This window comes from Diuraphis noxia, unplaced genomic scaffold (assembly GCF_037042655.1).
Source record: "Diuraphis noxia isolate RWA-SAM2 unplaced genomic scaffold, SU_Dnox_SAM2 contig0002, whole genome shotgun sequence".
NCBI lineage: Eukaryota > Metazoa > Arthropoda > Insecta > Hemiptera > Aphididae > Diuraphis > Diuraphis noxia.
Genome location: NW_028301712.1, coordinates 18,887,607 through 18,948,507, shown reverse-complemented (window position 1 = coordinate 18,948,507; position 60,901 = coordinate 18,887,607). Strand labels below are relative to the sequence as shown.

The window sequence follows — 60,901 nt, the reverse complement described above, 5'->3', positions numbered from 1 at the left end:
GCTCTTTTTGGATTTTTAACCTTAATATTATCATCACACAGCCGCAATATTATATCTCGTTCCATTATATATACTGTAATTGCCGAAAAGTTTTTAATAATTAAATCAATATCATCCCTCTTTTCAACGCGAGTTTCAACTTTTGTCGTTATCTCTTCGATCTTATCATTAATCAATTTAATCACATAAATTCCCTCGAATGAGGAGCTCGGAGAATTGTCATGCACATAGAATAAACTCACAGATACTCGTGACGCCATTGCGAAATTTGGATCTCTTTTAAAACCGGTGCTAACACAACTAAGAACTAAACTACTTTTAATTATTAGTACTAATGTTTAATACATGCACTATGCACATAAGTTATAAAATATAACTTATAAGCTATCTAATGGTTAAAACAAATAAATAGGTACTTACCTAGAGGGCTGTAGCTAGGCACTGGCAAGAGGGCATTTGCCAGGGGCGCAATTATACGAAAGGCGCAATTTCATCGAGTGTCAATCTCAACTGAAATATGATAATTTACAAAAAAAAAAAAAAATCCACCGTTTATTTTTAACGTTATCGCAATACGTTTCTCGTCGCGAATTCGCATAATATTGGAAACTACGCTAGGGTATTTATTTATTTATTTATCACTATACACTTCAAGATTTCTATCCTAATCTTGAAGTGGCATTAAGAATATTTTTAACTATTCCAGTCACCACAGCCACGTGTGAAAGAAGCTTCAGTAAGCTGAAGATAATAAAAAACTATTTAAGATCTACGATGAACCAAAATCGCCTAACAAGTATGGCAATTTTGTCTATTGAAAAAAGTTTGGTTGACCAAATATCATTTGATGATGTTATAGATGACTTTGCAGCAATAAAGGCAAGAAAAGTTAAATTTTAAAAAGTTATTGTTAAATAAATATGATAATCAATGTTTAATCATAAGGTAAACATTTTTATATTTGATAAAATAATAGGATTTTTGTTTTAGTCTGTTATAATCGACAGAACGTTTTTTTTTTTTTTTTTTTTTTTTTTTAATTATGATCATGGAACTTGAAAAAAAATTGAATGTGGGGGGGGCGCAAATTTGGTTTTCTGCCAGGGGCGCTACTGGTTCTTGCTACGGCCCTGCTTACCTATATGTTACCTACTTTTAAAATACTCAACTGTACCTACATATTTTGTAAGTTTTGATTAACAAAAATATATATTTATTTATTTAATATTAATACTTGTCAACTGTCTTGAGTTTCGAATGTACATATTATATATTTTAATATATCATACTTAATACAATATCTAGAGTTATTTTGTAGCTTATAATTGATTTTCATTTATCGAATTCGAAACAAAGCAATTTATTACTTTTGATATGTTAGTGAAAAATAAAATGGAATTTATTATAAATGAATAAGAAAATATATAAACCAGCTGTTAATTTTTGTTAGTGATTTATTTTTTTATTATCTATATTAAATAATTATGATTGATGTTCATCAATTCATTATTTTTTGATCATATCGCAATTAATTTAACTGATAAAGTATATTCAATGTCAAAGATCGATAAATTAATACTGAAATTAAATAATTGCATCATTATTTATTTATATCAATTAAATTGACACACTAAGTACCCCGATTTTTGTGGTGGAGCTAAATCCTCCCCTAAATGATCATCAATCAGGTATGTTTATAGATGAATACCTATAGGTAGGTTGGTACTATAATTCAATTTATTAAACATAACTGTATGTATTAATATTAGGTACAGTATGTTAATTAAGTGTAAGTTTTAAAAATCATGCAATAGATTTTTAAAAATATTCTTTAATGGATAAAAATAAAAACTTTCCAGACTGTAGATAGTTCATACTATAACCAGCGAAGCCAAAAATTCTCAAAAAAATACGTTCATAATTTTTCTTTTTATACATTTTAAATTCATACATTTCAAACTTTAAATTATATGTTTGAACGAAGAATAACGACGTGAGTTGTTTTGTTGTCAGATATTATTTATCGTCAATAATTTGAAAAGAAATCAAAAATTTCTCACATGTCTTTCTTTTAATAGCTCAAAAGGAGTCAACATATTTTGAATTATTTATGATGTTAGAAAAATTATCTTTAAAGCATTTGTTAAAAATTTAAAGAATATACGGTAATTAGTTTATAAGTTTCAACAAAACAAAATTGTTTTGCGTTAAAATTCCCGTTTACCTCAATTTTTTAATTTTTTTCTTTACCAACACTTGAAAACAATTAAATGTTTTTACTTTTAACGAATAATGAATTACTTACATAATAATCTTAGATTTTTAATATTATATCCGTATAATATATTACCTACTTATTGTCGTGTGTTCAGGTAATAGTTTTTTTTAATTCGTATTTCTTGTAGGTGTATTATAAACGAAATTTAAATTATTTAAATCGTCGCTCCCTTCCCCCATCTGAATTCCACTTCTACCCATGGATGCAGTTTGTACACACATTAGAATAAAATATTTATCTAAATGTACCCACCTTTATTTAGTATATAGTTATATCTGCTCATATTTACTTTGAAGTTGACTAGAAGTGGTATTCGTCGAAGGGCGACATCTACATCGACTAACCGGTTATTTATACATGATGATTATCCTTTCTCGTATATTATTATTATTATTCTTTGTTAGTGGCGTTAGTGCACGTTACTGACCTACATAATGGTATTCTCATATTATAGACTGTTTCAAATTTCGGTCAGTATTGTTAGTCGATTACAAATATTCATTCGAAAAACATCGCTAAATTCAAATTTTTTAAATTCTTTAGTATAAATTATAATTTGATTTGATTTTTTAATAATTTAGTATTATGTATACCTTCTATAGAGTTGTATAGATATTAATTTACCATTTACTATAATTTATTTATTGCATTAGACCAACCCTAATACAAGAAACGAGTATCATTCAAAGTTTAATTTTCTGACGACTAAATATAACATATGCATGTGTTTGAAATGTCATTAAATTATGTTTGTGTAATTTGGTTATTCGTATAGCGGAGTTGTACTAGCGAGGTAGGTAAAACTGGATACATTATCGCAATATATTATTTTTTCACCTCACCAACATTATATTAATGATATTATTTTATGTATAATTATTACAATTAATACCTAAATTAAAATTAAAATTACAAAATATTGATTTATACTTTATAGTTTATATTCTGTAGTTAATCTAATTAGAATATCTAGACGAAAAATTATATGAACTTTATTATTTAGTACTCATTAGTAGGTGACATATTTTAGTATTTATTTGCCACTCGAGCATATACGATATAGGTACCAGCATAATATTTAAAATGTATTTTACCCTAATACATCAAAATATTAGTTAATTTACAAAACCTTACATTTACAAACTATGCTTTCACTTAAATATAACACATAGGATTGCGATGACAGAATTTGTATCACAAATTCACAACACAAATTCATTGTTTAATTAAACGATCTTATTATAATAGCTAAATTGCATAGGTACATAATAAATGTATGTAGGTACCAATATCTCTGAATTAGTTTATTAAACCTACAATTTATATTACACTCGTTAACTATTTTTTTACTTAATACTTATATAACTACACACTCATTTTTATTTACGTACACATATTTGTATTTACAATTTACATGTATTTATCTTCTGTTGGTATTTATCTATAATTACACCCAATACCTTATTAATGCAATCATACATTAAATACTTTATAAAATCTCTTTAAATAAGTAATTTCACAAGCTAAAACATTTATCTAAATTTACTGTCATAACATACATCATTATATACCTACTGTTTTTAATACCTATATAACTATATAAGTATCTGAGTCACGTCAGTTGCCACTTAAATACATTTTTTTTAACAATTGCCAATTAAATACATAGTTGATTTAAAGTTTAAACATCCACTAGGTATATAATATTGATATATAAATGTGTTTTAGCTGTTGTCAGTTGTCACTATGTAACAATAAAAATACTTCAATTTTCAAACTATTATACAATTTCACTTATGACACTAATAGAATCTTTTAGATTTTTTGGTTACAGTATGAACTAAGTTCGAGATAACTTGTTTAAAATTTCCAATGCTTAGCTATAAACAAAAAACGTATAATGTTTTAATTGCAAAATAATCTATAAATTTTCGTGAATTTTGTCAACGTTTGAACTTCAAATGCTTATAAAATTTAATACATTAAGTTATTTATTTATTTATTAAGTAAATCATATGATTTAAAGTAAATAATAATCATAAAATAAGTTTATTATTATTCAGTGGCTGACTTAATGATTAGGTATAGTAGGTACATTCGACACCCTACAGCGTACAACAGTCAGATGAGCAATTATAACTAAACATATATATTTATCCGCTTCTTTTTATTGTACCTACACTACAACTGTTGTAATAATAATTGATACATTTTTATCAAATTTAAAACCAATTAAAAATTAAAAATTGGGAACCCATGTTTCTTCCTTTTTTCTTATCACCGTTTGTTGTTTGAATAAATAAAGTTGATTTGAATTTTTAATGTTTACTATTACTGTATTTATATAATATTGAAGATAACCAGTCGTCGATTTTCGCATTTGACCTTAGGCGTTATTTACCACAATCTGTGCCCAACTCTGCTGTTAAACGGTTTAGTTTCATACTTTCAGTGATTTCTGAAGGTTGTGTTGATGTCGTCGTCTGTACTGCTGGCGCTGGTCACAAATGTTTATACAACTTGATAGTAATTTGTGTTATATAGCGTATATCCCTATATACCTACATTATATTGTGTTTTTGGTGGTTACAAGTGCCTACAATTCAACATTGGTTAATGAATAATGATATTATATAGGTATGCTTTGATTTTTGTTCTCCATTTGGTTTGAAATCGATTTTTATTCTTTACAACGCTATAACTATTAGTGGGCATAGTAAATTTTAATAATACCTACCAGTGGCGGCGCCAGCTAGGGTGGGCCCGGACCCACTTTAAGAAGTCTTGGACCCTCGTGGCCTACCCTAAAATTTAAATTAAAAATAAATCATAATCGGCTAAGTATTAAAAATGATCTCATGAACGACATGAACCATGATTTATATGAATATATGAAAATATTGAACATGGAATGGCACCAAAATTGTTTTTATACATATCAAGTTCACATATAGCATCCCTAAACAATGTTGGCCTCAGCCTTGCCCTCAGCCTTACCTATAATACTAAAATTCTGGCTCCGTCACTGGTACCTACATATTATTAATTAATAATAATATGTAATATACAATTATAGGTAAACCATACATTGTTTAATTGATAATAATTAATCGAAAACCCTAATTAATATTTAAATCAAGTTAAAAAAATTACCGGATGGCATAGATAGTACTACAACTATTAGTCACTACCTACTATTCACAATAATTAGAAAACTATAAATCTGGTCAAACTGCAAAAAATAAATGTCCTGTAGGTAAGACGAATATAAAAACCGTAATATTTAATGTGTTCCTTAAAAATCGGCATAGGTAATCACTATAGTTGTTTAAAACAAGAACTGTTTACGCTTAGCTAATAAAGACTAGGTAGGTAGGTAAGAGTTACTTGAGAATTACTTAAGAGTAACGACGAAGATATCTGCTAGTCATAAATTGCATAGATTAACACATATTAATATATTATAGACACGTTATAATCTTTGATGATTTGTAGAATTTTTTTAATTATTCAAAGTATTTTGTTTATACAGTTAAGTTATTATTTTTTTAATTATTATCGCAAAAATTAAATAGCTACCTACTTAATTATTAGGTATGGTTGAAGTGCATAATTTTGATTTATAGATAGCAATAATTACAGCACGTATATAATATTATTGAGTTATTAATAATAACTATTTATAATATTATTGCTAACAAACAAGTAATTAAATTCATAAAATGAATCACTCTAGATAATTAATTGCAATAAAAGATATAAATTTTAAACCAATTTAAAAAAATCAATAATGACATATTTTATTTAAGTATTGTTATTATAAGAAATAAAATATTATTTAAATTAAAAACAATTATATATACATTATGTTATAGTAATTAATATTTATACTCAATATTCAACTTTTTGCGCAACTAATATTTTTTATATTATTAATTTGTATTTAATTTGATCATTATTGATTATAGTAAACTATTGATGTAAGTTAACGCTAAGTTATTATTATATTTTATGATTCGGCAATTATTTATAGTAATATTTTTACGATAAATGTTGAAATATAGTGTATATTATATAAACTATTAGGTACTAATTAATATTATATTTACAGAAAGTACTCAAAATATCAAGCCAGTAGTCCAAAATTAAATCAAAATGAATAAAAGCCTATACAACATTAGCCTTTTAGGCGTATCATCCATGTTTCTTTTTGCTGCATATCAAACAATAGGAAATATCGAAGTAAATATTTTATAAGTATCTTTTCTGGTTGGAAATGTATTTTGAGGAATAGTTTTTTTACAGTTAATATAACGTTCAATTTTCCATGGCTGCCATCGCTTTATAGCCTTTAACATAAAAGCCAGCGAGATGTGAAAAAATATGTCCATAGGCTGCAAAATCAATATCATAAATATTTTCATAATAATAATTATCAATAACAATCTAAATATACTATGATCAATTCAAAAAACACATTGTTACCTACTTAATTTAATATTGTTCTATATTCATATTTTATACTCAATATTTTTTTTTTAGAAAACTCTACTGAAAAGCGTGCAAAATGAATATCCTTCATTTACTGGCGATGGCTATACTAGTCTGTCAATTAGCTATTTTGTATTTGCATTGTTTAATTGGATTTCACCATCAATCGTCAATTATACAGGGTGCAAGATGGCTATGTTTATAGGCGCAATTTGTTACACGTTTGTACCTACTTATTTACATATTATTATTTAAAATATACACTGATGTATTTTAAACACTTACGTACTTGTACTGAATGCCATCATTGGATTTAGTATGTTTATAGTATCATTTCTCTGGCTGTCTTCATTTTTACTGTATCTTATGTCTGCGGTACAAGGTTTCGGTGCTGCAGTTATTTACACAGGGCAAGGAACGTACATAACACTAAACTCTGATTCGTCTACAATATCTAGAAATACGGGAATATTTTGGGCACTGTCGAGTATAAGGTTTTAGCTTTAGTAAATTTTACGTATTTTTAAAATCAAATACTTAGATACGCTCACATTTCATTATTCATATATTATTTATAATTGTTGTGTATGTTTTAAGTATGATTTTAGGAAATACATTCGTGTCTTATGCGCTTCGTGATAAATATGATTTCGATGAATCAACCAGACAATATATCTATACCGTACTCATATCTGTTAGTGTATTTGGTACGCTGTTATTCTTATTTTTACTATCTCCTGTGAGGCCAGACGGAACTGTGAACGAACGAGTAGAAACAATAAGTTCTATTCAAGAAATCAAAAACATCGTGTCGCTTTTTTTAAGCAAAGAAATGTGCTTATTAAATGTAACATTTTTTTTTACTGGTTGGTATAAAAATTATTTTCAGATGTAATAATATCGTGTTTTTATTTGTTCTGGAATAATTGCGCAGGTTTACATTTGTCATTCTATGCTGGTGTCTATAGTTCAAGTATTGGATTTACTAAAAGAATGGGTCCCAATAGTAAACAGCTTGTTGGATTATCTGGAATATTGATCGGCGTTGGTGAAGTTTTAGGTTACAACACACTAACAACATTTAATTATTACTTTGAACAATTAAAATACCTACATTCAAACTTTCGTAGGAGGTTTGATATTCAGTATTTTCGGCCAAAAGACTTCTGACAACAACGCTAATTTGAAAGGATTAAATCGTCCAGCAGTAATTTTATTGGGTTTTATCGTAAATATCGTTGCATACGGTTTGATATTTATAAATTTACCGAATGACTCACCATTTGGTGATACAACTGCCAAATCATTTATTGAACCCAAGTAATATAGAAATATATTTTTTTTAAACATACATTATTATCATGAAATATGCACCCATACATAGTAAATACTTACATATAGTTATATACAATTTTAGTCAGAACTTAGCAATTTTCTGCAGTTTTCTTTTGGGTTTTGGTGACAGTTGCTTCAATACTCAACTTTATATTTTAATTGGACTCTGGTATTCTGAAAATAGTGCTCCACCCACGGCCTTGTTTAATTTCATGCAGGTATTGTTTTGTATTTAATAATTATTTGTAATATTTATAATTAAACAATATAATATGTAATATTGTATTGTATTTTAGTCAATAGCAGCTGCTGTAAGTTTTTACTATAGCAATTATTTTGGAATATATGTCCAACTAATATTATTGATGGTCTCATTAACTATGGCTACTTTGTCGTTCTTCAAATTGGAAGAATCTACTGATAAACGGTGAGATTAGTTTTGTATCGTTCAATATAAACGTATTAGGTATTTATATAAGCTATAACTTACTTACATAATATGACACTTTACATGCACTTGTTTTCCAATATTTAATATTATTTTCATAACAAATTTGACTTTTGTTGGATCAGTATATTGGACTCTTGATCGATAAATAATAGAATATAATCTGTGTAAGGTACTGAGTTAACTGTATTATCGAATGTAAGTACTGCATATTTTAATATTTGGATAATTTTTTTATAGATATTATTTATTTTTTAATGATCACAGATAACAGTTACGTATTTTGATTACTTAATTGAGTCAATTAACTCGTTGATCTATTGACCTAGAGCCCATATAATGAAAGTCAAAGAAAAATATTTTGGTACGTCTTGCAAAATGCAAGTGATAGACTGGTAGACGGGGAAACAACATTTATAATATAGGTCATTGAACGTTAGATTATTAGAGGATCTTTTAATAGCTTAACTCGTAATAATTTATGAATATCAAACATTGCAAATATTATATGGTACACCAGATGCGTATCTAGATAGACAATTTTAGACGAGTAAGTCAATATATAATTCACAAACATTGTTTATAACAGGGAACATGATCTCCAAAATATTATTAAAAATACAAAAATCGCTAAAATTGTTGAAGATTTTTTAAAGTTGAACCAAAATTGTATACTCAGTTTTTTCCACATACATATGTTTACCCTAAATTCTCAAACCTATAATAATAAAGATTTTATTATAGTTTAGTATTAAATTAGATAGGTAAATAATATGATATCAAGGTCAATAATTTCACAAAAATATTTTCAGTTAATTATACTTACTGATTTAAACTATTTAAAGTCTAAAATATATGTTACTATTTTATATAAATTAAAAATATTCGTCTTCAAAAATGTATCTATTTGCTCTACTAATTTAAAATTTATTTTTTGTTTATAGACGTTATGAAGAATTATAAGAGTTAAATGTTCGTTTAGTGAAATTATTTGACCAATTGTACATTAAGTTATTCGTGTGCTATTCCTTTATTTATTCGTAAAGTAATATATGATTAATAGAATATATATATAAGCCTAGCATGTAATAAAAATAAAAATCTCAAATTTGTCATACCAAAGATAAATATATATGCATATAGCTAAATAATAATTCATAGAATTACTATAATTTATTATGCTCAGCGAAAAACATGTTGAAAAATATTATAACTATACTATGAAACAATATATAAACATTAAACATGTATGAATAATGTTACCTTTATGAAAGTTAATTTGTAATTTAGACTTTTAATTTATAATTTTACTAACAATAGTATCAATAGTATTTATGTAATATATGTACTGAAAATACCTAGTCATATGTCCATTGTCTATTGAAATCATAAGTTTTTAATTCTTTTTAAAAGTAGATATTATATTGACTATAGCCATAATTAGATTTATGAATTATTAAGAAGAAAGATAATTTTGTATAAATTATATGATAAATTAAAATTTTTTTTTATTTATAAGACGATAATTTTTAATTTTTAAAATCCATAAATGAAATCAAAGAGCTTGAAAAATTTCAATTATTGTTTTTTTTATTTCGTTACAATAAACATTATTGTTTTATAAAAACTGAAACGATTTTTTAAATGCTTAACGATTTCATTCAGTTGTTGGAAATAATATGTACAAATTATAACTGATAATCGTAAATAATATAATAATTTTATAATAATAATATTGTTATTATATACGTGGAGACATTTTCCATAATTTTGCTTTCCACGCAGAATTAATTTCGGTGGAAGTCAAAACAATAACGGTTCATATTCGTATTGTGTATACGATATGATATACACCTTTATATTATACGTATAATATAAATACATTTGATTTGGATTATTCCCTTTTTTTTTGTCAAACGAAAGTATACAACTCAAAGATTAATGAAAGTATTTCAAATTTACTCATAGATATACATGATATTCACGTTGTGCATACTTACTATATTCTTCTGTGTAGTCAATTTATATCTGTTATCAATGAATCAATTTTAATAGAACTAAAGTGCGAATTTAAACTATATAGTGCATTCTCAACACGTATAACCATAATTAATTAAGTGCCTATGTATACCTAAGGCATATGGTTATTTTTTCAGCTGTATAAACATCTAAGAAACGGCCTAATGTTAGTAAATTAATTTTATCATCTCTCCAAGCAAATCTGCTCGAGTATATATTTAAATTAAACGTGCCATATATTATGTCTTTCAATATTGAACAATACCTTCCCTAGCTAGTACCTATTTAGCTATTACGTAAACACTAAAATATCGTGCGCCATAAGCTAGGAACAATGAAATCACACAACGACAACGAACATCAATTTTCAAGTATTGAATTAGGTTCGATCCCCACGCCCACAACTTACGAGTTTTGTATTGTTATATTATAAACTATCAGTTATACACAGAAATAAAATAAAACTTAATAATTAAAATAATTAAAAAAATAATTCTCAATATCTGGCAAAACGAATTGAAAACATCCAACACCAAATTAAATGAAATTAAAAATCATATTCTCCCTTGGCCAAACAACACACTCACCAGAAAAGAAGAAGTAGTTATCAATAGGCTCAGAATAGGCCATACTAGATTAACGATTAACTCACGCCTTCCTAATGAAGAAAGAAGACCCACCCATATGCCCGACATGGCGACATGTAACGATCCCATGACAGTTAAACACATCCTCACCGACTGCAGAAAGTACGAATTATATACAACGTCAAAAATTCAATCTAACTTACCGTCTTGCGGAAAACCTCAACATCGATACAACCAACGTTCTAAAATTCCTAAGGGATACAGAACTTCATAAAAAAATGTAATATATATTATAAATATAATGTACCTACCATATTAAATGTAACTTATATATTGTTTATATAAATACTATGTAATTTTTTTGTAGACAATGGCCCATAGCTGCCGAGGCATTTGTTATAATAAAAAAATAATAAAACTTAATTCTTTTTCATGCATAGAATTAGAATTTGAAAAATATAAAATAAGTAAAAATTAGATTTTTTGGAGTCTCGATAACTCAAATCTCAAGAGTCAAGGGGAATAAAAATTAATTTGGCTGATGTATTTTTCAAGTTACTCACCTCAAGTATTACGTCAATACTTAAAATAAGTTCCTACTTTAGTTCGACACTACTGATAATTATTATTATACTAGTTCATTATTAGTACCTATTTTAATTTTAATTTAAAGTATTGCAGTCTATTTTTAAGGAGTTACATAGGCAACACAAAGAGTAAGCGTTACTTAGGTGTTGCGGAGGCGTGTGCCTTAATAACCATAAGTGCGCGTTCTTCACTTATTAATTATTATCATACACCTCAATACCTTAAGGTTTATACTTAGCTACTCATAGACTGGCTCTGGCTAAATTCGTAACATTATGCGTCGCGGTCAGTTATGTAGAGGCTGCAATTTAGTGACCAAGTGACTGGTCCACGCACGCAATTATATATACTTCAAATATTGTATATGTTTTTTAATGTATAGACGTATAGTCACAGACTAAGTAACCCAATCAACAAAAAGCGTTTCCGATATTGGCGATATTTGAGCACAACATTAACGTGAATTACTCTTCTATTAGTATACGCTATAAGGTCTATGCTTATTAATCATTATAACACGCAACTTTCACACACACATGACACATGCATCTCAACTCTCAAGACACTTACGCAATTTGGGCGTTGATTTTAACATTTTCTTTTCATAATATTATGTGGTAGCTCGAGTACATAGAACAATCGGTCACAATATAAAAATAATAATTACTTTTAGTATGGTCCACGAGAGCATCCTATAATTCATTTCAAATCGTCCAGGAAAGACAGATAATCTCAATATGCATTGTTCACAGCAGCTGAGGGTTCAAGTTCTGATTAAGTACCTAATGATTAACTTCATTAGATTTTAGCGATATCGAACAAAAAAATTCTATCAATTTTTAAAAATTGGTTTTATAAATTATACAGTATATTTTTAAAATTATTTCATGATGATAAAATGATTTTATTTGTTTTAAACATCTTTGGGGACTGTGTAATTGTTTTGTGGGCCGAATCCTCCTAGCAATCTCAAATTGTAACCATGCATTAAGTTTTAAATACAGACAATATTTAAAACAATAAGTCAAATAAAACTCCATTATCTCTTACAATAAAATTCATAGATCATCGTTATTACTTATTATGATAGCCTGTTGCCTGTGACGTTTGTCTAGGTACCACGTTATCGTAAAAATTGTTTTGTTTTACATTTTTATAAAAATAATAATAATAATAATAATTAATTACAACAATAACCCAAACCCCGAAAATCATTTCAGATTTTAATAACCGTACTATTTTGCATATCTTATAATATTTAACAATATAAACCGGTAAAAGCCTTAAATATGGTCATTTGCTGGCATAAGTAGGTGTAATGTATCATCCATAAAAATATTAGATTATAATATAGAATAACCAACTTATACAATGTAATATAACCTCTATGGCTTATGTATATATATTTATAAATGTTAATACTTATGTTTATTTATAATGTTAATAATGTTAATAATAATATTGTAAAATTGTAATGCAATGTAGACCAATGGCCAGAGCCGCCGCGGTCTTTTGAGATTAATAAAAAAAAAATATAGAATATTATATTATAATATCGTGGGATGAAGATTCTGACGCAATGAATTTCCTACAGACGATTTTTACGTAGGAATCTATTTTATTGTCGCGGTGATTTATCGCTCAATCAAAATATTTATTCAATATTTTAAAGGGATTTTTTGCATAGTCATGCATACTCACCGAATGCCGTAAATACCACAACATCCGATCAAGTCTCAATTTGCCTGAATCGCTTGCCGAAATACTCCACAATCATCCCATAACCATAGCCGACGCCCGACACCGTACAATTCGTCACAGCAGCAAACCTCCATTCCAAAATTTAAAATTATGTTCCCCTATATATCTAACTCGATTTAACATGTAACGTAATCTAAACTTATGTAAACCCAATGGCCTATGCTGCCGAGGGCTCATAAAAAAAAAAATTGTATATTGTTTATTAATATATTATGAATATAATAATATATAAATATATATATGAAATATTATATTTTTCAACATTTCATTCGTATTCGTAGGGACTATAGGGTTATGAACAGTGGCGGCGCTAGGCGTGGGCGAAGTGGGCCATTGCCCACGGCCTCGCACCTCAAAGGGCCTCGCGTTTCAAAGGGACTTATAATTAACCATAGAAAAATATGGGAGAAGTATCTATACAAAAATTTTTGTATCCATGAAATTATTTTATTAAAAAAAAAATCATAAGCATAAATGTTATATTTCGTCATATTTAGTCATTACTAAAAGTACCAGATCACACTATGCGTTTTGTCGGTTGCCGATCGGCAAACGACCGCGACTATTCTATAATTAACATATAAACCGAGTTATCGGGGCCAGACTGACCGATTCGGCGAACCGATTTTATCTAAACTCGATAACGTAATTTCATTTTGACAGTTGTTGTTAGTTCAATTTGTTGTGTTTTATCCTCGTTTCTGTATCGATCGATTACCGAAAATTATATTCAATTTAACCAGACTTTATTAAGGATGCAAAACAACTCATCAAATACATAATAGAAAATAATTTACAAGAAATATATCCAAATGTTTATATAACAGTCAGAATTATGCTCACTATTCCTGTCAGTACAGCTTCAGCAGAGAGAAGTTTTTCGAAGCTTAAAATAATTAAAAATTACCTACGGAATACGATGACACAAGAAAGACTCTCAGCATTAGCAGTTTTGTCCATTGAAACGAAAATTGCAAATAATTTAAATTACGAAGATATACTTAAAACATTTAGTGAAACAAAAAGCCGAAAAGTCCATTTCTTGTAAATAAAAAAAAATGAAACTTCTATAACAGTATTATTAATTTAAAAAAATATGTATTTAATTATATAATTATGTATAAATAAAATATTAAAATTATATTGACTACTTTGCAAATAAAAGGTTAATAATTAGAGTTTATTGTTTCAAAAAATTGTAAATCTTAATATTTATTAAATAACTATTGTTACTTAAATGTTTATTAAAAAATTTTAAAAAAAGGGCCTCTTTAAGTCTACTTCGCCCACATATTAATTTTAGCTCGCGCCGCCACTGGTTATGAATTTATGATCATGAAATATTTCATAATCATAAATTCATAACCCTATAGTCCCTACGAATACGATTGAGCTCAAATGGATGGATTATCTATCATTTCAATATCGTTACAAGAGCGACGTATACTCGCAACTAGGCGCAAGAGAAGTGTCGAATAATAACGTCGGTGCCATCGTAGTCTGTATATACAAATTGTGGTACCGTAATAAATTTCACGATTTCAGATATCCGTTAGGCTAGTCGCTGACGGACAGTTTTCAGTTCCACGATAGTTGGCGCAACAGATTAATCGCATGGGTGACTTCCACAGTGACATTCTACCATGTTTTATGGAACAAGAACCGCGTCTGTATGGTCAACGCTGCGGTTCATCATAAATATTTTGAACGTTACCGGTGCTCGTAAATTATTACATACAGAAACGTCATATACATGCAAAAATGCATTCAAATGTCATCGATTAATATGCAACTGAAATTATAATAATACTAAAAAAATTCAAAGTTGTGTAAATAATTAATATTTTATAGTAATTTAAGTGAAATTTTACGTTTTAAATATTACTAAAACAATATTCTACAATATTCATCAAGGTAATTTAGTTGTTACACAAATTATAAGCCAAAAGTGAACATCAACAAAACGTATAATTTTTTGAGTGTCACATGCATAATAATATATTGAGCTACAACTGCTGCAGTTAGGTAGGTGTAAAATTAAAGTTTATTTGATTATTGCTGTATATAAGCATAAAATCAAGCTCAAGACAGATTTATGTACTCGGTAATAAAATACAAATTATCGTCTGAAAAAAAAAAACGTTTCTGCGATAAAAATAAAATAAACGTCAAAAAAAAAAAAAACGTTTCGGTAATAAAATAATCGTCAAAGACAGAAAAAAAACCGTTTCGGTGCTTAATAATAATAATAATAATATAATAATACTCGTTACTCCGAACTTGAATATTTTCGAGTCGATGTCTCTCGCAGACGTCTTTCGTACAAATGTACAATATTGTACCTATATACATATAATAATGTATAATATAAGTACAAAAACGTCACTCCCACTTGTCGCGCACACGTCCATCGTATAAATAATCGTCAGCCCACAGTCCCACGGTGTATAAAATATATATATATTTTTTTTTTATTTCCCGCGCACCTCATGTTGTGACACGTCGAACCGTATGTGCGTATACGTACATCAGCTAAGTGCGCGGTGTGTGCTATTAATGCTATTATTATTGTAGTACGTACCCTAAATATTTATCGAGGGGGAGGCCGAGAAAGCCAATCCGACAATCCGTGTGCACTCCGGTCTATATAATGTCGTCCCCATAACGAAACAAAAACAAAACGAAATAATAAAAAATCTTTTTTATACGAGGCTGACATCATAAAAACTTACATCGTTTGGTGCTGCGCGGTACACATCACGCTTTCGGTCGAAACGAAATACGCGACGCCGCCGCGTTAATTGGCTCAAATGTTGATAAAGTCGATATTAATACATTTTGTATTATATTATTATTATACTATTACGTCGGGAGCATATTATACGCGTGATGGGGACCCATTACCCGTATACTTATGAATTATGACGTATGTGCACGCAGGCCTGCAGTTCAGTGGACGGCCAGCGTGAGTGGGTTCGAGCACATATTGCTTTTACATATTATATTGTTACGACTTGTGACGTTGGTGATGTATGAGCGCACAAATCACGGTTTGTCAATAATAGTAATAATGTTATTATTATTATTAACGTAGTTGTACATTACGGAGTACGGTTATGATCAACGCGTTAAGTGACCCATCAAACGACACTTCAATTTCCAAGGGCCCTGTCGTCATTATACGGCCGAGGGAATGTGAACTCTCCGGCCAAAACACACACTCTGCGGCGTATATCATAATATCAAACTAAAATAATATAATGATAAATAACATATTATATATATTAATTCTGGTGTACACAATACACATTCAAAACGTTCTATGCTATAAATTACTATATAAATAGTACCGTAGACAATTTTTATGTTTATACGCGCACGCCGCGCTGACGCTAATAATCTATATATATATATAGATTATAATATAATATTTAGATATAAATAATTATTTAGGTACAGAGATGTGTTATTGGGGGGAAGAGGCCGTCGATCCGAGTGAGCGGCACTTTTTCCATAGGCCTATGATAATATGTTGATATTCTTCGAATTTATAATATTTATAATTTATTGGTACAGCATAATAAATATCGATGTAATATGTATATATATAATATATTATATATATATATATATATATATATATATATATATATATTATATATATAGTTAAAATTAATACTGTAAACAGCAGTATACCATCAAACCCTAAATGCCATCCGTACTTATTTTCTTATCGTTAAAAAATACATTTTACTCCTTCGTTTTTTTAAACTTTCGAATACCTTTATAATCCTTACTATTTTATGTATATACTGTATAGGTGAGTATGTTGATTTTATTTCTCGTGTAAACACTCACAACACAACGCATCATTATGTATATCGTATTTATGTAATAATATCCGAACTTCTCTATATTATATGTTTATGTGTACGTATACCTACATCATACATATCATATAGCCATATAGGTAGTTATGTACAGTTTATAATACAGACGTACCTATGTGCGAAGCAAACCACAAGATACGCGAAACGATTTGCACAAAGATCTATTATTATGATGTGGCTTTGATACTCACTCATAAATAAAGTTCATTAAACTAGCCAGTAGTGACTATTGACTATAGAGAGCTACAGAATTTTAAATTTTATGCTTCAATAGCGATCGCCCCTATTTATTTTTGATATGATTTTTATTTAGTTTAACAATAAAACCACCGGTTCAACGGGGCCCCTCCCAAAATTCCACCTATCTGAATATTTTTATTGACTTTCTTTAACAATACTAAAAATCGTGTAAAATAAAAAAATTGATTTTCATTTAAATTTTAAAGCCAAAAATAGAATATAATTATTACAATTATTATTATAATAATTATATGACGTTAATATGCTATCGTTATCACCAAAGTGCCAACTTAGGTTTATGGACGTGTCAACGAAAAACCTCCTCATTAAAATGAATGCTGGATAAGACCATGAGTATACCTATAATACCTATTAACTATATAATACGAAACGGCCGTGCGCGAGCCGCTGCACCGTATTCGATAGGTATGTTAGGTTTAGTGTTTAGAATTTTAGATATCTGTGCAATGTGCACATTATACCAGCCGATCTTCAGAGAAATATTGGTCGATCTTACTAAAAGTTACATTTACCAATATCTGTTGATCACGTGCGTTATCTTAAACTTTAAGACATAAACACACGTTTCCGCTTTACATGTGCAAAGTGAATTATTTTTTAGAGACGGTAACTTACAACATTCTAACAAGAAAAATATTACTTTATACATTTTATTATTATGCTTCCTATAATAATACGAATAATATATCTAAACAAATAGTGATGGATCAACAGGTACTTAAAATGTTTAACGTGGTTCACTTGTTGCCTTGTTGGAAAAGGTTGGGTAGACCTATCTCTGTGTGACTGTGCTAGCACGATTACGATCGTATACTGCTCAGGAGTCTGTAATTCTGTATAGGTACCTGCATGTGTTCAACTAATGAAATAATGAATGACTTGGAAAATAAATAAATAATAACAATAATCGTTAACGAAATGGTTCATAAAGGCGTAAGATTTAGGATGTTATATATGTACATATAATAACTATACAATGTACATCGTATACATGTACGTAAGTATCGGTAAAAATATTGATCATACGTATAGGTCAGAAATTAAAGATTATTTATAAGCTTTGTAAAAAATCATAGGTATAAAAAATTTTTTATTTTATTACCGAAATCAAAATGGCTTACAATAAGATTTATAATGTAACCTGGTGTATATACGCAACTAGGTTTAATTTTGTTCATGTGTGTGTGTTATGAACCGTTATTTTTTCAGAAAATCATTTAGGATGGACATTATATTATATAATATACAACCGTAACGATCATTACATAATAGACACCAATACACTGTATAATAAATGTATATAAAAATGACGTATTTAGGCCGAACCCTGTAATTAGGTCACAAAAAGGGTTGCTGTTATATTCTACACGTGGAAACACGTCCTTAAATATATAGATATATGTTTCGGGATGTCGTAAACTCGTACACATTATTATTACTATTATACATTATCGTATTATATAGTATTATAAGGGATATCGTGTGTCATCTTACGACAAATAGATAACGTTAAACACATTTTATGGGCTTTATAACGCCATAATATTTATTTTTAGTATTATATATGGTACATTACATGTAGGTATTTATAATTTATTATAAATCCGTAAAATTTTTACTGCTTCGGTCGTCAATCGCGACAATAATAAACTTAATTTAAAGTTTATGTAAGACTATTGAATTTTGTTAGCAATAACGTATAAGTCTAATATTAGTATGTATAAATATAATCATATATATAGATATATGCATTCAACAGTAGGTATAGTTATAGTAATCTTAAATCCAGTGTTGGATTATAGAATGTACAGAAAGTACGCGTTATTGTTCGCTTTTTATACGTTACTTTTTTGTAATGCGTTACTTAATTTCTTTAGAATTGTTTCCATTTAACAATAAAATCTAATGGAAATTTTGATTGATAAGTACATTTTTATACTGAGATAATGGGTATTAGTAATTTTAAGGGTTTATTTTGCTACAAAATCCGAGCCCTAGGTATTACAAACAATACAAACATAGAATTTAGAAGAAATTTGAAACACGCCACTAGCTAGTAGTTATATTACTTGCAAGTTGCTGCAGCACTATTATTTTTATAATCAGTGAATTAAAAAAAATAATTAAAAAATATTAGACTTGTTTAAGCTATTTTTAGTTAAAACTACGGATCCATTCAGACTATTTAATAACATTATAGGTATAATATAAATATATATTTATTCCGTCAATTACAATTTACAATTTAGATATACATTATATATTTATATACCTATACATAAAATTGATAATAAGATGGATTACCTCTAAAGTTAATGAGTCCTATCCTATTATGCTATAACAATATTAATAATATATACAATACATGTATGCAATTGTAATGATTTAAACGACACTTAAACAACTGTGTGTTGTTGTATGTCTTTAAATCAATTACTTATTAACTATTATATTATAAATTAAATGATATTAGGTACCTCTCTGATCCTTGCCTGTTGAAACCGTAGTCAATATCTGAGGTACAAAATGCGATGACCAATAAAAACACTTTTTTCTTTAATTTACAATAATACTTATTAATTTATTTAACTAACAAATATTATAATGACTAACAATTATTATAATTATTTTATTATATATATTGAATCTAAAAAGATGATGGCTTAAGCGCACATCATTACACAATGGTCATAGAAATAAATAGTTTCCACTCGGCGTCGTTTTTTCTATGCAATAAACAATCTCATCAATGTATAGGTAATTCAATTCAACTGAACATACTTTACATTGCCCAATTCAATGGCGAGGCACTTGTCACTGGAAACCTGTAAGATATAACTATAAGTCTATACAAGATACAACATAGTAACTTTCTCGGCTTTTTTAAACTAAAATCGGCGCCACTATAAGCAATGATCCATTATATTATAATATTTGGTTTTGTCATCCATAAAATATGTTAGCATTTGCCACGTGGATTAGAATAAAAAATGAAAAAAATGTGTTTTTTTTGTGATGTGCAAATTTTAAACACTTTTGTTCACACGTTGTAAATTATTTGCAAAGGCGAACATACGTGCGAGATTTACGACTAGACGACTGACCAGATTTTTTTTTACACTCATCCAATCTCCTATTAATTTTTTCATTCATTTAAACCAAAATCGTTGCAGATGTGTGTCGTCTACCGTACATGCCGCCACCGAATTAATATATTTATATATATATATACATTTAATGCACACAAACGAAATATCCGCTCTCCCGCGCCGCCGCCTGTACCGGATCCCATGTAATAATAATAATAATAATAATCTAGTCTGATGACGATGATAATAATAACGACTACGCAACCGTTCCGCTCCCACGGGTGACGGGGCCAAAAGTTTTGTTCTAGCGACATAACTAATGACAGCGTGGCGGTTCACACCACGGTCCTGTATATTGGGATATTATTTTATGTTTATATAAATGACGTAAGCTGCTAATCGAAATGCACAGGCCTGCGCGCGCCTAGCTGATTAATGCGTGAAAACAACTATACTATAAAATATTTTGTCAACAGTTCAAAACACGATGTAATATATTTATATATATATACATGATGTATGCATTGTCATAACGTTTGTCGTTATATATAGTGCCGTTTTAAAGTGCGTGGTGATGGTTATTTCAACGACAGCAATGACTGTATATGTGGAGACCTGCAGCCATTTGGTGGCAATACCTATCATATATATATATATATATATATATAATGTCATTAATTTATATATACAATATACATGATGAAATTTAATCTACCTTTTGGAACATTTGTGATAAAAATTAAACTCAATTCATCATCATATCGGTCAAAGTTCTTATATTTCGGCTCGATAAACTACCTTATTATTATAACAATAATACTGTGAAAGCAAACTGTCAAAAAAGGCATCATCCTATTGTATATAGACATAATAATAGAAATTCTTTTGTCAGTGTAATTCAAAAAATAATGACACAAAAAAAATTTTAAGCCAGTCAAAATATGTAGTTAAATAATTAGAAAATTCATTTTGTGTCAGTTTTATAAAATAATACATAATTATCTTAAAATAATTGGGTTTTATGGCATGTATAAAGGGAATATGATTTTATTTTTTAAATTTTTTATTTGTTATTTTAATCTTCTAGGCTCCAATAGGAATTGCTTGTCGACCCTTTTATTCGTATATTATATTATTACATTAATACTTAAGTCATATAAAAATGGTGCAAAATGGTGCACTTTGACACTGATCTACTACACCTAACAATTTAAAATATTATAAAATATACGAATTTATTTTTGTCCAATTTGATTTTAATCTAGCATCAATATCAGATATTGTATTAAAATATATGTTATAGCAATTTCAATTTGATTATTATTTATTAAGATATTTTTACTCATGAAATCCGCCATGACATATATAGGTCTGAACAAAATTATAACCATCAAAATACTCAATACTATTATATTATATGACGTACCTACTTGCTGAGTAAAAAATAAAAACTATTGTGTTCAACTTTAGGCCTATTTGGAATTTGGATGCGCCCTCTAAATCGTATACATACGCGTGTACAATATGTATAGGGGCGATTCTATTGTTATTTCAATGAAACAAAATAATATAAATTATAATGCAATTTATTATACCATATAATAAATGACAATATAATTACGTTATTATACGTTTATACGTCGGAGTAACTATTATTATTTTATTTAGTCAATCACGCCGTATACTTTTCATATTACGCCATTATGGTAACAAGTAACGACTTATAGCTGATAATAGATTCCAAGGAACCTAACAACTTATTATCATTATCAATAATTATATATATTTTTTACTATTATAATATATTGTATGTTTTGTCACCACATTTAATATATTATCTACTTCGATAGACGATAGTCGATTGCTCTTCATTTGTGAACTTCACCATTTACTTTATTTCATATCATTGAGATTTTATAGAACAAATAATATTCCATCTTTCACACTATACTCTATCTGGCTGTATACAAAAGTGAATAATATTTTAGATGATTGATGAACCTTTAAAATACGAAATATTTAATTTTGATCATCCGTGTAATCGACCTACCCAACATTTTTAATTTAAAATTGGTGAATTATATATAACATAACTAATAATGCTTAATAAAAACAATAAAAACTAAAAGTTGGACTGTACTATAGATAATAATATGTTACTTTGTGGTTGGTGTCTTTTTTTTGATTTTATAATATGTATGTAATGTTTTAATTTTATTGAAATAAAGAGTGTTCTAGATGAAACGTACAATATATGTAGATAATATTTTGTGTGTCAACAATTTCAATGTTATAAGTATACCCAATTAGTAACTTAAGTAACCTAAAACTAAATAAAAGTGTGAGTTAATAGTTGAAAATTGGGTAAGAAAATTATCAGTGTTTCCCATTGTGTTTTTTTTGTAGAATATTTAAGTTTTTAAGCTAGTTATGAGAATTTTGAAACAGTAATATTTCACATTCTCATAACTTGCTTAATAATTAAAATATCGTCAAAAACTGACGTACAAACACAGATAATAATATACACCCCTTTTCATTCTATAATGACTACACAAATTGGTTCTACAAAATACAAATCGAACTAGGTAGAGGTCATATAAGTACCTACAATACCTATATTTAACCGTAAAATGCAATGTCTTTTGGAAAACATAATATTTTTATTCGGAAAGTAATTATGATTACCGAGTAAAATAAGTCTCATGTTCATAAAAAAAAACATTGACTTCGGAATGCATACTAGTTTTCAAATAAACAAATCAAATTTTTTTTACGAAATTCTTGTACAAACCAAAATTATTCCCATAGCACGTGTGTTGCCTGCTCGTGTACAGTTGTACACGCATAACAAAAAGTCAAAAAATCTACGGAGTGACTCACTAACTATTATTACCCTTTTTTTCAATAATGCAGTTTTAAAAAATCTCATTTTTTGGATTTTTAATTATACTTTAAAACGATATTTTCAAATTTCCGAAGTTTTTGCACTACTAAAGGAGTTTTCTGTAAAAATATAAACTTATGTTTATCAAATGAGAACCCCTTTTAAACTGTAAATTAAATTATTCAGTAAATAATTTTTCTGAAAAAATTGACATGTTGGAATCAAAATAACTACGAGTAGTTTTAGAAGTATTTAAGTTAATTTATGTGCTAAGAATAAAAAGTCTGCCTAGTAATAATAAATGGATTTATAAAATACATAAAGGTTATGGTGATTTGACAATTTTATACATTAATCCATCAATATTAATAATTTGTAAAAATGGCGAAAGTATAAGAAATACTATATTCGACTTTACATGTAATTTAAAAGATGAAGTGCTATCGGTGCCATCATTCTTCATTCAAAATTTTCGATTTTCCTTTTGTCAATTAGCTCATACACTTATTGTGCCGGTTGTGAACAGATTGTGTATAGGTATTATCAATAAATATAATAAACGTGTAATTTATATTTTTTTTAAAGCTATTTTAAAGATTACTATCCTTACCACAGACATTTTAATAACTAAGAAACTACTCATTAGAATTTAGAAAAATTTTCAAAAAAATTATCCACAAAATAAATTTTTAGTAAAACGGAGGGGGGCTTATACTAAAAATAAAAAATAAAAGTATCAACACAAAGCAATACTTAAGTAGTACAAAAAAAATTCAAGAGTGAAAATTCAAACATTAGAATTTGAATAAATTCATAATTAAAAGAAAATATTGGGATGAGCATGCTTGGTGAATCACTCTGTATGAATATACAATACATAATATAATAATATATTGTTAAATCCTTCGGCGGAATTGCAATCGAAAACTACTGCAGTTCCCATATACCACGCACTACTATGTTATGAGAAATTGAGAACTATGACGACAATGAGGGGAAAATTTAGTGTTTGTCTTTTTTTTTTTAATACTTTTTCATACTATTCCCTTGTAGACTGTCTGCGTGCAGCAATAACATTGTCTCCGACACCACATTCCATTCCGGTGCTGTTTATCATAATATTATATCATTAAAATATTAAGTCTACAATTATATTATAACGGATAGTCGCTATAAATTTATATGTCGGTGACAAGGGGAAAAAATAGTGGACACGTCGTCTCGTGCAATATGCGCGCGTATACACAACGTATTATCATACTATTACACGTGGCTTATGGCATATGTGCAATGTCCGTAATACTTAATGTATACAAGCCACAGGGTGATTCACCAAGCATGCTCACCCCTTTAGTATTCAACAATGCAGTTATTCAAAATCTATTTTTTTAGATTTTATAATTTTCTTTAAAATCATATTTTCATATTTTTGTGAATTTTTATACCACTTTAGGATTCTAACTTCTGTTTTATAAATGAGAACCCCCTTTTAAACTGTAAATTTATCAGTATATAATTTGTCTGTAAAATCTGACGACTCAGAATCAAAATAGTGGGCGGTGGTAAACTCTTTCGAGCGTATGATAAACTCTTCCGATTTTTAAAACTAGTAAACTCTCCCGGGTCAATATTATGTTTACCTGAAAGAAATTTGCAAACTCTCCCGAGTTATTTTAAATGTTATTGTTACCCTATGAATTAGTTACACTGCAGAGATTGTGATTATAATTTTTATTATGAATTGTATTACCGTATTTAATCTGTATTTATCTTGTGTTAACCTGTATTGGTCATTTAAATATTTAATTACCATTAAAGTATTTTTAATTAAAATATTTAAAACGATATCGACTATAATGACTCAATCAATTCTAACTGCAGTGTAAAACGAATAATACCCAATGCTCTCCAGCTAGCTTAGTAGTACTGAAGTAGACCCGTGAGAGTTTACATGTTCTCTTCAGGTAGTACTGAACTAGACCCGGGAGAGTTTATATGTTCCCGTCAGGTAGTATTGGACTAAACCTGGGACAGTTTACCATCGGGAGAGTTTACATGCCATTAAAATCGGGAGAGTTTACAATCGCCCAAAATAGTTACGAGTATAGTTTTTAAATTATTTAATTTTGTGTTCTATATAGGAATAAAAGGTCCATGGTAATGGGCTTATAATATATATATATAGGCTTAGTGTTTGAAAATTGAATTCGTTAATGCTAATCCATCAACATTAATAACTTTTAAAAATGGCTCAAATATTATAAGTAATAGTACCAATATTGCATCTATTTCATATTTTTGGAAATCCATTTTTTAATATTATTATTCTTAATAAAAACATTTTTATAACTAAGAAACTACCTATTCGAATTTTTAATTAAGCACATCAAAATTCCAAAAAAATATTTGCAAAATAATTTACAGTAAAAAAAAGGATTCTCATTCAAAAAACAAAAGTTAGTATCGCAATAGAACCCTTCTTAAGTAGTAAATAAAAAATAATACAAATACTTGAAAAAAAATGCATTTGAGTAAATTTAAAAATTCCAAGAATCAGTATTTGAATAAATCAAATTTGTAAAATTTGTAGAATCATTTTTTGTAAAGGTAAAAATAGAGAATGAATCACCCTGTATGTTATATTATATTATAATCGAGATTGTCATCATCTCCAGGACAATATTATTATTATTATTATTAAAATATACATAAACTAATAATATAATATCACGTCGATTTGTTTTGCTGCAGACCCGAAGAGACTTAATAGGTATTCATATTATTTAGGTACATGTTTTTATGATAATATCATGACGTATTATTAGCGGTTTTCGTTTAATTCGCTGTACATTCACACACCGCACAATTATTATTATTATAATATTAATATTATACGCTTATAGGAACGTTATATAAATCCTCGAACTTTATCCGCCGGACATCTGGAGTTTGCGATGGACGCTTTGCCCGACGTACGTATTTATTTTTCTATCAACGACGACAACAACGATTATGATACAATATCATTAAAATATTTATACAAAAAATATGCGATTATTATTATGATTATATTTGTATCGATATTATTTTTACGTAAGTATGTATTTGTATGTATATGTATTTAACTGTACAAATCATATATTATTAGTTATTACATAGGTACGTGTACACAAACACAATATACATTATTCCGACATGTGTAGGTACATAATATATACATTATATATTATATAAACATTATGTACCTATGTTGACATTTATATAATTATTGAGTGTCATGTACAAGAATATTTAGACGTGGCGATTAGTTGCGCAGTGTGGAAACTGGAAAGCGAAGTCTCGGACGAGATTTTCTGAAAGATAAAAATATCATCCTCTGTCTCTGCAAATCTTTTTAAGTTCGGTACATACACCCAAGTATAATAAATAATAATAAACATATTATGTACTTACGCCACAGACCTGTTCAAAAAAAAAGAATATATATATAAATAAATAACGGAAATTCAAATGCAAACAGTCTCAAAAACCAACATTGCTTTTTACACAAAACGCAATAGCATATATATGATATTATACTATATATATTTTTTTGTAAATTTTCACTCTAATACATTGCGTATAAATAACGACGGCTTTTAAAGACATTTTTTTTTAACTACTGTACATACTTTGCAATTAAATTACCAAAAAAGCGGGTAAGTCGTGGATGTCGCTCTGCTGTACAGTAGGTTACTGTAATGGATGGGATTAAATTTGAATGCAATTATAGGTATCATTGTATACGAAAAACGATTCTGAACGGAGATGATTTGTCAGTTTAGGATACTCGTATATTATATTTAAATATTGCCATATATTCTATTTTGAAACAAATATTTTATTGTTCAATTAAGACGCATTTTGCGTATGGCATGGTTAATCAATTAGTGTAGTTATCATGTAGTTATCATAATTCATAATACCTTATATTATCATAGATATACGAATACCTGGTTTGAGGATAAATCGTTATCATTACGCGATTTCATAAAAATTTAAAACTCAAACGCTCAAAACATTTTTCCTATAATGACGCTTCAAATATTCTCTATAGTTATTAGAAGCAAAACTTATGGAAAACTTAGTGTTAAATTTATAACCTTAGATATAAATACAAACAATATTATGAGTTTTGAACTACAAAATAATTTGCAAATATTCATGGTTTTGACGAATTTTTGTCAATATTTGAAGTTCAAATGCTAATAAAAATTTAATTTGAATTTCCAGTGGACATTTTTTTTATGATAAAGATTGACAAATTTGTAAGGAATCTTGAATTAAATTTTCAAATCTTAGATTTAAAAAGACAATTTTTTATGAATTTCTAGCTTAAAACAATTTGCGAATTTTCGTGATTTTTACGTATGTTTTCAAAATTTAAATTTAAATGCTTGTAAAAAAGAATGTGACTATACATTTCTTGTATTTTTCAACTGCTATTGTAAAAAGATTTTAGGAGCCTCGTATTAAATTTTTAAATCTTAGGTATAAAAGGAAAATTTTTATGAATTTCTAGAATTAAATAATTTACGAATTTTAGTGATTTTTACGTATGTTGTCAAAATTAAAATTTAAATGCATGTAAAAAAAAAATGTGGGTATATATTTCTTTTATTTTTCAACTGCTATTGCAAAACTATATTATGAGCCTTGTATTAAATTCTCAAATCTTAGGTATAAAAGGAAAAACTTTTATGAATTTCGATCTAAGATAATTTGAACATTGCCGTAATTTTTACGTATTAAGTCAATATTTGAACTTCAAATGCCAATAAAAAAAAATCGTGCATAATGTATTTTTATAATTTTTTAATCACTATAAGAATAACTTATGAGGAACTTTGTATAAAATTTTCAAGTATTTTGATAGGGCCATAAAAATTTTATCAACACTTCAAAAAGAAATTTTCAGAAAAATTGAAAATTTCAGTTGTCTATAAATACCTCAAAAAAGTCAAAATATTTTGAAAAATAAATCATGTAAAGAAAATGCCAATCTAAATAACTGGTAAAATTTTTCAAGTATCTATGACTTATACTTTTTGAATAATAATATTTCCCGTTTTTCTTAAAGATTGACAAATTTGTAAGGAATCTTGTATTAAATTTTCAAATCTTAGATTTAAAAAGACAATTTTTTATGAATTTCTAGCTTAAAACAATTTACGGATTTTCGTGAATTTTACGTATGTTGTCAAAATTAAAATTTGAAAGCATGTAAAAAAAATGTGACTATATATTTCTTTTATTTTTCAACTGCTATTGCAAAACTATATTATGAGCCTAGTATTAAATTCTCAAATCTTAGAATTCAAAAGAAAAACTTTTATGAATTTCGATCTAAGATAGTTTGAACATTGCCGTAATTTTTATGTATTTAGTCAAAATTTGAACTGTAAATGCTTATAAAAAAAATTTGTGACTATATTATATTTATTTTATTTTTCAAATGCTATTGTAAAAATATTTTAGGAGCCTTGTATTAAATTTTCAAATCTTAGGTATAAAAGAAATTTTTTTTATGAATTTCTAGGATAAAATAATTTACGAATTTTCGTGAATTTTACGTATGTTGTCAAAATTAAAATTTTAATACATGTAAAAAAAAAATTGTGGCTATACATTTATTTTATTTTTCAACTGCTATTGTAAAAATATATTATGAGCCTTGTATTAAATTCTCAAATTTTAGAATTAAAAAGAAAAACTTTTATGAATTTCGATCTAAGATAATTTGAAAATTGCCGTAATTTTTACGTATTAAGTCAATATTTGAACTTCAAATGCTAATAAAAAAAAATTGTGCCTATGTATTCTTATAATTTTTAATCACTATAAGATTACCATATGAGGAACTTTGTATTAAATTTTCAAGTATTTTGATTAAAAAAAGCAAAAAAATTTTTATCGACACTTCAAAAAAAAATTTTCAGACAAATTGAAAATTTTAGTTGTCTATAAATACCTAAAAAAAGTCAAAATATTTTGAAAATTAAATCATGTAAAGAAAATGCCAATCTTAATAACTGGTAAAATTTTCAAGTATCTACTACATATACTTTTTGAATAATAACAAATATTTAAAATCGTTATCGTTACGCTATTTCGTAAAAATTTATAATTCAAACGCACTTAAAATTTTTCCTATAATGATACTTCGAATTTTCTCTATATCTACTTGAAGAAAAACTTAGTGTTGTATTTTTAATCCTTAGTTATAAACACAAAAAATTTTATGATTTTTCAACTTCAAAATTACTTGCAAATTTTCGCGTTTTCGACAGATTTCGTAAAAATTTGAACTATAAACGCTTATAAAAAAAAATTGTGACTAACGATTTTTAATTTTTTTTAGCTACAATTATAACAACTCATAAGGAACCTTGTATCAAATGTTCATTTTTTTTGGTTGTCCAATATTTTTTACCGACACTTCAAAAAAAAATTCTCAAAAAAATCGAAAATTTCAGTGGTCTATAAATAACTCAAAAAAGTCATAAATTTTTGAAAATTAAACTGTATATAGATATCACAACCATATAAAAAAAATCGATTTGGTCGAAAACTGATTTTGCGTAAAAATTCCCGTTTTTCTGTCATTTTTTTTTGTTGTTTTTCTCGATTTTTTTGAAAACTGTTGGAAAATGTTTACTTTTGACCACTATAATGCACCAAGGATCTTCAATTGACAATTTTACATCCGAAACCACCCCCAAAGTTTGAAATCGAAGTATTATTTCGACTAGTTATATGCTGTACACAGACACAAAAAAAAAAAACAAAAAAAATACACATCATTGTAAAATCAATACATTCATCACTTCGTTCAGAATCTAAAATGTGCTTTTCGGGCAAATACTGCATACATGTGTGAATATAATATTTCATCTCATCTAACGCGCACTATACATTATAATAATATTAACTATTCACTATTCAGTGCATACAAGTAATAAATGTAATTTAAATGAAATATTTTGATGTGTTATCCGGGAATGTCGCCTGAGGGACAGCAAACATTGTTATTTACATCAAAACTATTATATAACATAAAAATAGACACATATAGAGATACGAACATTTCAAACTGCAATTTCAAAGCTCTAAACAAACTTTTATACTTATAGGCTATTACTAATTTATATAATTTTTATTTTTTATTTACCTATACCTACTGCCGTCTGCCAGTTTGATGTGTTATCTCAATCCACATTATTATTAGCTTATATTCTTATCATTGATAATACCATAACCTAGAACTAAAAGTCAGTTAACTCTATTATTAAAATTAACACAGTAAAAATGGATTCTTTTAAACCTAAAATTTGTTTTGTGATGCGTTAATAAGACAGAGATACTTGCGACACTTGTACATAGTTACGTTTTTTATTTTTCATATTAATGAATAAAGATATTCTATAAATTAAAATAGTTCCAAAAGTATTATGATATTTTCTTTTGAATATTAAATATATATTTTATATTTATTTATTAGATAATCATTATAAATTATAATTTATAAAAGTAAATATTGTTTACGTGCTCTCACTTAACAACATTTATTATGTGATTTAGAACAAAGCGTTACACCGAATAATTATATTGGTACATAAATTGTTATTATTATTAGTATGAATATACACTTAACTCTAATTATTAAACTATTTATCTCAGTATGGTTAATAAATACATAGATTGATTATTTTTTAATTAATCTATTTATTTATATATATATATTATGGACTCTGAATTGTATGATTTATTTTATTTATTTATTTATTTATGATTGATTGATTTCCATTTGTTAGTATTCATCTAATTGTGATTGAATATTTCACGACAAAAAATAACAGCTTAATATAGTCAAAATTTTGTTTCCTTATTGGTTACAACTTAAACTTTATGTTATATATTGTATAAAAATCAAAAACTGAAATTCACAAAGTTCTATTTTTTAGAATGATGATACATTATTACAAAATAGAAGTAAAATGAAAGCGGAATCGTACTTAAAAGAAAAACATGTAATGCCCTTGGTGAACCATTTAACCAGTGCATTGTTAATACACGAACCCAACGATCCAATAGAATTTCTCGTACATCGAGTGGAAGACATAATACATTTCCGGAATCACCGTGGCAAACCACCGATTCTGTTCACCAAAGATTATTTAACAAATGTTTTTAAGGGTGTAGACTTTTTAAATAAGGGTACGATTGATCTAAGTGAATACTTCAGTGGTGAGTTTAAATACCAACGATCATTTGATACGCAATTATCTCATACATGCTGCAGTAATAAAATACAGTGGCGTGGCAGTAGGTATATCATTTGCGCATCGCCTGCTTACCTGTACCAAATTATCGCACATCAAATGCGCATCAATATTCTAAACAATAATAGAAGAGTATAACAATTTGTGTTAGGTACATGATGTATAATATTATTTAGATGATAAATGCGCAAATGTCTTACAAAAAAAATTAAAATTAACAATAGCAGTGATGATGCGCAAAAGGCGATAACCAGCGAGTGGCGTAGCCAGGGAGATTTTGGGTGTTTAACCTCATTCCTCATTAATATTTTCCCTTGAATGAATGTATTATTGATGTTGATTACATACGAAAATTTAGTTCCCTCCCCCCATGGCATAATATTAGCCACGTCATTGAATTTAAATATATTAAATAATCTATGGAAAATTGGTACCTAGTAAAAGATTGGACGAACTTACTCGCAATTCGATGTCAATAATTTACCCACTGCTACCAAACTCGCTTAATGCAATAGGCCAAGTCACTAACTCGCTGAGTGTTGAACACTCATCGCCATTCGACCGCGAATTAATTTGACGACCTACTTTGTGTAATCGACATGTCTTTCGAAAAATAGCGACGAGTAGCGAATAGTAATTATCAATAGTCGTGACTATGATATTGATCGAACGAATTTAATACTTAAAGTGTAATTATTGGACTAGGTAATCACCATCATACACACGCTCATAATAAATTGTTCCAATTGTAATCCGCAAGCATTGGTTATAAATATGGATATAATAATGTATTCATCACTCATATAGACATTATTTATCATAAACATAGTACTATACAGTAAATATTAAAATAATTATTTGATTTTTATTATTTTGTTAAGTTTTTAACTAAATAACTTTATACTATGTGTAACCATTATAGTTGTTATACTTATTCCGAATTCAAATTAATATAGATTTATTAATTACGAAATGAGCGTATAATAAAATAAATTATAAATTAAACCTAGAATAACCTGAATAATCTTAACTTACTAATGGAGTAATAGTATGCCTATAAATATTATTTTGTTAGATATTTTACTACCTTTTTGAATGTAGGTTATATTATTGACTTACAAATATTAAATTGTATAACATACTTAGATATTTATTTATTATTAGAATAAAATAAATTATTTAAATCTAGATGATTCGATGATCCTCAATATCAAAATTGTATATTCTGGAATATGAATATTTTATATTCCCATCAATAATAATAATAATGCTTAATGGACTTAAAAATGTATTTTTATTAATTCGATTATTAATGGTTAGCTATGAAGATGCTGGGATTATGTGAAAATGATTTCAACCAAAATCCACAGGTGAACGAAAAAAACCAAATTGAATGTAAAGTATTCGTATATGAGGCGTAAGTAAAACATATTAAGAATTATATACTTTTAAATTTCATAAATTACCTAAGATGTCATGAGCTAATATTATGAACATCTAAAAGTTTTTAATTTTGAATAATAGATATTGATTATTTAAGATTTATTGTTGATTAATGATTATACAAAGATGATTAATATGTTTCTATATTTATTTACAATTCATTATGTAATATATATTAATATTATGTTATTTATTGAATGACTAGATAATTCATAATATGAGTCAATAATGATATACATAATAATGTATCTTTAGAAATGAACAGCAGAATGAAACTGTATATCTGTGAAATAACTAAATCTTTGAATTTTACTATCATCGAGTCGTTCATAAAATAATTGGAATTATGTATCAATATTTTACTTATAACCTATTGCATCACGATTTATACGCGTCTATCCTGGCACGTACACAGAATAAAATTTCGGGGGGGGGGAGGGGGGTTACAAAATATAGCAATACAAATTGTACAGCAACATAATAAGACAATTTCTTCCTACTTAGGTACTTATTATTTTTAATGTAACAATTATTATGCTAAATATTCAAACTTTATGTTTGTTGTTATTAAATTTACTAAATTTACTTTACATTAGTTCAGTGTTCAGAAGTAAGTATATTTAGGAATTATGAATATTAGGAATAATAATAAATAAAACTTTAAATAATATGTATTACGAACAGAACAGAAATATATTTGATTATTATATGCACAAACAATTACCTAGGTAAATTAAACTTTTAAGTAGATGGAAGAAAAAAGTCTGCAAAACGTTTGGTACATCAACTTCAGTTGCAATATTTTCAATATTACTTGATTCATTTTCAGTTTCTTCGTTATTTTTAATTTTTTTTACTCCAAAATTGAATAATTATGGTTGTGATTATAATTATAAAAATATTATATAATAATAGGAGTATAATAAATTTGATTTAATTACCAAAGAAATAATTTTTTTTTTTTTTGGGGGGGGGGGAGTAACCTGCTGCATGTAAATATTTATTATTGACTACAACTTTATTATAAATGTAATCAATGTTGATTTTATAGAAATCAATAATATCAATTGACGAAGATTTGTTCTTATATCATAATTTCTTATTATTAAATTCAACAAATTATATATACACATTCTATAGATTATATATAAGAAAATATACTCTAGTTATATGTTTAATGGATCAAATAGTATTTGATAAGTACCATTAATCTATATTTTTCTAATTTGGGTATGTTGAATTCGTTTAAGTATGGAAAATATGCAACTTATTATTTAATTTAAACAATATTTAGACTCATAATAATTCATAAAAAAGTCAAAATACTTAAAGATAGTGTGGTATACAATTATTAATCAAAATCTTTGTGTTCTAAAAAAAAACCTATTTTCCGTAGTTATTATTGTCTATAAATCATTAAGAATTAATGAATATACTATCTAATTAAATAGATGGTTTATTGGTTATTAAATTAATACTGTTGTAATAGCATTACATTATATTATTGTAATGAATCTATTATAATAATTTCATGCATACGTATTAAACCATCGTTAACGACGTTAATATGTAATAAATTTAGTACATTAGGAAAATCATAATATTATACTACTTATATGAGCCATGAGTTATGACTTAGTTAATGCTTTGTAAAAATAACCAAATATTATAATATTTAACTATACAGACAGTCTACACTTCTACAGTATTTTTTCAACCCAATGTGCTAACTTTACACGATATAAAAAGAAATATTTTTATAACAATCCAAAGTTCATATAAACATTAAAAAGGTTGGTACAAATAATTTTATTCCAAATTTTACAGAAAATTTGCGTTAATAAAACAAATGGTCACGATGGTACAGTAAACGCAACAACAATAATTACAAGATACGTGTACAAAAAACAACATAAACAATGCGGAAATGGAAATGGAAATGTAATTGTTGAATTAGTGAGAAACATCTTTCTTCGGGAATATAATATTATTATATAAAAATAACGTAAATGGTTCTTTCTTTCTTTTTTGTCTACCGCCTGTTGTACACTCGTCGTGTAATAATATATATTTTATGTTATATGCGTCTTGGGTCTCTTGACGGTTTACACGCAACTGGTCGTAACGTATGGGTGGGGGGGGGGATGGCTGAATATAAATTCAAATTTTTTTTTAGACCCCATTTAATATAGTCGCGTCTTCATTGAACTAATCCCGTGAACACAATAAACATACGATGGGTATGGGCAATGGGCACTTACCCTGAGTGTAGAATATATCACAACATTCACATCAATAATAGAATTTTCGGGATGAACATACCTATACCTATACCCACAATATAATACGTATTATACATGCTACATAATATAGGTACATCGGTCGTTAAAACAAATTCAATTGTATCGATATTTGTACAATTCTCGTCCCTTTAACCCCCTTTGTGCAATATCAGCTCCGAAAGCGAGTATATTATTATATCAGTGAATAAGAAACGAGTGACCTAGTTTCTGAGACGATTATCCCAATTTGTCACGGTGACCAAAGCATTTGTGTACAATAACATGTTCTTTTTTTGATCTTATTGTTAATGTAGTATGTACGGTCAACAATGTCTTGACCCAAGTAAAAGGGTTGTTCGGAATTTTAAGCGGAACACAATAAAAATCGTTTCCCATTTTATGTTATATTTACTTATATGGGAAGAAATGTTTTGTACTTGTACCGCTGAGTCTGTTATAATACCCCATCGCTTTTGATAGAAGGTTTGAACGATGTGTGAAACAGTATAGGTACTAATCCTAACATGTTTATGACCTGGGAGCCTAAAAATGTTAAGAAAAAATGTATACATAAATAATGTTACAAGTTGTAAAACTGATTTAAGTCTGACAAAAAAAAAAAAAAAATTATAAAAGAACACAGAACCTGTGGAATAAATTTAATTTAATTTAAAACTTTATTAAACATTTATATATATATATAGGTATATAATAACATAAATCAATTTCCTATCAATTTTCGTGAGGATAATTTTGTAAAATTGTATAATATTTTAATATAATATAATCAATAAATTCTAGTGGCCTAAAGTTATATATATTATGAATTTTATATAGCAGCTAGATTAATTACAAGTATACAAACTATCGTTGACGATATTGTAAGTAGTTATTCTTTTATGTGTGGTAATTATAATACTATAACTAATGACTTGTAGTTCAGTCTTAATCGCGTTTCTCGTAAATAAATCGTACTTATATAATTCTGTTAACGAATCAATGGATACCTAAATTACCTAAATACTTATTAACATATTATGTTAAATCATTTTATGTATAACTTATAGCTATTTAAGTATGGTAGTAACGATGCCTTCATTAAGCACTATTTTTTATAGACATCATTAAATTAATTATAAAATTGTTAATTAAAGAAAACTGATATTTATTTTTTGCTTACCTACTTACTAAGGTTTAACAATATTTTCTTATTTAAATTATTGTTATTTATCCTGTAATTACCAGTCACCAAAACGTGGGTTTTTATCTAATTTAAAACCTATTTGTAATATTACCTTCCCGTAATGGAAATAAGTACTACATATCGATACTTACACAATCCATCATTTATAAAAAAAAATTAAAATAACGATTAAAAAATAGGATATTATTTATTATTTTGGAATATTTTTTTTACATTTATACTTTAAAGTGTTTTAATTAAAACAATTATTTACATGAGTGTGACAGTTGGTTTATATTTTTATATAATAGGTATTCCAATGCATGGTTAAATTGATTGAGTGTTGTAATACTTTTAAAATAAATTGAAATTGTTTTTTTCATATATACATTTTTTTTTCATACTTCTTATCTCGCAGTACATTTTTAATTTTATAAATCTTTTAAAAAATATGATTTAGCTTAATATTTTTCACTTGAAGTTATTAGGTATTTCTCAAATAAGTTAATATTATAAATATGATTAAATACAGTGATTATGAAGTTTTTGGGATTAAATTAGAATTGAAAATCTTCTTTATTGTTTTAATTTGCATTAGGTAGGTATTCCTAACAAGAGTATACGCTTGATTCTTGTTATTGTTTAACACATTTTTCCCTTTGATATTCCATCAAAAGGAGTTTAGAGGACTTAAAATTAATGGGATAAGTTGTGTATAGAATGTAGATACACTATTAGAAGTCTTTAGAATAATACATTGGATTATTGGAAACATTAGTAACAATTAAACTGAATATAATTGTATTTGTAAATTCGTAGGAAACTGTATAATATTAGTATATATTACTATAAGATTTGTCAAGAATGAAGAAATAACGAATATAATTAAACTACATATAAACAAGAATTTTAATACATATAATGGTAATGTACCTACTTACATATACTACGAAGAAATTAAACAATAGCTTTAATATCTGAAGATAAGTTAAAATTATTATATTTAGTTATACGAGTAAATTACTATACAAAATACTAAAATTTGTATTATTGTTTCTGAATAATATATTTCAGAAAAGGGAAACAAAAAAAAAACATAATAATTTGTTCGTAAAACAAATACCTACTAAAGGTGTAATGGTGCATTTAATCATAACCTTACAGACTATAAGACTATATAATACATACGTGTGTTATATAAATATAACTTTACATGAAATAAGCCATATATTTTTATTGAAATTAATTTTTACAAATGCGTTTAACGATTTCGTGTTTCTCATTTAAATTATGTTCATTCAAATTACACAAAATACAAATTAATAATATTCAAGTTCTTTAATTTAAAAAAAAAAACTGTGTGCCACAAGTGGAACTGTACATTTTAATTAGTTTGAATCCACTTAGTTTAGATAATATCTATAGTATAAATCAGTAGTTCTCAACCGGTGTGCCGCGGCACAATACTGTGCCAATAAGAGATCGACTAGCTGTGCCGCGAGAAGTTTCTGATATTTGTAACTATGCTGGTAAAAATATTGAAAACAATAATATATTTCATTACATTTGTGTTGAGTCTTGAGTGTGCCGCGAAAACTTGTGATGTATAATGATGTGCTGTGAACCAAAAAAGCTTGAGAACCACTGATAATTGATATGCATGTATGGTAATTGCAGTAGGTATGCTTTTTACATACCCTATGGCAATTAGTTTGAAAATAATAATAGAATTGAACATTTTTCGATCTATAGTCATTATAGCCTTATACCTAGTAGAATATGCTTATTATTGTTGATAAAAAAAAAAAGAAGAATTAAAAGATAATTAATATTCGATCAGAGTCCACATTATTTAAGCGATATGCTGATATATTTTATATATATATATTATATAATATATATATATAACTCAATATCAATGTCCAAAGTTAAGATATTAAGATTTATCAAGAGAGAAAGTGATGCGCTGATAAATCACAAATTATACTATTTAGTATTTAATTATTATTGAAACATTCCATTCAAAACTTCACTATATTATATTAGCATTTTAGCAACATCCATCCATCGCATCTTTAACAATGTACCGAAGAGGTTAAAAAGAAAATTACCATGCGATATTCCTGAATAACATAAAAAAAAACATATTTAAGACTTAAGTATAATATATTTGTTAAAATTATCATTATCAATAATGAATAAATACATGTTAATATTATATATATATATATATATATATATCTAAATATTTATTATTTAAAATCATTTTTGAAATTTTGATGAATTACTAGCAGTCATAGAAATATTGAGTAGGTAAGGCAATCTAATTTTTAAATAATTTATCCAATATTTAATTATTCATAATTTCGACCCTTTTATAATTATTCATTAATATACAATAAAAACACATCGATCAAACACTATATATATTCATTTTTTGACCTTTTATAAGCATATTTTACTCACATATTCTGAATATGCACAGCCCTCCTACGGAGACAACCACAGACGTAATATATTTTATATTTGTATGAAATTTTAAAACTTAATCCCTTATTTTTTAAATTACTAAACTGTATGGGGGCTTATTCGATTTTTTAAAAATATGTCGGGTAATTATTATGTATATTTTATGTGAATAATATTATAACCGACTTTATAAATTGTATAATAATGAAATCTATTATTCTATATTTATTTAAAAACATTTTTCATAGATCTGATAGATCACCTAGATAGGTACCATATGAAATACTTGTGAACATACTTACCTATATGAAATAAAAACATATAGCAAAGGGCTTAAAATGACGAAAATGAAGCGTATTCTAAATAATAATAGTAATTTTAATGTATGTGTATCTACCATTCCAAGTATCATGAAATCGAAGTGCAATATTTTGAACGGACATATTTTGTTATCGTCCAAACAGTAAATTACATCAAATTCAGCAGTCGTATAATTAGCTGCTTAAAAATTAAAATCATGTCACACGTTTTTAAAGCCTACAGCATCTTATATTGTTACCTATTGAGGCTGAATGATGAACTCTCTGAAAACGAACCAGACAGACATCGAATTGCGTGTGGGGGTGTAACTTGGTATAGGTATTCGTTTCGTTTGAGATTAATATCGTTAATACGATTACGTAGCACCACTCTATACGATGTCATACTAATCACGTGCACCATGCATCGCAGAGTAATATATTATGGTAGTCGTAGACGGTAGTGTTTAGTTGCGATTATTTCCACGAATCGTCACGTAATAATACACCGTTTGGTATACATCGCAAATGCATCCAACCCCCCTCCCCAACACCATTGATCCCTTTTGCCAAATCTGTAGCCTTAAGATATTATAATATACTATAGCTTACTATATACACCTATAATACCGCACACCATATTTACACGTATATATAGGTGCATATATACCTACCGCACTAAATCAACCTGTCCGGAGGGTTGTTTTGCTGACCGTCGCGCTTCGACGGGTCAGCTCCTAGCCGGAGGGGACGATTACGATTTTCGTAGTTCCGCCGCCGGGGTGCGTTTTTGTAAAAATTATTATTATTATTATTTTAGCTTATCGGAGAGGAGAGTGAAGTGGAGTCCGGTGAAACGTGTGTAGAGAACCCCGCGGGACCAAACCTCAAGCTGCGGCGGCAAACCGGTTCGGCTTTTATACGTTCGTTCTAATAAACCCAATCGTCTGCGGCGGCCCCCAAGGGGTAGTGCGAAGGGTGGGGAATTCGATCTGGCGCTCGTGCGCGCGCTCTTTTAGTCTGATATAAGCGCGACCGAACGAGAGCGGCGGCGGCGGCGGTGAGTGGCTACGGGTACGATTCAACACCAACTGGCGAGGTCAGTCAGTCGACGGCATCCACTCGTCTATGAACCGTATCGTCCGGCGTAACGTCGTTGTTTATCTATCGTTTTCTCGTCGTAGTCGATCGCGCATATTTTATCCGTGCGCACATCTTCCGGTCAGTTAAAAATAATTATTATTACGAATTTCGACCGTTTTTTTTACCAACCTTGGCGAAACATTTGTTTTCATTTTTTGTTCGTCGTTAATAATCGCGGTGTGCAGTGGCGGTAGTTAACCCGAACGTAAACCTATGTGGCTGTACAAATATCGGTACAAAAGCGCGGGTGAACCATCGAGGAAATGACCGTCGCCGCGATTTCGCGGTTTTCGCCCGACGGACACGGTGGTGTCGCGGTCCGGCCGTCACGCCGTCCCCGCTACGTCTTCGAGACGACGACTGCTGTTCTGGTGTTTGTGTCGCTTTTCCTGCTGGGCCTGGCCACGGCGTCACGTGCGTCCGACAGCTGTGATTGGAGTGGAAGGTAAAATATTACTGAACATGGCACTATTATGACATGACTTAAAGACTTTGGACGAATAGTAGGCACTATAATAGTAAACACCCCGATTTTACAACTGATTACGCTACATACATTTCGTGATTGAGCGATCTACTCAAAACTAGAAAGTTTTCCAAAAATATATTAGAAAAGCTCAAACGTACCTATAACTTATAACATTGACTGATGGTTAGATCGGTCGCTAGTGGCTATTATTATGGTTATGAATTTATGATGTTACGCAGTATAACGGTAGTTTTTTGACGATTTCTTTACAATTACTTAAATGTCTGTATATATACGGTGTACACAAAAATCAATTATTTTCAAACATATATTAAATACAGAAGAAATCAACTTTTTATACAACTAAATCCACACATTTGTTTATGTATAATTAGTTTTATTTGTGATATCAATATTGTCGATATATAGAGTATAGACGATAGATAGTGTCAATATAAATGTGTGTTTTGTAATCTTCAAGATTGGGAAAAGAAACAAATGTGTTTGTATTCGCATCTCATTTAAAAATCAATATTATAAACATTGTATTTTTTCGATAATTATATTTATAATATATTATATGGTAAAAAAATCATGATAACAAATATAAATGCTTAAATTTATTTTAATCATTTTTGAAAAAAAAAACAAAGTTTAATTTTACAATCCATTTACATTGTTACTTTGTGTATGGTTTCTGTCGTATTTCTATTTGTGAATTACTTAATGGCATTGCATTATAATAAATTATATATTTTGATAGGTATACATTATAATATTACATAATACGATAAATAAGTAATTTTATAACTTAGATATATATTAAAAAGGCTATAAATATAGTAAAGTTGAAAATGTTTATGAATGTTTAAAATATTTAATAGTATACCTTTATATTTAATTTTACTTATTAATAACATTTATCTTATACGTTTGTTATACATTGATGGTTAACAATAGATAACTAAAATAAATGTTATAAAAATCAGTTAACCATTGTAAACCTTGATAAATCGATGTATATATATATATATATTATATTTTAGTCTTTTATCTAAAGCCAATTAGGTTTCACTCCTTTACAGGACTGAACACAATTTTTTTTTTCTTCAATTAGGTCACGTGCGCAAAACTGGTTCCAATAAAGCTCTTGAAACGGACCGACCTGTTGAATACATTCCCTCCCCCGTGTTTTAATTATAACTGACAATGAAAAAAATATAATCAGGTACAGATGAGATATAAACCAGAATCGTGTGGTTCACCAAATTCGGCATGATATTTATCCGTTCGTCAAATGTAACCAGTTTTTTTTTTTATTTCAAGACAATTTTCCTTGTCACACACAAAAAATAAACTGAGAAAATAATACACCCGTTGAGAACACATAATTATCTCAAATACTAGATAAAAAAAAAATTTCCTCGTAGGTGGAATAAATTATTATTATTTACGAATTTGGAACAATAATACAATTAAACATTTATTGTTCAACGTCCGCTGAGTGGCCAATTTTTTAACATTTCATTCTTTGACTGTTCATAAATTATACTGCAACGTTTGCATAATTTGAAGATAAGCAAATTAACTGTATCGACAAATACAATACTCATGCCATTCAAAATATTTCCTTGCAACTCGTATATAATAATAATATAAAACTATAGTAATTAATGAGATTTCCTGTCGCTACTGGCCATTGTGTAGTTTATAAAGTAATTATTTTACTTTACCTATATTGTTTGGGATACTTCAAGTTCCGGTCAATCAGAGTAACATTGTTGTACCTATAATAATCTTGTACGTTCAACATATGATTATGATTATACCTACTTAGGTCTTAGAGTGGTACACCTCAATACGCGGCTACACCTATCTGTTTTCATTATTCTTTGTTGCGTCTTGTATAACGAAAATTTTAATAATGTATGTAGAACAAAATATGCATAGGTATACTGTAGGAAGTAAATGAAGCCATTTACATCTATAAAAAACATACCATTAGAATAAGAGCTTTATACTAGTGTTATACGATACTCAGCAAAAATTCAGAAATGTTTTTATTTATTTATACTTATCAACGCCTATTTAAGGAAAATGGTTTTGTGGCTTGCGATAGTATAAAGTGACCTAGTTATAATATTAGTCTGATTTTTTCATATTCAGTAGAAAAAAAAAATTAAAATAAATATTTACGAAATAAAATGTTGATAACATACATTATTATACGATATCATTATTACAACTATTGTTTTTTTTTTTTTTTTGATAAATAAATTTCTATTCATAGTCGTTTTCTCATAATAATAATAAATAAAAAATGAATATTCATGTAGGTACGTATTAAAGGATTGTGGTTTTCAAATTTAAATTATGAAATTCGTATCTAATTCAAAAAAATAATAATAAAAATAAAATCGAATTTATATTTATTATATTCGATATTGTTATAGTTTTGGCATGCATATTTGTAAGCATGTGTGTTTGTGTGCGTGCGCGCGTGTGTAAAATCTTATGACTTAACCGCCCCATAAGTGAGTTATGACTTCAAATATAATAGGGCAATAGTTTTGAGTCCTAAGTCCCGATAAACGTTTATAAATGGTTTTTCAACCATCAGTTCCCACGAAAGCGCACATCACTGTGCAATTTCTCTATACAAAATGTCCCCCACGGCCGCCGATTCGTGATGTTCCACGTTCAACTGACGTTTTGTAACACGATTAAAAAGAACTGTTTTCTTATTATACCTACTTTCTCCAAATCGTGATCAAGAAAAAGTTACCTATCTACCGTTCATGTTTATTTTTAATTAAACGCTATGTCATGAAATGGTAAAATAATACGAAATAATCTTAAGTGTGGCAGAAAATTAATCTCGTTTCTATTCAGAAATGTTAATTTAATAAATTAATAACCACCCAAATAACGATATTTTTTGTATCGGTTCCTGCTGCTCGCAAGACGTATATGCGCATTTGATATATTATACCATTATACGACTACTATAGGTATAGTACTTTATTAATAAATACGTATATAGTTTTCTCTAATAATCATAAAAATATAATTTACCATTAGGGAACGTAAATTCAAAATTAATGGAATTTTTAATATTAACTTTAGAATGATACACTTTATTCTTGTCCAATATATTTTCGTGAGAATAACGATTTTTCGTCGTGACTTATGTGGTAGAGTAGCCAATTATTTTCAAACGTGCACTATTCAAAATTAAGATTTTAAAATATTATACGTTTTTATAAAGAAAATAAACTCCTTTGTATTGTGTGTTCCAATTGCATAACTATTTTTGGCTGAACAATAAATATAATATATTGTAGGTACCAGGCACCTACTCTAGATATAATACTGTTACAAAAAAAATATTAAATGTTATTCAGTTATAGAATAAGTACCTATACCTAAATGAATAAATTTATTCGATGTCACAAAATATAAATTGAAACCACTAAAACTGTTTAAACAATTTTGTTTAATTGCATAATAATAATATACATAAGAATACATTAGATCTTTAATAAGTAAATAACTGCGTAAAATGTTCAATTTTAAAATTTTAAATATTTTTTTCATTTTGTGGATTAAGTTCTCTGCAACATTATACATTATAATGATGAAACCAGTTTATAAATAGTAACATTAGGCGTATAAGTCAATAATAGTTAGGATTTTTTAATTGAATAAGATATATATGCGTCGTAACGTCGACACGTATAATTACCGACGCCATTAATGGAAAGAGAATTGTATGAGATGATTAGTAACTGGCTACCGTCTGTACTCGGTAGTCTGCAGTAATCACATATTCAGTTGTTAAAATTTTCATTTGCACGATTCCCCCTTCTGTTTTGTTTTTTATTTTTATGTTTTATTTTTGATTACGACACGTTCTGAGGGGGCCCGCAGCATGTAAAACGATACGACCCTTCAAATATTGTTTCAACACCAGCCGTATTTATTTTCTGAATTTAACTATATAGTCTATAACAACAGGTGGCGAAGAAAGCCGTCACAACTTCAATACACATGCGTATGGCGATAAATATAATATCATTTACTGTAAAGGTTCATAATCTAACTATTATACTTAGATAAGAAAATAATATTTTACGTTAATATTCCACCGGCAATAAGTGAAAGCAGATAACGTGTTATATTATCAATCTTCTGTACCATTGTGAACATCGCTGTAGATTTACCACCCGGAGACTTCATAATTCCGATCACGATACAAATTCTATGAAATTAATGGAAACATGTGTTTTTATATTAGATCACAGCGTGACTCTGAAACGGTAACAATGGGCCCACCTCAGTTCGATTACTTGGCACGTTTTATAACAAAAATAATTTTCTCTTCGACCTGCGATCTGCCCCCTTAGGTTACCATTGCTATTACGGTGTCTGGATTTGGGGATGATCACTCAAACGTATCGATCATCCGGGTGCGATTTCTTCTATGTACAATGGTCTTTTGGATAATTGTCCCTATTTTCAAAATTCGTGCGTGCACAGATTATCTTTTGTACAAAATTATAGACCTTTTTGCGGATCGATAAATTGTATTATTATAGAGTTTTGTTACGAAGTTTTTAATAAGTTCAAACGATTACGGGTAATTGCACGTTGGTTGGTATATAGGTAATACATACGGCAATAAATAAAAGTATTATGGTGCTCGAGGGCTTGTATTATATATATTTTATTTCGAAAAGGGTGGGTAAACGTTTTTTGGCGCCACACGCACATGCAACACATAACCCTGTCGGCAGAGGGACACCGCCATGCTGGACCAGATGGTGATCAATGTAATCGCAACATGTGGCATTGTTTTTGCTGCTCAGTAAGGCAGTGGGGCGTAGTTTGCAGGACCCTTGGAAATTTGTCGCTAATTAAATGATTTTTGTGACTAGTTAAAAGTCGTGTTTTCTGCAAGGACAAAAAAAAACTCCATGTATTAGCCAGCAGATTCCTCCTGCACGTCTGGCTGATCAGTCTAAATTACTACACAGCCTGTATAGTTAATGAACTCAACAAAAGGTCCGTTTAATTGCGGTTCTTTCTGGATCGTTATATAGTTTAATAGCCATCCATCGCAGAGGGCTTAAATTATTATTATTTTATGGGTGTTTTTTTTCTTTTGTATATGCATTTTAACAACTTCACGGACAATACAATTTCGAAGCATGTCGCTGTAACGAACAAGTCGTTCCGACAAACGAAAAGCTAAATGATTATCCTAGTTCGTACGTGTAACTCTATATTTTTGGCAGTTATTTAAAACAAATTTTCCAATATGTTTGGTCATTTTTATCTAAGGATTTATTCGACTGGAAAAAAAATCGTACTCGTATTTGGTCGAACTTCACGTGCGTGTTGTGGACGAAACACGATACTGGTGGCGATGAGCAGCTAAAATATAACGTCTAATCGCTCGGAAAAACCATTAGGTAATTCAATACATGGTTGTCCACTGCGGTAGTCCAAGGATAAGGGAATAATATTATACATTAGACAAATACTTGAAATCGGCTCGCAGAAGACAAGAATATGACATATTTGCTATCGTTGACCCTGCACGAAGGTCCCGAAAAATATCACGCGATCAAATCCTCCGAACACCCTCATCAAAAAAGGGTAGACGTTTGTATATGTCTAGACACTCCAGTGTCCAGACGACCGAAAACCGAAGATGATCTTACAAAATATTTTTTCGAAATAATATAATATACTGATAAAGAATCGGGCTGAAAAATGACCGCGTTTCGGACAAAACGAGCAGATTTTAATCTACATCTGTTCAGGTCAACTCGAGTCCTTTTCGGGCCAACACCAAAACTCCTATATAAAAATAAAAACAACAATAATCTTCGATGTGTTGTTCAGTAGGTTGTTAATATCAGGCACTATACTGACTACTGATCTTTCAATTTTCTTATTCTGTGATTTTGCACTCAAACGTGGAGGTCGTGTAATCGTATATATATAATATGAATTACGAATTATTATCGTATGTATGTACGCACTACGATACTTACGAAAATTCTCAAACCGTAGTTAGTCAATCGATTTGTCTCAGTGACTTCAAGATTCACAGATATAATAGCATAATATATAAATAATAATATCTCAACTGCAGCTACATAATAATATAATTCCACGATAATTGAGTGTCACGGTCATTTGTACTTTGTAGCGATTAACATTATTCGATTCCGCTACTTCGCCTCATTCCGATCTCATGGACTTCTGTTGCGAGTGGCACCGACACGTCGTTTACAAGTGACCACCGGTGTAAGGTAATAAACATCGGTAAAAACGGTGAGAACTGACGTCAAATATTTCTGATGGTCTATTGTGAGAAAAATCTCGAGTTTTTTTCCCAGGAAGCGAAGATTGCAGATGATACGATTTTAATATCTTCGATGCGTATTACATATACGTGTTATTAGTAAATACTTATATACTTATAAATTATAACGGTTTTGACTTATTTTGAACCAAAAGGCACACGACATTACGTTTTCACGGCTATTTCGTCTATCGAAACTAAAAACTACCAAAGTACGTGTATATATATATATATATATATATATATATATATATATATATATATTATATAGTTCATGTTGTAACTTTGACGGCGATAAATGCATTTTGCAAAAAAATATAGCATACGGGTGAAACGATTCGAGTATTCGATGAATTTCTTTGTCGGAACAGTCTGCACGTCTCGCAAACCACGAGAGAACTGCAAATCTACGTATAATAACTAATAAGTGTATATGTATAATATTATTATGTGTAACCATACAGACTAAATCCATATTCTTTATACATTGTTTATCTAACACGCAAGTAGTAATGTCTTTTTCCACTCTTTTGGTTAGATAATTAATCCGTCCGCATTATGGAAAACAGATTATAGTTTATAATTTATATTATGCATGATCTTTTAAAAATGTTTCCGTACACGGATAATGGGTGAAAGACGATTAGCAAGACGTTGTGCGCTACACATTGCTCGACTTGTGGATTTCATTATTATATAATATCAACGCACTTGATTCATGAAAACGATTATTATTCAGTGTCTAGACTGTAGAGAAGAGTTCTATTTTCTCGTCACAACAGAGACGTTCCGTAACAACGTCAGTGTGCAGTGTGCGCAAGGCATTATAATATTATTATAGTTAAATAGCCTTTCCCAAAAAACGTGGACATAGGTAATTCAATATATGTATTATTATTATGTATATTATAAAGTGAATAGAGCAGCCGCAAGAGCCAATAATATCGGCGGCGACGGTGGCATGGCCATTATTGTGCGCTACCTATATAAATGGTATATAATATTAAATACCTGTCTACCTGTTGAAAGAAACCCCAAACAAACTCCATTATAATATATATTTATGCGATCGGGATGATGGAGGGGGACATCTGCCAGCTGACACTCGAATTTCTGACCCTAGTGGGTCCTAGTTTCACTATACGCCACCGACGTCTGGACAGATTTACCACCGTACGCTGACCGTGTTATTATTTCTTTTGTAACAGCACCATCAAAATCAAAATAATATTTATAAAACATATTATTATTATACCGAAAGAATAGGTCAGTATTTTTTTTACCTTTTTTTATATAAATAATGGATCTTTAGTAAAAAGGCTACACACGCGGCGCTGCTACGAAATAAGGAAAAAAAAATAGAATAGAAAAGAGCCGCTGTCAATGCATCCAAAAATCAATTACTCCAGTCGAGTTGTTATTATTATTATTATTATTCATTGAAGTGACAAAATTAATAACTATTATGGTACGAAAAAATCTCATAGACGTGACATTACGCGCGTGTTAGGTACCTACCATACTATCATTTATCACGCGTCAGGATTGTATATATAACGAGTACACTGCAAGACGAAAGGGCACTCATATATAAGGAGACCTTTTTATATAATATAATAATATTATTATGTCCCACCATGGACGATAATGGTGTGTTGATAGTTTCGTGTTATCCTTAACTTCCATCATTAATATCCAAGACGGATGCCGCATTATGGTCCTGGGTATAGGGATAATCGGAACTTGACGGTCGATGCGCAAGCACCGTCTTCTCCGGTGGTCCGTTGTCGCTATATAAAACTCTTCGTCGTCGATCATTTAATATCATTACTGTCGGCGCAAATCCCCACACGAGGTCCATTATAATTATACTGAAACGTATATATTATGATATAGACGCCTGCAGTGTTATATATAAAATATAATATATTAAGCATTAATGTATTTTACATTAGTATATTATATATATTATAATCACAATGCAATATTCTGTAAAATCAGTATATATATATATATATATATATATATATGTGTGTGTGTGGTATGCCCGAAATGACATTTCATTCACCATTCAAGTAGTGTAATATTGTATTTGTATACTGCTCGCAACACGTCACGATGTGGATCGGACGTTATTTCGGAAATATTTGTCGATAATACAGATCATTAGGGGCGTGCACATAGAGCTCGTTGTTTCAACTCAAGGTCAACCTAATTTTTTCCGAACTATATAGTATTATATATTTATATATATATAAACGTGTCCGGCCGGTAGTTATATTATTATATATTAATTTTATGACGTTTGTTGTGCTCCTTATATGCACGTATATAGGTACTTATATATATATACTTAAATTTATTTCGGTTTTCGAGAAGACGAGACGTCGAAACAATATAACGACCATCGTGTTAAGACATTAATCATAGAATTAATCCGTCGCGGGTCGTAATCATAAAGTAAAAAAAAAATAAAAGAACACGTACCTGAAATACATTATAGGAACTAGCTAGCTGGTGTCGGACGCGTTCGTCATCTTCAAGAATTATCGACGGTACCTATACCTATATACTATGCGTCGTCGCGGGTCGACGTCATTCGATTTCGGTGAGAGAGGGATGATGATGACTTTCAACCCACCCCCACAATACTTTACAAGTGTTTGGCCCGAACGATTAAAAAAAAAAAAAACATCCGATCGGCTACGGCCCTCGAGACGATTATAAACGGCGTTCTTCTCAACACGTGTTGAAATTATTGGTGTCGTTTACAGCGCGGGCGACGATGAAGTGTACGCGTGTGTGATGCGTATTATTATTATGCGGATAATTTATTCCGGATCGTTTTTATAGTTCAAACGAAATATAATAGAACAGCGTTTCGGGTTTTGGTGGCAGTAATAATAGCTCGATTTGCATTTAATATATATAATAATAATATACACCTACTTATAATACCGCAAGTTCTCGACTACTAAATACATATTTTACTACACATAATATAATGTAGGTATGCCTATGTTGTGGATATTATTACTATTGCAGGCGTTTTGTACACGGACGTTTGTCGGCGATAGTGTATACATATTACATTATAATACATAACATAAAATTGCCCACAGGGAAACTGCAGTAATAAAATTTACATTTTGTCCGTATAAACACACATATAATAGAAGAATCTTGAGGGCGAACTTAAAGAATTTCGACCGCACATGTCATCGACGAAACGTATAGTTTTCGGATATTTTCGGACCAGCGCCTACTTCAAAACAACATAATTCCTACGGATCATTAAAAAAAATCTAAAACAAATTTATCGCGCATAATGATTGAAACAGTTTTTTAATTTGAGTCGATTACGGAAATAATAATTATTACTTGTATATTAAATATTATGTAATATACTATGATTGCGTATAGACGATAACAATTATGTTATACCTATATAATGTTAATATATTTGTCTCGTTGATTCCACAGCAGCTATATTATTCCGTTATTATAAATGTGTCCAGAAAAAAAATGTTTAGTCTGACATCTGCAGTGAGTTGATTAACGTATTTTATCCACGTAAACTCTGTATAATATCTGTACACCATCTAAAGTAACATATATATATATATATATATATAATATACACTATATGCACTTGAAATTTGGGTATAATATATAATTATGGGAGTTGACATGTCGATTTATATACTCCGGACTTATATGTTTATACGTTATTAGGTATGTATAATAAGGTCGTATCGTTTAAAAATATTCATTGTATAGGACATAAGTATTAGGTTTATACTACATAATATATTATATATTATGAAGAGCAAATCCGATTGATTTAGGAGGAAGGAAAATATAATGAGTAAACCTATCTCAGTTCCACCCAAATTGTCCGCGTAATCTGTACTGGCCGAAAACTTACCATTTTAAATTATAAGCAATACCTACTATATATATATATATATTAAATTTAGATATGCATTGTACATCAAAGTGTGTTCAAAGAACATAATTACTAAACCATATAAAGTATTAGAAAAAAATTAATAATTATTGTAATTTTATATATACAGGTAATTATAACTAAATTAAAAGTTACGCAAAGGCGGCAAAACTATGAATAATAAAAACTGACAAAAATCGTATACATTTACAGAATGTCATTTACTGTTACCCACACGAGTATACGAACATGACGTGCACTCACAGTGCAGTGTTTGCTATTTTTCGCACAGTCTACGTATATATGTAAATATGTACACATACGTTTATTGTGGCCTCTCAGATTTTTTTAGTTGGCGAAAAAATATTTAATTTTTTTGATTGATTTGCCTTTGGTAAAATATAAACTCGCCATAACGCGGTATATTATAAGTATTGTGTTGTATATTAACAGAACGTTTTAGAACAAACCCTGCCCGTTTAATTATTATATGACCTCGTGTCACATGATATTCTGTACACAAATTTGCACTCGCGGCAGTCAACAGGATATTGTTATATATTGTTATACCCTTATACCCGTAATATCATTATATCGTGCATAATAATGACATATTTTAAAACGCGTTTTGTTTTTGTTGTTTTCCAGCGGACTGACGTCGGATTCGTCAGAGCACTCGGTGCGGCCCGTCCGACTGGACCGGTGCTGGGCGGGCAGGGTGCGCTGGTCGTACCCGCGTGGCGCGCTAAGGGTGGTGTTCCGGTTGACGGGCACCAGTGGCGGCCGCGAGTTCCGCGTCTGCCTCAAACCGGACAGGCTGGACGGCGTCCGCGTGCTGTTGGACAGCGCTCCCCGTCGCCTGATCGCCGTATACGATTACCGCAAGGCCGGCGAGCCGCTCAGGTCGCGGTGCTTCAAGAGCGTCGGCGGCACAGCCGCGTTCTACGTGGAAGCGGACAAAACTGGCGGCGACCGGTCGGGTCCCGTCAGGTTCCGTTACGATCTCGAACCACTCGCCGAACCAGCGCCCCAACTGTTCGTGGCCGACAACCTCGACGACGGTAAGTGTTGGCGATTACTACCGTTACCTATATACAGTAGGTGTACTATATGCAGTAAAACCTCTCTAAAAAGCAATCGCTTGGGACCAAACATTTTTCCGTAACAAAAAAGTTTTCCATCATAGAGAGGTTGGAATATTATTTGCACCGGGACTATTGACATTTTCCGTTATAAGAAGGATTCCGTTTAATGGAGGGTCCGTTATAGAGAGGTTTTACTGTATAGTGTAATACGTATTATAATATATTATTATGCATTTATACATACCTAGCACCTATACATCTTACCAATAACATAGTATCGGTAATAGGTGTCTACCAGCTAGCAAATTCGTAATGTGTACATTGATTGGGTTTTTGATCAATTTTCTAAAGTACTGACGCCCCGGCGATGGATCGAACCCGTGAGAAACCCACGCAGAAACTACCCTAGTAAGATTTGTTTTTGACGATCTGCAATTAATTTGACTTAAATTTTAAAATAATAATCTACGTTTCATGATCATGAATCATAATAATATCTACAATCTGAAATAAAGAGAATGAGTATTCTATCAAAAAATTTCATCCACTTATGTCACACCGGTGCACTGATAACTTTGAACCTATATATCTATATATAAGAACCCGACTCCTATTTCTTTTAAGTCTTATAATTGAATAATAATATATAATGTCTGCACGTTTGTATATAAATTAACTAGGACTTAGCGATTGTAACAGAGTGTCGGTTACATTGGTTACAAGTTTACAATCAGCGTATAGTGTGTACCCACCTACAACACAAAAGTATATTTCAAAATATTATTATTAATTCGTTTACGTCAAATTGTCCTAGTCATCATGATCTGTAATAACATAAATATCTATTATAAAATGGATACAAACTATACTCATCGAATTAAAATACGATATTAATTCGGTTCGGCACGAATAACATAATGGTATAATAACCAATAATCGCAATAACTCAATTTGTTGTATTACAGTCGAATAAATAAATATATTGTTTTGACGAGATAGGACATACTATCAACATTATGACAATCTGAGACAGCAATATTTTCTGATTATAATTTAATATTTACTGTTCGTCGATCAAAATAATAGTCAGTACCTATGTGTTATATCGAAGTATACAGTTTTTAATTTTTCATATTGGTTGTGAAATTGTTGACACAAATAATTAATACATCAATAACAAATAATACTATGTTAGGTTTGTAGATCAACTAAATAAACTTAAAAAAAGTAAAAATATGTATTCTCGTTCATTCTAAAAACAAGTGCCTATATTTATGATAGCTTAATTTTATAGTGGCCATGGTGTAATTGCATATAAAATACAAATCATTAAAAAAAATATATATAAATTTTGTATGGGTGTCAAGAGCAACTTATGAAAAATCTTGTATTAGTTGTATTAGATTTTTAAGCTTTTTGACAAAAATTATCGAACATTTCGAAAAAAAAAATTGAATCGTTATATAAAACTCGTTTTTAGTCCACAAAACTGCAGAACCCAATTGCAGACGTGTAAAACATATTTTATAATCGATCAAATTATTACATTTCCCAACCATCTAACATAAATTCTCTGTTATATTATTATCTGTTTGAAATGAGTATCGAAGAAATAAACTATTAACATCATTAACATTCAAATGTTCTTTTCACAAACATATGTAGTTTTTAATCTGATGGGGCGTGACGAGCATGGCGTTAAAACTGTCTTATACCTAGGCGGTTTCGGACTGCAGCTTACATGATCAGCTGTCCGATACTATAAATTAATAATAACATATTTGATTTCCCAAGTACGCGTTATTCAGCCTTACAGTGTTACGTAGGTGTTGTTGGGATATCAGGTAATTTATAATAATATAATATAAATGTATAATATTATTGAAATATAAATAAACAGACGAACACACACCGCATGGTCGTATAATACCTATACTGTAATATTACAAAGCACCTATAATGCGTGTTATTATTATTTTTGTTTTTATGTATAATAATAATAATAATAATATATATATAAATATATTACTTTATTAATTAAATTTATAATTTGCACCAACAACTGAAATTATGAGAAAATTAGATTTTAAAAACAGTAAAGAAACAATAAAACGTTTAACAAAAAACCACTTTTCTCGTATAATATTAATAATAATTATTATTATGTATATTTTTTCCCAGTGCAATTCGAATGGACGTTTTGCGATAGAAAATTTATTGGGAATGACTCGTTTGATTATTACATAAATAATTGTAGATCGTGTATGTACGTGATCGCGTTCATATAATATTTAGTTTTTAACTTCACGCGTCCGTCCATCAACTATATAATCGAGAAAGATGGATATAATATAATAATATACATTTGTCTGTTTTCGTATGTTAGGTATAGGTATTATTTTTTATTCCGTACATCGATCACGCTTGTCTTAAGCCGTCCGAGTTTGTTAATATAATATTATAATGTATGAAATAACAATGACACGCGGAGTCTCGCCGATAGGCAGGTTGAATTAAATCGGGCAGGTGTCCCAGGTATATTGTTCGTTGAAATGATCATTGACCCTAATTTCCTTTACTTCATTACAGAAACAATAGAAAATCAGCTTAACAATACGCATTTGTCTAAAATTTCCGACCATCTCGAGTATAGACATCATTGGGTTTCCACTACAAGTGTATACTATAATATTTATAGGACCGTAATTAATGGAACGAGTGTAAAATAATATTGCTTAACCACATCATAATGTATACAGTCAGTATACAGAGAAGATAATGATTTTTCACAAAATCATTATGTTTTTTGATAACTTTAGATGTGTTTAAGCATTGTTACGCAATCAAAATGATTTTACTTCATTCTACAACAACTAGTCTGAAGCACGTAATAACAAGCATAATTTAAGTATTATAAAAAAATGCACGTGTCGCTACACATATATAGTATATGCATACGCATATATATGTAATGTGCATATAAATCGTACAGGCTATAAAAACGGGACATTTTCTAGACAATTTTAATTTTTTTTAACTGCGTATATTTAAAAAAGTTGATTTTGACATGAGTATAATATATTCTCGATATTATCATTTTTTTCTTCTTCTGGGATCATATGTTAAATGCGATATTTGACCTACGTTCGGCCAGTAAACGCTAACTATCAAAGTCCTCGTTGGAAGTCACAAAAAAAAAAAATAAATAAAAATAGACCGGCCATAAATTTACTCGAGAAACCTCACGATAAAAAAACCACATAGGTACGCGTTGTTGAAGAATACCGGTTTCGCCTACATTATTCAACAAAGTACACACTGTATACACTTTTATTTCTGTTGTATATAGAATACTGTATTATGTATGATTTTTTTCTTTTATTACTTGGTTATTATATTTATTTATTATCACCATAAACAATGGGAGATTGCAGCCGTCGAAGCATCACGCTAATGGTGATTTTTATTTAAAAAAGTTATAGGCCACTTAACATGTATATATATTATTTTATTATATGCATTTGGAGCTCCTTAACCAGACACACAACACTAGACTATAATTATTATAGCTTAAGAACCCTAGACCTTACTATATATTAGATGGTTTATTGGATTTTAATACCACGATAGAGTCGAGAGTAAATTGTAAATAATATGATAATTCGACGTGTAAAGATGCGTTCGGTATCTTAACTACCACTGTCCTACTATATATATATATAATAAAATAATATGATATAGAGTATAGACTAATCTAAAAGAAAATTACGCCTATCCTGCAATGGAACGTCGTATGATTATATGTCAATTTAAGAATAAAAAAAACATAGACATTACATGCAGCAGTCGATCATTTGGCTTTATTTTTACTTTTTATGTGATATAATAGTGAAAAAGCTATTCCTTACAATGCCATCTTTAATACGATTTTAATTATATGTATTTTTTTTCTATTTTCAGAGTGCCGGCCGTGTACCGTAGAAGAAATGACACAAGCTTACTGCACGAGTAGTTTAGGTGAGTTTTGTCAATTCATTGTTATCTTATACTTAATTTTTTTTCACTGTTTTATGAATATTTACGGTTGGGTGCGTGTTTCAAAAACCAATGGCTACATTAACCAAATCACCCTCGTTATGTTTAATCGATTTGATTATCACGTATACTCAACGTATCCGGACGTTTAATACAATACATTTAAGAATTTTAAATACTTTTGAAAAAAATATTATAAAATATGTATTATTATAATATGAACATATGTATACCTACAATGAAATAATTTATAATATGTTAATTATCTCTATTCTAATCACGGCCCACTTGATTGAACCATTGTTATCTTTAAATTATATATGGTACTGCCTCTATAATTATTTACAGAAATAAGGAGAGTTCTTTTAATTATTATTAAATAAGGATATACGATACGTGTTAGTGTGTTACCAGTATCTCCTGATAAACAATACGTGGATAGTCAAAAACGAGTGTGGGAAACGTACAATTTTATATTATTAATTTATAAATGCGTAGGTATAATAATTATAATAATAGTGTATAAGTACATATATTTTTAATACAATAGTGACGATGATGACGATGTACTTCTTAGGTTTCTATTTAAATTAATTATTCTATATGCATCGTTCATATATAATACGTAAAATAAGACATAATTTTCTTTTAATTACATGCGAATATACATATATATAACATTTATAATGTAGGTACTACAAGAAATCGATATATATGTACCTACATATTACATATAACATATATATTTATATATATATATTGTTCGAGAGCGTTTTACAACGTCTACACAATGTATTTTGTTTTCTATTATCATTCCACATCATATTGTTAACTTGTTAAATAATCAGAGACATATTATAATCTGCATTTTTTTATATATATGCGATCGCATGTATTTATTCAATTCTATATATGATAGATTGATAGCTATAGACATAAATGTATAAACACACTCATCACAGACTCTGCGCATTGCAGTTGAATATTATGATACAAAAAATTAGTTGCCATTCTTTGAGGAAAGATATTTGTTATACAATTATACAATATACATATACATGTATTATGATGGTCTTACTAATTCCTCTAAGCGAATTTTTCATCAGATTTTGTTGGGTGTGAATTTTATTAGAAAGGCCGGTAACGTGCAGAATATATACAGACGAAAACTCACACTTTAGGTATACCTATTTACAGCGTAGTATGCGCACTCCGACACTTGTTTCACTTCACTAGTTTTTTTTTCTAGCGCCTTATGTACACTAGTTTTGAGGGAAAATCAAAATCCCATCTAAGCCATAACCACTGCTGCAGACATGATATTAAATTCGCTTATTATAGTCGTAACCAGTAATGTATACATGGATATTTTTAAGGGTATTAGGGGTTTGTTACAAAAAAATATACCCGTTTATGATATTTCGAAACAGTTTTTAAATTTCATTAAATGTTAAACATCTATACATAATAATATATAATGTAAAAAAAATACCAAGGGTGGTTTGGAACACCCCCCCCCCCCACCACCACACACACGTGTTCGTTACGTAGTCATAACCGTAGATAAATTTTTAAATCTTAGTGTGCACCATTTTAAATCTAAATACGATAAGAAATCAATAGACGTATTTTGGTGATGTAGTTTTGAGAAAATAGTTTAATAGTTTGAGCGAACAAACTATAATACCTAATTACCTAAACTGCAAGAAACTGGCCGATTGCTCAAAACTAGACTAATAAACTATTCGAAACAATAATAATTTGTTTTGTTGTTTTTTCTCTTTTGCAGTGGTCCAAGGCACCATAGTGGGCGTGTCTTACGACGGTGATGTGTCGCGCGTGCGCGTGATGCCCACCAAAGCGCATCGTCTGCCGCCTGAAGAGGACGACCGTGTGGTGGTGCAAGTGTCACCGCCGCAGCAGCAGCAGGAGGACGAAAGCGGACGATTGCGGCGCGATGACCGGCCGATGACCATAACGTTCGGCCGGGGTTGCAGACCTGCCGCCGGGCCGGGAGAGTTCGTGTTCATGGCCCGTACCAAGTTCGACGAGTTGGCCCTGCGGTGTGCGCCCAGGCTGGAGGAATGGAGGCAAGCCGTCAAGGCAGACAAAGCTCCCGGTTGCATTCTGGCCGGTTGACCTTCTGAAGTACATCATATACATATATTATACGTTCATATTATATAAATATATAATGTATAAATATATATATATGTCTATATAGGATAAGATAGGTACTGTACGGTCGTGATAAATCATATACTTTAAGTATTATGCGTACAGTACCTAAGTAGGAACTGTTATATATTACATACTACACAGGGTTACCAAAACCGTTGTTGAATTACGTTGTTTACAAACTATTTTTATTTTTTCAAAAGTCATGTTATAATAATATTTTATTTTGTATAGAATACGTGTAAAAATAGCCATTTTAGCTTTATATATTATAGCCATATAAAGGCAATGTATACATTAAACTAGACGCTTAAACAAAGATCGCTATAATTGCAATATTGGCTACCTATGTATGTAAATGATAATCGTTCCGTAAACGAGCAATAATATAATCTTATAGTTATTAATGCTGTAAAAGTTCTTTCGAGTTTGCAGAAAAATACGTTCAACCGGATGGGCCCATCAGAGAGGGAGGAGTAGGAGTATAGGAAATGATGGACAAGGCTAGTATACATATTATATATTATTATATAGTTTCCTTATTGACGCGTAGAAGAAAGGTTCTGTGGCTGTGATCTGAAACTTTTTACGTAAATATTAAAAACAAATTCAAAAAAATTTAATAATATACAATACATATACTCTTAATTATTGTACATTAAATATCGGCGTCAAGTCTTATAATGTGTATGTGTATGATATAGAGTGTGTATTATAGAAATCTATGATACGTAATCGTTTATCTCTGACTGGTAGGTAAATAATTTAGATCTTGCACTGTTTTTCATAGAAATTGTTACATATTATAATAATACACACTCTACTACTAGGTATATACGATTAAATACTAACATATTATAATTTATAGTACAGGTGGTAATTTAAAGACTTTAACGCACGCCAGTAGTGGTGACTACGATACGATAAAAATATACCTAATATACGAACGAATTTTCCTGACTATTGCAGGTTTACAAAAAAATACAAAAACGAACCACGAGATTTACAGGCTCGTTTGTTCCCCTGTGTCTCTATTATTTTAAGCGGATGTTACGTAGTCTATATTATACTATATTTTTGTTTTTATCCTATTTTATTACTGTATATCATCTAAACCAAAAGGTATACTATTTTAACTTCCTCTCCTGCGATTACGTTTATGCAATGTTATATAATGTACAGGCGGTATGTATTATGAATTGTATATCATTCACATGTGAATCTATGTGCCAAACCTTAGACAAAAAAAAAAAACAAAGTTTTTTTTATACAAGTAATATCATTATTGGTTCGTAGTTTAATTATATTATAATGATATTATATCAAATGGTAAATTCGATTTTATTATATTTTACTTTATTTATATACGCAATAGATACCTATAATATAATTCTTTTATTTCTAACGAGCTTCATATTATGCATTTCGTAGTGCAATGTTAAAATATTAATATTTAAGATAATGTGTTTGTTAGGATTATTATTTTAATCATTTTGTTATGTTTTTAATAATTGTAAAATCTCATATTTTGTGTAAATTATTTTTGTTTGTGTATGAATTTATCGTAACTATCATTAAACGATATATTATGATCTCAACTTTTTAAAATAATATTACATAACGAACAAAAATTGTAATTATAATTCGACTAATATTGAAAATATATTTGTGTTATCAGTTAATATGTAACTTTTTTTATTGACAAATTTTTTTCCTGATCCGTCCAGTGTATAATATTATAAAATAGGTTTCTACCACCTATACATCAATCTGTATAATATAATATTACGACCGTTTTCCTCTCGAGCGTGTAAGGTACAGCGAATCGCATTTATACGATATAAAAAATAATAATAAAAAATGTTATTATAAACGCGTATAATATATATTATAAAAAGGTATATATATATATATATATATATCATATTTGGTCGCATTATGTGCTATAGCAGTCGGACCGGACAATGGTCAGTCGAGAGCGAAAAGGAGCGTACCTATTATATTATAATATAATGTATATATATATATATATATA

General features: G+C 29.0%; 3 protein-coding genes and 1 pseudogene across 4 annotated transcripts; all 4 read left to right on the top strand.

Annotated features, from left to right (window-relative positions):
* The first annotated feature begins 2,702 nt into the window (after nt 1–2,702).
* On the top strand, nt 2,703–10,026 carry LOC107173296 (UNC93-like protein MFSD11). 2 transcript variants are annotated; one of them, XM_089220036.1, is made up of 10 exons: nt 2,703–3,071; nt 6,390–6,520; nt 6,821–6,990; nt 7,087–7,263; nt 7,367–7,635; nt 7,704–7,829; nt 7,900–8,089; nt 8,187–8,322; nt 8,401–8,531; nt 9,497–10,023. In XM_089220036.1, exons 2-10 carry the CDS (start codon nt 6,434–6,436, stop codon nt 9,513–9,515), a joined length of 1,305 nt encoding a protein of 434 aa, XP_089076162.1. In that variant the 5' UTR covers nt 2,703–3,071; nt 6,390–6,433; the 3' UTR covers nt 9,516–10,023. The 2 variants fall into 2 exon arrangements, with proteins under 2 accessions (XP_089076162.1, XP_089076163.1); XM_089220037.1 differs by lacking the exon at nt 2,703–3,071 and adding an exon at nt 4,738–4,915 and having other exon boundaries at nt 9,497–10,026.
* Nucleotides 10,027–11,033: 1,007 nt separating this feature from the next.
* Nucleotides 11,034–13,205, top strand: LOC149058186 (uncharacterized; annotated as a pseudogene).
* A 1,221-nt stretch (nt 13,206–14,426) lies between these two features.
* On the top strand, nt 14,427–35,268 carry LOC107173272 (EF-hand calcium-binding domain-containing protein 10-like). The gene is made up of 4 exons (XM_089218331.1): nt 14,427–14,540; nt 31,638–31,920; nt 33,276–33,372; nt 35,226–35,268. The coding sequence occupies exons 1-4, from the start codon at nt 14,427–14,429 to the stop codon at nt 35,266–35,268; spliced, it is 537 nt and encodes a 178-aa protein (XP_089074457.1).
* A 5,451-nt stretch (nt 35,269–40,719) lies between these two features.
* Nucleotides 40,720–60,548, top strand: LOC107173282 (meteorin-like protein). The gene is made up of 4 exons (XM_015523752.2): nt 40,720–41,219; nt 52,217–52,629; nt 56,614–56,670; nt 58,478–60,548. The coding sequence occupies exons 1-4, from the start codon at nt 41,038–41,040 to the stop codon at nt 58,825–58,827; spliced, it is 1,002 nt and encodes a 333-aa protein (XP_015379238.2). The 5' UTR covers nt 40,720–41,037; the 3' UTR covers nt 58,828–60,548.
* Nucleotides 60,549–60,901: the final 353 nt, after the last annotated feature.

What these genes read in the sequence shown, in the direction of transcription:
- LOC107173296 (XM_089220037.1), top strand. Translation starts at nt 6,434, where the DNA reads ATGAATAAAAGCCTATACAACATTAGCCTTTTAGGCGTATCATCCATG. An exon ending in TGTAACATTTTTTTTTACTG is followed by an intron (nt 7,636 to 7,703) that starts GTTGGTATAAAA and finishes ATAATTGCGCAG; the next exon opens with GTTTACATTTGTCATTCTAT. An exon ending in CCTTGTTTAATTTCATGCAG is followed by an intron (nt 8,323 to 8,400) that starts GTATTGTTTTGT and finishes ATTGTATTTTAG; the next exon opens with TCAATAGCAGCTGCTGTAAG.
- LOC107173272 (XM_089218331.1), top strand. Translation starts at nt 14,427, where the DNA reads ATGACACAAGAAAGACTCTCAGCATTAGCAGTTTTGTCCATTGAAACG. An exon ending in GTGAAACAAAAAGCCGAAAA is followed by an intron (nt 14,541 to 31,637) that starts GTCCATTTCTTG and finishes TCTATTTTTTAG; the next exon opens with AATGATGATACATTATTACA. An exon ending in AAAGTATTCGTATATGAGGC is followed by an intron (nt 33,373 to 35,225) that starts GTAAGTAAAACA and finishes CAAATTTTACAG; the next exon opens with AAAATTTGCGTTAATAAAAC.
- LOC107173282 (XM_015523752.2), top strand. Translation starts at nt 41,038, where the DNA reads ATGACCGTCGCCGCGATTTCGCGGTTTTCGCCCGACGGACACGGTGGT. An exon ending in AGCTGTGATTGGAGTGGAAG is followed by an intron (nt 41,220 to 52,216) that starts GTAAAATATTAC and finishes GTTGTTTTCCAG; the next exon opens with CGGACTGACGTCGGATTCGT. An exon ending in TTACTGCACGAGTAGTTTAG is followed by an intron (nt 56,671 to 58,477) that starts GTGAGTTTTGTC and finishes TCTCTTTTGCAG; the next exon opens with TGGTCCAAGGCACCATAGTG.